This window comes from Topomyia yanbarensis, chromosome 3 (assembly GCF_030247195.1).
Source record: "Topomyia yanbarensis strain Yona2022 chromosome 3, ASM3024719v1, whole genome shotgun sequence".
Taxonomy (NCBI): Eukaryota; Metazoa; Arthropoda; class Insecta; order Diptera; family Culicidae; genus Topomyia; species Topomyia yanbarensis.
The window spans coordinates 230632468-230704556 of record NC_080672.1 but is presented as its reverse complement, the minus strand read 5'-3'; the positions used below and the strand labels follow the sequence as shown (position 1 = coordinate 230704556).

The window sequence follows — 72089 nt, the reverse complement described above, 5'->3', positions numbered from 1 at the left end:
GGGTCCACCTACCTTTCGAGGAGTTGTCCCACTCACGCTGCCATCTGGCGACCGAGGTCACCCTGGTGCGCTCGCGGGCTCCCCTATTTCCACGTAGCTCAAAGCACTCCTCATCTTCCCGAATGACCAGCCCGACTGGCATCATTCTCGCTATCACGCAGGATGCATCGTGTGATACCGTGCGGTAGGCAGATATCACTCTGAGGCACATCACGCGGTAGGTGCTCTCCAGTTTCTGTAGGTAACTGGTTACCCTCAGTGCTCTTGACCATGACGGGCCGCCGTACCTGAGGATAGATACGGCAACGCCTGCCAGTAACCTACGTCTACTGGCGCACACCTTTGAGCTGTTGGACATCATTCTCGATAGTGCCGCAACAGCAGTCGACGCTCTCTTGCACGTATAGTCGACATGGCTGCCGAAGGTCAGCTTGTCGTCTATAATGACTCCGAGAGACTTCAGACTTCGCTGTGAAGTGATCGCGACTTCTCCCACATGGATAACTGCATGTTGTGCCGACTTGCGGTTGTTGACGATAACTACCTCCGTCTTATGATGAGCGAGCTCCAGGCCTCTCGCGCTCATCCATTCCTCCACCGTGCTAATCGCGTGTTCTGCGGTTAGTTCTACCTCAGGAATTGACTCCCCGTAGACCTCCAAGATTACGTCGTCGGCAAAGCCGACGATCTTGACCCCAGGAGGGAACTTCAGTCTCAGAACCCCGTCATACATGAGGTTCCATAGCACCGGGCCTAGGATCGAGCCCTGCGGGACTCCGGCGGTAATCGGAACCCTTTTCTGACCGGCATCGGTCTCGTATAGCAGTACGCGGTTTTGGAAGTAACTTTCCAGGATCCGGTACAGACCCACCGGTAGGCTAAGCCGGTGTAACGAGAGCGCGATGGCATCCCAGCTTGCGCTGTTGAATGCATTCTTCACGTCAAGTGTCACTAACGCACAGTATCGAATACCTCGCCTTTTTCGTTGGATCGCTATCTCGGCAGTATTTATCACTGAGTTGAGAGCGTCCACTGTGGACTTACCCTTCCGAAAGCCAAACTGGTTGCTTGACAGACCGTCCGTACCTTCCGCGTACGGGGTGAGCCTGTTGAGGATGATCCTCTCAAGCAGTTTGCCAGTCGTGTCTATCAGACAGATTGGTCTGTACGCCGATGGGTCGCCTGGCGGCTTCCCGGGCTTCGGCAACAGCACCAGTTTCTGCCTTTTCCATCTATCGGGGAAACGGCACTCGTCAAGGCATCTCTGCATAGCTAGCCTGAACATGTTCGGGTTCGCTATGATCGCTGCCTTGAGAGCGTTGTTCGGGACTCCATCCGGCCCTGGAGCTTTGTTCATTGCTAGGGATTTAGCCACTGCGAGTAGTTCTTCGTTCGTCACTGGAGCCACCATTTCGACCGTGCCCGCACTGTCTCGTAGTGCAGGTGGCCAGGGGCTTGTGGCTCGAGACGGGAAGAGTACTTCGATAATCGTTGCCAACCGGTCCGGAGACCGTTCTGGGGGTGAGGAGCCCCCTTTGGTCTTGGCCATCACAATCCGGTAGGCGTCACCCCACGGATTCGCGTTGGCACTCTCACACAGGTTGTCGAAACACGCTCTCTTGCTGCTTTTAATAGCCTTGTTAAGGGCTAATTTCGCAGCTCGAAACACTTCACGGCGGTTCTCTCTTGCATCCTCGGTGCGGGCTCTTTGCATCCTACGTCTAGCTCTGAGACAGGCTGACCGTAGAGCTGCAATCTCGGCACTCCACCAGTATACCGGGCATCTACCGTTTCTTGGCAGTGTTTTTCTCGGCATAGTGGCGTCGCACGCGCGTGATAGAACAGCTACCAGCGCATCCCCGCTTAGACTGTCGGTGTTGGCCTCCAGTCCCAGGGCCGCGGTGAAAGCTTCGCTGTCGAAGTGATTGGACTTCCACCCGCGTACCTGACAGGGATCTCCCGCCCTCGGATGCTGCACACCATAGTTGATCTTAAAGCGGATTGCTAGATGATCGCTATGGGTGTAGCCTTCGTCTACCCTCCATTCCATGCCTGGAGCCAGACTCGGGCTGGCAAAGGTCAAATCAATCCACGCCTCCACTCCGTTTCTACGGAATGTACTAGCGGAGCCATCATTAGCTAGCACAGTATCGAGTTTCGCAAACGCTTCCATTAGCGCTTGACCCCTGCTATTTGTACAGCGGCTGCCCCACTCCACTGCCCAAGCGTTGAAGTCTCCCGCTATTACTACCGGTTTCCGGCCCACGAGGTCCGACGAGAGCCTGTCGATCATCTGGTAGAACTGTTCTATTGGCCACCTTGGTGGGGCGTAGCAGCTGCAATAGAACACACCATTGATCTTGGCAATCGCCACACCCTCGGCGGAGGGGTGTATTACCTCTTGAACCGGGAACCTTCCCGTTGTACAGATTGCCACCATTCCAGACCCGTCCGACACCCAATTGCCGTTGCCGGCAGGGATGCTGTACGGGTCTGATAAGAGGGCGACATCTGTCCTCGACTCCGAGACCGACTGCCACAGCAGCTGCTGGGCTGCTGCACAATGGTTAAGATTTAGCTGTGTGACTCTCACGGCTTCTTCTTATTTAACTCGCCGAAGGGACACGAAGGTCCGCCCATAGCATGTTTATGGGCTTGCTTCTTAGCGGTGCAGATAAGGCACTTATATGCCTTAGTGCACCCCCGCTCTTTATGCCCCTCCTCGCCGCATCGACGACATAGCTTGCTCCTGTCTAAGCCTTTGCATTCGTAAGCTTTATGGCCGGATTCTAGGCACCGATAGCACCTGTCTACTGAAGGCGGCTGGGGTATACTAATAGGGCATACCGACCAGCCGATCTTCAGCTTCCCTTTCTCGGTTACCTTTTTGGCATCCGCATTCAGTAGCCTGAGGTAGGCTACTTGGGTGCCAGAGGGTCCGTCCCTCAATCGCACAGAGGCCCGCTCGATTGTGACGCCGCATTGCTCCTTGACGGCTGCGACGACGTCTTCTGCAATCGTGAACTCGTCCAAGTGCTTGCACTGGAGAGTTGTTTCCGCACCTAGCGACCTGATTTGGGCGCCCTCACCCAGGACCTCTTGGGCCAAGGCCTTGTATATTGCACTTGATTGTGCGCCTCGCTTCAGCACCAGGAGCATCTCTCCCGTATTGGTGCGTCTTACGCTACGCACATCCTGCCCAAGGGCCGAGAGGCTTTCGGCCGCCTTCATCGATTTAAGGACATCGGCGTATTTGTCCTTGTCGGTTTTTAACCACAAGGCTTCGCCTCTGTCCTTGGCCTTCCTCGCAGGCCGCGGTACCTCCGGTTTCGGTGCCGGCTTTTTCTTGGTGACCAGCGTCCAGGGGTTTGAGCCCCCCTGCCCCGGTCGTGCCGGGTTGCTGGTACCATCGCTCTCCACAGCGAGGTCACTCTCGCCCTCGCTTACCTCACCCAAGCGGCGTTTGACCTTGACGGTTGCACGCCGAGTGGTGTCGGTTTTGGCACCCTCGCCTGGCGACTTCCTAGGGCGCTTCGCATTCGATGCCGTCTTGCGATTGCCCTTTCCCTTTCCCTTCGAGGGGAACTCGGTCGCCGCTCCGATCGACGTGGCTGCTCCGTAGAAGGTAAAGGCCACTGTCTGTGAACCTCTATTGACCTTCTCTCTTTCCTCCCTATTGGAGGCCACCGTCTGGGTTTCTATGTCGGGCCTCTCCCGACATTCCACCCTCTCAACATATGCCTGCTGTTCCTGTCTTGCGGCACGAACAGCTTTCCGGAGCTCCAGAAGGCTCAACTTCAACTCCTTGGCTATGTTCTGCTTTGCGCTAGCGAAGTCGATTATAGCATCGAGTTGCTTCGCTACTTTGCGCATCGCAGCTATTGGCCCCTCCGATGCATTGGTAGGGGTATTGCCTACCGCTGCTGGGGGGTCACTGGTGCTTTCGAGTACAGCACTCATCGTTCCACTACTCTCCCCACGGGGGGAGACCTCGCCAAACCACCTCTTGCGAAGGGGTTTGGCACCTCCGTCTGTTTATTTTTATTTTTATTTGCCTCCATGTATAGTCCCACGAGTAGCGCGAGAAATATATGTCCGCCACGCCAGAGCTCCGCATTAGCGTGGTAAGGGACGCTTACTGTGGGGGTTGCCCAGGTACCCCACAGGCTCCGTTAACGATCGAGCATCTTTTTCACCCCCTCGATCACTCATCCCTCGGCACGGGTCGCTTCACGCCTTGGAATTGGGGTTATGCCCTACCTTGCTTTACGTGGTGATCTCGGCCCGGATCATCACAACCATCCTCCTTTACCAGGGCTTTGGACCTGTAGCTCTGGATCTCAATAGTTCCATGTACGTATGTTATTACAGACATGCTACTATTGGGATCCGTCATTCGCTAGCGGAGTTGTTTCTCGGAGATGGCTAGACCGATTCGACTAAGCTTGGCCTCAAATGAAAGGTATTGCGTCCCCGTAAATGGCTATTAAATTTCATCCCGATCCGACTTCCGGTTCCGAAGTTACAGGTTGTGGCGTGCGATCACATAGCAAATTGTGATTCAAACCGATACTCCGATGAAAGCAAAAAAGGTAAAAATTTCACTAAAATGTCTCTCAAACAACTTAAATTTGCTGTTCTAGGTCACCGACGGCCAACCAAACTTTCGTTGACTACATTGACCACCATAGACGGTTCCGGAAGTGCCCGGGAAAAGCGGACATCTTTCAAAATTTACGAACTCACATTAGTTTCCCGAAAATGGTTGGGCCGATTTTCACAAACTTAGTCCCAAATGATAGCTATAATATCCCCATAGATGTCAATAAAATTTCGCACGGATCGCTTATATGGGTCCGGAAATATAGACTAAATCGTCCGGTCACATATGAAATTCCCATATAAGCCGGAACTCAAATTTTTTTTTTCAGAGGGGGGACCTCATGAAATTTCAGAAATCGAATTCGTATTTTTGATGCCAAACATCTTTAAAATGCATGAAACGTCGAGATTTTATGTTATCTCGAAAAAAAATTTATTTTCTAAAAATCGACTTTTTGGGACTGCCGATTTCGCACCTTTCCCATATAAACTGGTACCACCATGATGTTCAAATGATGTAAAACAATAAAATTACTCTAGTTTGCGGGTCTGGATCATTAATGATCAATCAAAGCAGCTTTGACCACATTGTCCACCTATGACGGTTCATGACGCCCCCGGGGAACCCGCCAAGTTCCTAAACTAATATCACACCCATTCCACAACGAATTCTCTACCGATTTTTACAAACTTGATTTCAAATGAAAGATACAGTAATGCCATTGACTGCTGCTGAATTTCATTCGGTTCTGACTCTTGCTTCCGGAGTTACAGGGGATACACGATACACTGGATACACTGGAAGGATACACTGGAATTACAAGGACACAAGGATACACTGGAATTTTCCATATAAATCGGTACAATCGTAATACCTCAGAGGCTAAAAACTATTGAAATGGTCACCAAATTACTTCTAATCGCAGATCTAGATCACTGATTGCCAATCAAACATTCTTTGAATATATTGTCCACTATCGACGATTCCGGAAGTCCGGAATTTCGGGCATATTCCACAATTAAAGTCACATCGGTTCATCGGTGATGACTGAACCGATTTTCTCAAACCAAATCTCAAATGGAAGGCAAAATATGCAGTTGAGTATTGCGTAGCCGCCCCTCCCCCCCCCCTCCGCCTTGCCCTTGCACCTCCCTCCTTCATCACTCCCCTCCTCATGGACCACCCTCACGCCCGCATTTCCTTCATCCACCCCGTATACCAAAATAAGATGAAGGATTTCTGACGCATCCTCCACTCCCACTCCACTAACCCTCCATTCCCTACATGTTCAAACCCATTCCACCAACCTTTCCAAATTATAATCACATGAAGATAACATTGAACTCATGCTTATTAAGCTAATTAAATATTATTCTTTTGCCTTTCTTATATAGAAAGGTTATGCAATTGCTCCAAAAACCGACTTTCTAACCGAGGCCCGGAGGGCCGAGTCTCATAAAACATTCGACTCAATTCGCCGAGATCGCAAAATATCTGTGTGTATGTATGTATGTATGTATGTATGTATGTATGTATGTATGTACGTATGTATGTGTGTATGTGTGTATGTGCGGATTTGTTAACAAAATGTACACATCGGTTTCTCGGAGATGGCTGAACCGATTTTTACAAACTAAAATTCAAATGAAAGGTATAATATTCCCATAGGTTGCTATTGAATTTCATTTTCAACCGACATCTTGATCCGGATTACGAGTTGAAGAGTATGGTTACAAAACAAAATTTGTTGATTTGTCCACATCGGTTTCTCGGAATATTCTGAACCGATTTTGACAAACTTGATTTTAAATGAAAGGTCCATCAGCTGCTGTTGAATTTTGTGTGGATCCGAGTTCTGGTTCCCGAATTACAGGGTGATACGTACGATCACGCAGCAAATTCCGATTCTAACGAATTTTGCGATGAATGCAAAAAGGTGAATTTTTTTTCCAAAATGTGCACAACTGTTGAATTTGTAGATCTAGGTCCCCAACAGTCATTCAAAGGCTCTTTGGTCACACTGGCCACCATCGACGGATCCTGAAGTAATTCAGAATAACGGTTATATTGGTTTCTCTAAAATGTCTAGACCGATTTGATCAACTTAGTCTCAAATGAAAGGTGTCGCGTCCCCGGAAACTATTATTAAATTCCATCTCCATCCGACTTCCGGCTCCGGAGTTACGGGTTGTGGAGTGCGATCACATAGAAAACTCCGATTCAAACCGATACGGCGATGAATGCAAAAAGGTGCTCTTATATATGTACTTGCCAAGTGTAATAAGAATGAAAGAGATTTCCATAATGTTATATTGTACGAACCAGCTATTATATCATAGTTTGGAGAAATGAGAAAGGCACAATTGCACCTCTAGGTGGATTAAAACAGGTTTTTTTACTCGTTGTCGCATTCCTTGCGAATCATTTCTCTGCAACCGCCGGCCAAAACGTCTTGACCCACCAACTGTGCTCGAAAAACTGCCTAATAATCGCGTGCCTACTTTCTTTGCCACATTCAATACACTCACACTTGCTCACAAAACCGTAGGATTTACTATTCCCTTCTCTCATTTCCAACTCTCACAACTAAAAACATATACGTCGACAAAGCTTTCGCTCAGTTGACAATATAAAGCACGCCACCACTCCACCAGTCTCGCATCCATCAATCTTTATTTTTCTCTCGGTTTCTCCCTCTCGTTTCCCATAAGATTTCAAACCGTCAGCCACACACTCATACTCACGGGACAGCTCGCTTAGGTAAATATGTTCAACTGCAACCCACACCGTCGCACACCTATCGCTCTGTCGTTTTATCGCTCAGTTTCTCCCTCTCGTTTCCAAAGCTTCGAAATTACGCTTTACAAAGCACACACATTACAACGGGACAACGTCTTGAAGTTCTATTCTGGTGGCATCTTCGTACTTTATGCTCGAATCGTGTCGTTTACAAATAATAGAGATGACTATTTTCTTTTTTTTTGCCAGCCATATTAAATGAAAATATATTTTTGTATGCTCAATTTATATATTTTTTTCTATGCAGGTCTTATCTACTACATCCTTTCGTACCTCCACTCTATTGATATATACACACACCAGATTCGCGTTCTCTCGCACGAATCTCAATAAATATCGCCCGACTCGCGTCCTCTCGCACAAGTCAAAACAAGCCTGATTCGCGTCTTCTCGCACGAATCTCAACAAATACCACTCGACTCGCGTCCTCTCGCACGAGTCAAAAACCTGATTCGCGTCCTCTCGCACGAATCCAAACAAATACAACCCGATTCGCGTCCTCTCGCACGAATCTCAACAAATACCACTCGACTCGCGTCCTCTCGCACGAGTCAAAAACCTGATTCGCGTCCTCTCGCACGAATCCAAACAAATACAACCCGATTCGCGTCCTCTCGCACGAATCTCAACAAAAACCGCCCGACTCGCGTCCTCTCGCACAAGTCAAAACAAACTTAATTCGTGTCCTCTCGCACGAATCTCAACAAATACTACCCGACTCGCGTCCTCTCGCACGAGTCAAAAACCTGATTCGCGTCCTCTCGCACGAATCCAAACAAATACAACCCGATTCGCGTCCTCTCGCACGAATCCAAACAAATACGAACCGATTCGCGTCCTCTCGCACGAATCTACAATTTTCAATAAAATTCACGACCTCCCGCGCGAATCAATTTAGAAACACTAAAACATTTTTTATCACAACTTGACACGAAAGCCAAAAAAACAACACAACAAACAGCACTATCTCCCTACCATATGCCAGTTGATCCTTTTAAGCACCACACGAAATGTGAGCGCAGTCTCCAGCAGTACCACACAAGCAATCACTGTCATCTGCAACCCTCTACGCATTCCTCTATAAAGACCAACATGGCCGCTGCAAAATCTCCGTAAAGCAATGCACCGCTAAATACGAATAAAGAAAGTGCCATCGATTTACTTAAACACAAAAAAATATAAATCTCGCAACATCACTCTACTGACACATCACTTTCTTAAAAAGAATCTACTGTTAGAAGTACATACCGGTCACGGGGAGCCACTGCGCCATTGTCGCATTCCTTGCGAATCATTTCTCTGCAACCGCCGGCCAAAACGTCTTGACCCACCAACTGTGCTCGAAAAACTGCCTAATAATCGCGTGCCTACTTTCTTTGCCACATTCAATACACTCACACTTGCTCACAAAACCGTAGGATTTACTATTCCCTTCTCTCATTTCCAACTCTCACAACTAAAAACATATACGTCGACAAAGCTTTCGCTCAGTTGACAATATAAAGCACGCCACCACTCCACCAGTCTCGCATCCATCAATCTTTATTTTTCTCTCGGTTTCTCCCTCTCGTTTCCCATAAGATTTCAAACCGTCAGCCACACACTCATACTCACGGGACAGCTCGCTTAGGTAAATATGTTCAACTGCAACCCACACCGTCGCACACCTATCGCTCTGTCGTTTTATCGCTCAGTTTCTCCCTCTCGTTTCCAAAGCTTCGAAATTACGCTTTACAAAGCACACACATTACAACGGGACAACGTCTTGAAGTTCTATTCTGGTGGCATCTTCGTACTTTATGCTCGAATCGTGTCGTTTACAAATAATAGAGATGACTATTTTCTTTTTTTTTGCCAGCCATATTAAATGAAAATATATTTTTGTATGCTCAATTTATATATTTTTTTCTATGCAGGTCTTATCTACTACACGGTCTTTTACGAGTTTTTTTTACTCGGATTTTCCAATTATCGCGTTTTTTGCAAAAAGATTCTAAGTCTAGGGGCAGATCACTCTAAGAATGTAGAACAAATTTGCATCAAATTAGAAAAAATGCATTTAATTTCCATTTTTGCATCAGCTTGGCACTCCCTCGCAGAAAAGTTTGTTTAACAAAAGTCCTACGCTGATCCACTTTGTTCGACGTTTTGTTAAATGTAGGGCTAGTTTTACTGTAGGGTTTTGACGTCTTACACGCAACGCAAACCACATAGCAGGCAACGCAAAAACATTGCACGCAACGCAAAATACATTATGAATTTCTATTTTGATGGAAATAAATGCATTTAATTACGCTGATTTTTAAAAATGCATCACAAGTGATCTGCCCCTAGTTCTAAGTCCTTTCGAATGCGTTGCGTTGCGTTGAATGCAAAAGACTTAAACTTTTTTCTGAAAAAAATTTCTAAGTCCTTTTAAATCTAGGGGCAGATCACTTATGATGCATTTTTAAAAATCAGCGAAATTAAATGCATTTATTTCCATCAAAATAGAAATTCATAATGTATTTTGCGTTGCGTGCAATGTCTTTTGAGTTGCGTGTAAGACGTTAAAACCCTACGAAAGTGAGTATTTTTTTGTTTCTAACAATGAGTACTTTTTATCCATTTCACAACTACTCGATGAGGTAATGTCAATGGGTATTTTGATCTTGATAATGGGTGAAAAATCCTTAAGCCTTATTTCAAGCGAGTTAACCTGCAAACTAAGGATCGTAGTGGAACCTGCAAATTATCGCCCTGCATCGGAGTCCGTGGCGGAAACGAAACATTTCGGCAATGCTCCGAAAACAACGTCTGTTTAGACTACTAGGATGTTGAAAATATGCGCCGGTTCGGCATTTTTAGAGCAGCCAAAAGATCCAGCCATCAAAAATATATCCAGTTGGCGGTTTTATTATGTTAAGTAGTTTTAGAATAGGATTTCTATCTAGATTCCTATAGGGGAGACTGAGGAGACTTGATCCTCTTTTTTATTTTTCAATCCTACTCCGTGGAATGATAAAAAAAACTATGTATTTTTTGTAGTTTTATATTGTTTCTAGGGTTGACTGATAATCATAAAAAAATTACATGGAAATATTATACTGGACATGAGCTATGAGCATTTTTGGAAAACAACAAAAAAATGTAAAATTCTTTGATTAGTGGAGACTCGATCCCTAATTTGGGAACACTTGATTATTTTTTGAACACGTGTTTAAAAGAGCATGTAGGGTAATAAGCCTATTTTTACCCTGTTTCTATTATCATCCTACCAATCTGAAGCCTTTGGTTAGAACAGGGTCTGCCATCTTTGCTCAACGCATTGGGTCAAATGGTGTTGCGATAATTGGGGTACTCGATTAGAGTTTTTGCTGTGCTCAAACAGAAGATTTTCACCATTCTCAAGACAATTTTTTATTATATTGGCTCTTAATAAGAGGCGAATGACCTTAAGGCTAAAACCTTCATAATCGAAATAAAAAAATGGCTCCTAATAACAAAGCAAAGAAGATGAAATTAATAATGAAATAATGTGGTACCCTCCCTAATAGGGCAAAAATAGATACCTAACCCCATTCAATGTTATAAATGTATTGTGGTATTGATTAAATTGTTGTGATTTACTATTTTTGTTACTACATATTATCCATCTCTCACCTGATTTTTATTACGAATTCAACAAATCTCTGTGCAATGATTTGAAAGATGTCGTTATTATGGTTGAGGAACGTCAAATGTGGGATGCATGGTTGCTACGTATGCTGTAGTAAACATTTACAGTTAAGTTTTTGTATGATGAAGCGTTCATTTTTGACAGTTTTTTTGTTATTTTATGGCAACAATGACTTCAATTGTTCTGATGTGAATTTGCATATGTTCAGTAGTGTGTATGAAGCATGGCGAAGGGGATCAAATTTCCACGAATTTGAAGGGATCAAGTGAACCCATAGCATCTATTTCAGCAAACTTTAGTACAAATATAGTTGAACAAAAAAAAATCAGCTCAATCATAGCGTATTCATATAATTGACATTCTCCTGTATTTCTGTATGCAAAAGTATAGTATGCAGTGGGAGAGTGAGATTTTTTTCTTTAAATCGGTAAAAATTCGGTAACACATGTCCAATTTATTTTTTTGTGTTAAAGAAACTTTTGTTTAGATAAAACTGCGCAACTTTCTAATATATTCGATAAATGTATTCTGATCCGCCTTTGAGTTACAATGATGGGATCAAGTCTCCCCGGGGATCAAGTCTCCTCAGTCTCCCCTACTTTTATGAGGAAACAATAATGTGAAATGAATGTTATTTTATGTTTTTTTTAATTCAGAAATAATTCTATTGACAGTATTTTTCATTCTGGTGTGAATTTCATGAATGGGTATTTTTTACGCATTTTGTTGTAACAGCTCTGCGAAAAATAATGGGTGAAGCATACCCAGGTTGACGTACGAGGTCTGTACTCATTTATGGGTACAAACGCTTTACCCGTTTAATCGAGGGGAACGTCACTTCAGAATAATTGTTATATTCCGTTCGATTTTGCATGAATTTTCATTTTTTTCGGCAATTTTAGAAAATTTAAGCAATTTTCTATCACATCAAGTATTGCTAAAATATTTGAAAAAAAAAATCAACAAATTTATCCAATCTCAATCCAATTTTGCTCGAATTCCGATCAATTTGATGTTACTGACAACTCTGCATGCTCTATTTTCGAAACTTTCAATAATTCTGGCAACAAAATTTATGTTTCTGTTTTGATTTGTTCCTGTAGTTATGCAGCTGGCATTGTTTTGTTTTCATTTTATCGAGCACTGAAACTGTCAAAACGTGAAATTCGAGCAATTCAATTTATTTTTTGTGACACATTTCAAACTATCCTCGGCCATTCCAAACCATTATCAAGTAATGTCGGAAATTCGAATCCATTTTGATCTAAGCAATACCAATTTTTATAAATCTAATCAAAATTTTAAATTATAAGTTTATTTCATCAACAAATCACGGCGTGTCGTTCCCCTCGCATTTAATGGGTTATTCCACTTTTATTGAAAATGAGTAGTTTTCTACGCATTAATGGGTACTTGATTTTATCAGCGTGGGTATTTTCGGAATGAACGTGACGAGTAGCTGCCAGAAATATATTTTTGAAACCATTTTGAAATCCAAGATGGCGACTTCCGGTGTAGCGAAAAGCGCTGTAACCCAATCAGTATGGGTATTTTCGGGATGGTCTTGACGAGTAGGTGGCAGAAATTTGTTTGACGCCATTTTGAAATCCAAGATGGCGACTTCCGGTGTAGCGAAATTCGCTATAACCCAAGCGATATGGGTATTTTCGGAATGGTCTTGACGAGTAGGTGGCAGAAATTTGTGTTTGACGCCATTTTGAAATCCAAGCTGGCGACTCCGGTTTAGCGAAAATCGCTGTAACCCAATCAATATGGGTATTTTCGGATTGGTCTTGAAGAGAAGGTGCCCGAAAAGGATTTTTGACGCCATTTTGAATTCAAAAATGGGCGACTTCCGGTGTAGCGAAATTCGCTCTAACCCAATCAATATGGATATTTTCGGAATGGTCTTGAAGAGCAGGTGCCAGAAATTGATTCTTGACGCCATTTTGAAATCCAAGATGGCGACTTCCGGTGTAGCGAAAAGCGATGTAGTATGGGTATTTTCAGGATGGTATTGACGAGTAGGTGGCAGAAATTTATGTTTGACGCCATTTTGAAATCCAAGATGGCGACTTTTGGTGTAGCAAAAACTGCTGTAACTCAATGAATATGGTTATTTTCGGAATGGTCTTGACGAGTAGGTGCCAAAAAATTATGTTTTACGCTATTTTGAAATCCAAGACTTCCGGTTTAGCGCAAATTCTCTACAACCCATGCAATACAGTAAAGACCGTTTTTATCAACTCCTTGGCGAATTTTAAGTTGATAAAACAGGGACTTTGATAAAATCGGGACATATATTTTTCTGTCTTTAATAACCCCAAGCTCTTAAAATATTTTTCTTTGTTTCATAGATATAGCCTTGCAACCTTTCCTGCTTATTTACTTTAAGTTCCCCTTAAGGGGTCTGACAGTGCAAAATTTAAAAAAAAATATTATTTTTGCATTTTTCGGATCTCAAAGATAAGAAATATATGCCCAAGAAAGGATTTACTCGAATTCAACTTGGTTCGTCTGCTAGAGCCCATCAAACTACCAACTATCAATTTTCAAATGAAGCTGATAAAATCGGGGGTATATAAAATCGGGGGCTGATAAAATCGGGTTCTGACAAAATCAGGTCTCTACTGTATGGGTATTGTCGGAATGGTCTTGACAAATAAGTGCCAGAAATTTATGTTTGACGCTATTTTGAAATCCAAGATGGCGAATTCCGGTTTAGCGAAATTCGCTATAACCCATGCGATATGGATATTTTCGGAATGGTCTTAACGAGTAGGTGCCAGAAATTTATATTTGATGCCATGTTTAAATCCAAGATGGCGACTTCTGGTTTATGAATGGCAATTCGCTATAACGCAATCAATATGTAACTATGTATTTTTTGTAGTTTTATATTGTTTCTAGGGTTGACTGATAATCATAAAAAAATTACATGGAAATATTATACTGGACATGAGCTATGAGCATTTTTGGAAAACAACAAAAAAATGTAAAATTCTTTGATTAGTGGAGACTCGATCCCTAATTTGGGAACACTTGATTATTTTTTGAACACGTGTTTAAAAGAGCATGTAGGGTAATAAGCCTATTTTTACCCTGTTTCTATTATCATCCTACCAATCTGAAGCCTTTGGTTAGAACAGCGTCTGCCATCTTTGCTCAACGCATTGGGTCAAATGGTGTTGCGATAATTGGGGTACTCGATTAGAGTTTTTGCTGTGCTCAAACAGAAGATTTTCACCATTCTCAAGACAATTTTTTATTATATTGGCTCTTAATAAGAGGCGAATGACCTTAAGGCTAAAACCTTCATAATCGAAATAAAAAAATGGCTCCTAATAACAAAGCAAAGAAGATGAAATTAATAATGAAATAATGTGGTACCCTCCCTAATAGGGCAAAAATAGATACCTAACCCCATTCAATGTTATAAATGTATTGTGGTATTGATTAAATTGTTGTGATTTACTATTTTTGTTACTACATATTATCCATCTCTCACCTGATTTTTATTACGAATTCAACAAATCTCTGTGCAATGATTTGAAAGCTGTCGTTATTATGGTTGAGGAACGTCAAATGTGGGATGCATGGTTGCTACGTATGCTGTAGTAAACATTTACAGTTAAGTTTTTGTATGATGAAGCGTTCATTTTTGACAGTTTTTTTTGTTATTTTATGGCAACAATGACTTCAATTGTTCTGATGTGAATTTGGTTATGTTCAGTAGTGTGTATGAAGCATGGCGAAGGGGATCAAATTTCCACGATTTTGAAGGGATCAAGTGAACCCATAGCATCTATTTCAGCAAACTTTAGTACAAATATAGTTGAACAAAAAAAATCAGCTCAATCATAGCGTATTCATATAATTGACATTCTCCTGTATTTCTGTATGCAAAAGTATAGTATGCAGTGGGAGAGTGAGATTTTTTTCTTTAAATCGGTAAAAATTCGGTAACACATGTCCAATTTATTTTTTTGTGTTAAAGAAACTTTTGTTTAGATAAAACTACGCAACTTTCTAATATATTCGATAAATGTATTCTGATCCGCCTTTGAGTTACAATGATGGGATCAAGTCTCCCCGGGGATCAAGTCTCCTCAGTCTCCCCTACTTTTATGAGGAAACAATAATGTGAAATGAATGTTATTTTATGTTTTTTTAAATTCAGAAATAATTCTATTGACAGTATTTTTCATTCTGGTGCGAATTTCATGAATGGGTATTTTTTACGCATTTTGTTGTAACAGCTCTGCGAAAAATAATGGGTGAAGCATACCCAGGTTGACGTACAAGGTCTGTACTCATTTATGGGTACAAACAGAATAATTGTTATATCCCGTTCGATTTTGCATAAATTTTCATTTTTTTCGGCAATTTTAGAAAATTTAAGCAATTTTCTATCACATCAAGTATTGCTAAAATATTTGAAAAAAATTCAACAAATTTATCCAATCTCAATCCAATTTTGCTCGAATTCCGATCAATTTGATGTTACTGACAACTCTGCATGCTCTATTTTCGAAACTTTCAATAATTCTGGCAACAAAATTTATGTTTCTGTTTTGATTTGTTCCTGTAGTTATGCAGCTGGCATTGTTTTGTTTTCATTTTATCGAGCACTGAAACTGTCAAAACGTGAAATTCGAGCAATTCAATTTATTTTTTGTGACACATTTCAAACTATCCTCGGCCATTCCAAACCATTATTTATTTATTTATTTCCATTTGTCATCTGACCCATGTTGGGCTACATGAAATTTAATGTTGTTGTATGGGAAAAGCCCATTTCAAGGTTCACTTCAGAAGCAGACCTCGAATGCGCGTAAAAACCCATAATCTTTTCGCATGTTTTTCCTACAATAACAATGAACTGACACTACAAATTAACAAAATTACATACAAGGTATACAGCATTTCAATAACATTACAGAAATATTTTCACATAATCTTATAAGCTAAGTCAATCTCCTAAGTCTATTCTTGAAAACATCACTAGAAACATAAAAATCGAAATGGTCATACACACTATTGAAAACATTACACATCGCCCTTATGGGTTCGTTCTGACCGTACTCTGTGCGCTGAAAGTCTAGTCTTAAAAAGTTACGTGACATAAGGTTTCTGGGGGGTACGTTAATGTTGATTTGTGAGAGAATATCTGGGGCATCCATTTGGCCAGTCAATATTTTCCCAACAAATATCGCTCTGGATGTATTTCGACTTTTTGCCAGAGTTTCCATATCGAGCAGACGACAGCGATCAATGTATGGTGGTAGCTCTGTTGGGTTACGCCACGGCAAATTTCTAAGAGCAAAGCGGAGGAATCTTGCTTGTACTGCTTCAATTCTGTTAGTCCAAATGCTCGTGTAAGGACACCAAATGGCTGCGGAAGCTTCCAGGACAGACCGAACAAGTGAAAAATACAATGCCCGCAGACAATAAGGATCAGTAAACTCGTAAGCGATTCTTATTATGAAGCCAAGGTTTCTATTTCCCTGTGCTATAACGTGAGAGTAATGGTTTCTGAATGTCAGTTGCGAGTCCAGGAGTACACCAAGGTCTCTGATAACTGACACTCTCTCTAGCAATTGGCCGGCGATGTTGTAGCTCCAGAGAATTGGATTTTTTCTGCGCGTGAAAGATATTATAGAGCATTTGGACACACTGAGAGCCAACAAGTTGCGATTACACCAGTTACAGAAAGCATCTAGATGTCGCTGAAGTTCGATGCAGTCCTCTATTGACCGCACAATGAGAAAGAGTTTGAGATCATCAGCATATATGAGTTTGCACCCTGGGGGTATAACATAGCAGACGTCGTTGAAGAATCCCAGTCGATTGTTTGTAGTGAGTTATGAAGCCTAGAGAAGTCAGTCTTCGAAAAGTTGAACTCCCTGACATCCTCCATCTCGTCATAGAGAACCAGCTGCGGACAAATCTGCGTTACCAGAAGTGGAGGATGATGTGCGTCTACAGCAACTAAAGGCTCAAGTGCCTCTGATACGGTACAGTTCATTGAAGCTTCTTCATTTATAAACAGGAGGTCCAGGATTCGATTTCGCCTATTATTCACTGTAGACATTTGTCGCATGTTCAGTACAGACATTCCGTCCGAAAAGCGATGTAGTATGGGTATTTTCGTGATGGTATTGACGAGTAGGTGGCAGAAATTTATAAATCCAAGATGGCGACTTCCGGTGTAGCAAAAACTGCTGTAACTCAATGAATATGGTTATTTTCCGAATGGTCTTGACGAGTAGGTGCCAAAAACTTATGTTTTACGCTATTTTGAAATCCAAGACTTCCGGTTTAGCGCAAATTCTCTACAACCCATGCAATACAGTAAAGACCCGTTTTTATCAACTCCTTGGCGAATTTTAAGTTGATAAAACAGGGACTTTGATAAAATCGGGACATATATTTTTCTGTCTTTAATAACCCCAAGCTCTTAAAATATTTTTCTTTGTTTCATAGATATAGCCTTGCAACCTTTCCTGCTTATTTACTTTAAGTTCCCCTTAAGGGGTCTGACAGTACAAAATTTAAAAAAAAAATTATTTTTGCATTTTTCGGATCTCTAAGATAAGAAATATATGCCCAAGAAAGGATTTACTCGAATTCAACTTGGTTCGTCTGCTAGAGCCCATCAAACTACCAACTATCAATTTTCAAATGAAGCTGATAAAATCGGGGGTATATAAAATCGGGGGCTGATAAAATCGGGTTCTGACAAAATCAGGTCTCTACTGTATGGGTATTGTCGGAATGGTCTTGACAAATAAGTGCCAGAAATTTATGTTTGACGCTATTTTGAAATCCAAGATGGCGAATTCCGGTTTAGCGAAATTCGCTATAACCCATGCGATATGGATATTTTCGGAATGGTCTTAACGAGTAGGTGCCAGAAATTTATATTTGATGCCATGTTTAAATCCAAGATGGCGACTTCTGGTTTATGAATGGCAATTCGCTATAACGCAATCAATATGGGTATTTCCGGTACACCGAAATTCCCGCATGAAAAATCTGGGCAATTATCCAAAACATCCTCGAATATAAGATCTAATCATAAACCGGCGAAATGCCAAGTATTTTTATGTGTTCATCCAGAAGAGTGCAGTGAGAAAGGAAGTGAGAGAAGAAAGAGGCGTATATGGTGTGAATTGGAGGCTTGAATTGATTCAAATTAAACAAATTGCTCAAATGCAAGTAAATTCAACTGTTTGTTTAAAACTATTTGTAACTTCAACTTCCAAAAATACCCATATTGATTGGGTTATAGCGAATTTCGCTAAATTGGAAATCGTTATCTTGGATTTCAAAATGGCACCAAAAATCAATTTATGGAACCTACTTATTAAGATCATTCCGAAAACACCTAGGGGTAGATCACTCTAAGAATGTATAACAAATTTGCATCAAATTAGAAAAAATGTATTTAATTTCCATTTTTGCATCAGCTTGACACTCCCTCGCAGAAAAGTTTGTTTAACAAACGTCCTACGCTGATCCACTTTGTTCGACGTTTTGTTAAATGTAGGGCTAGTTTGTCTGTAGGGTTTTGACGTCTTACACGCAACGCAAACCACATAGCAGGCAACGCAAAAACATTGCACGCAACGCAAAATACATTATGAATTTCTATTTTGATGGAAAGAAATGCTTTTAATTTCGCTGATTTTAAAAAATGCATCACAAGTGATCTGCCCCTAGGAAAACACTCATATTGATTGGGTTATAGCGAATGTGGCTGACCCGAAATTCGCTATCTTGGAATTCAAAATAGCGTCAAACATCGACCTTTGTCTCCCACTCTACAAGACCATTCCAAAAATACTCATTAATTGGGCTATAGCGAATTTCGCTAAACCGGAAGTCGCCAACGCAGATTTCAAAATAGCATAAAAGATAAATTTCTGGCACCTAATCGCCAAGACCATTCCGAAAATACCCATATTGATTGGGTTATAGCGAATTTCGCTACACCGGAAGTCGCCATCTTTCAAAATAGCGTCAAACATGAATTTCTGGCACCTACTCGTCAAGACCATTCCGACAATAACCATATTGCATGGGTTGTAGAAAATTTCGCTAAATCGGAAGTCGTCATCTTGGATTTCAAAATGCCGTAAAACATAAATTTCTGCCACCTACTCGTCAAGGCCATTCCAAAAATACCCATATTGATTGAGTTGCAGCGATTTTCGCTAAACCAGAAATCGCCATCTTGGATTTCAAAATGGCGTCAAAATCACTTTCTGGCCCCTTCTCTTCAAGACCATTCCGAAAATACCCATACCATCAATTTCTGGCACCTACTTGTCAAGACCATCCCGAAAATACCCATATTGATTAAGTTATAGCACAGATAACAGACCCCAGGTAACCAATAAGCATGCAGAATGCGTCTTAACGGCTACCTGATAAACATTTAAGTCGTTTTAAATGCTATTTAAAAGTCGCTTTTGGCAAAATATACGGCTGCATTACAGCTGTGCCATAAAAATGCTACTTAACTGTTGTTGTGCATTCAAAATGCTGCTTACTGGCAAGAAGTTTTTAAGCAGTTTTTCGAATGCTGATTAACAACAACTATGTATAAACAATGCTAATATACTGCAAGTAGCATCTGAAATGCAAATTATATGCTATTTTACTGCATACATTAATGCTTGTTGGTTACCTGGGACGTTTAGGCTCGATTTGAATCGTGTGTAAATACCCGCTGCTGAAATTCCGAATAAATCAGACATCTGAAACATGTTTGGCAAACGTTTGCAGATGGCGTAGTGATCACTACAATGCAGGTAGAGTGCAGCTGTCAAACACGTGTAGCAAACAGTTGCGCAGATGGCAATAGTAAAACACGGATTTTCAACGTATATCAATTTGAAAGTTTACACAGGTTTTTGAAGAAATTTTGTTTTAGCCTAAACGTCTGTTATCTGTGGTTATAGCGATTTCACTAAACGGGAAGTCGCCATCATGGATTTTTAAATTGCGTCAAAAATTAATTTCTGGCACCTTCTCTTCAAGACCATTCCGAAAATATCCATATTGATTGGGTTATAGCGAATTTCGCTAAACCGGAAGTCGCCATCTTGAATTTCAAAATGGCGTCAAAAATCTTTTTCTGGCAGCTACTCGTCAAGTCCATTCCGAAAATACCCATATTGTTGAGGTGCGGGCCATAAGAAGTCTTGCAGATCCGTCTCTTCCATCTTTCCGAAAATCTTCTAAGTCTTTTGCATTCAAAGGACAAAAAACTTCCAAAAATATTCTAAATCTTTTGCTGCGAGTTTTTTTATACGCGGATTTTCGAATTCACGCGGTTTTTTACGCGGATTTTCCAATTAAAGCGGTTTTTTACGCGGATTTTCCAATTGACGCGATTTTTTACGCGGTACGCATCCCCCGCGTAAAAAAACCTGGGTGTAATAGTTGTTAGATTGTTAGATAGATTGTCAAAGTCAATTTGACATGAGATTTTTAAATTCAGATGCTTTTTAGTTGGACAATGGTCCAACTAGCGGAGGTCCAACTAAAAAGCGGTCCAGTTAAAAAGTGTCCCACCAGCGAATCAGTAGTACTTCGGCACAAACTTCTAACCTCTTCCTTATAAAGAACGTAGTAGTTTCTAAGACGCCCCCCTGCAATACCACCGGTCGATGAAAAAATTTCAAAAATGATTTTTATAATTATTTTAAATACAGATGCATTCCTTACAAAGTTATTGATAGCTTTGATCAACATTTTCTTTTAGGATTTTCCATTGATGTGCACCGGTGTAGTGGAGTGAACTGGTTTTGCATTTTCTAGCAGAAGTGTCAATGGAACATACCCAGTTTTCTGCTAGAAAGTGCAAAAATGGTGCAGTTCCAGTGCACTCCACTACACCAGTGTCAATCAATCGAAAATCTGATTTATAACATTTCATGATAAATATCGTGTTGATCGGTTTGTTTTGAATTATATATGTTATGGAACATGAAGAGAAATTTTCTCAGTTCAAAATTCTGCTACAGTTGTTGCCAATGATTTTTAATACGTTCATCTAAATTACTAAATTTTGTTTGGTTGAATCTGAAGATAATTAATTCAGCTCAAAACTAAGTCTACTGGTAGGCAGATAAATCTATCTTCTGTAAAGTCACTATTTGGCAGATAATACGTACCCCATACATTTAAAACAGCAATCACAATCTTTACATTTTTAGGGAGCTTGGAATTTCGTGAATCAAAAATCTTCCCACACTATCAAGGTGGGTTGCTGGCGAGTTACGGCGGGTTGCCTAGAACAATGTTTCAATAGCCTACCGCTCGCCAGCATGTATTTTAACACGCCTAGCCGCCATTTCGTTTACTGGGTTACCACATAAAAACCGCGGAAAAAAAATCTGTGAATTTAAAGGTACTTTTCCTCAATGAATCAAAAAAAAAACTCATTGTATCAGCCACCCATGATTAGTAAGGTCGTTTTTGCTATGCTATTTAAATGTTCTTTTCTACTTACCCGCCAATCACAGATGTTGGTAGTAAACAAAAGAGAAAAGTTCAACGCTTTTTCTTGAAAAGGGTGATACTAGCAGTGATACCATTCAAAGAAAATCAACAGTGAATATTTCCAGACTTGGTTTCATTTCCTATTTAAGAACTATTGTGTTTTTGAAGTAGAATACTTCTAACGTTTCAATATGGGGTCCCGTTTCAAAAATTTCAGTTGAGAAATTTTCCCAGGTTTGAAATGCGAGTATCTTCCGTTCTACTGGACGAAATCGCAATATTTTTGCACTATCTGATCGGAAATTTGTGCACGTATATCGTATTAAATTTCGGAATTACTGCGACTACTATAAATAAACCAAAACAAGGATTTTCAGAAAATCCTTCGGAAACAGCCAGGAAAATGCGCAATTTGTCAGCATATCCCACGCAGAGCCGTCAAAAAGGAGCATGTAAGCGTTTCATTACATACGGGAATGTTATATATACAGGTCACGCGAGCTTGTTTTGTATCAGTGGGTGCTCGCTTACCACACGAGCAACATGCTCGTCCGGACGGTACAATGAGCGGTATCATGTTTGCGTTCCCGTACCAAGCGTCATCGCCAGGTTCTTCGTGATAAAATCCAGGGAATCACCAAATCTGCCAGTCGGCGTCTGGCTCGTCGTGGTGATGTAAAATTGTAGCGATCACGTGTATCAGATTTTAAAATAGCTTCCTATTCCGTAACTCCCGTGCCCTGCTGTAAAGATAGGTTGTTCACTTCTTCCATCTCCTATGATGAAGAATGAATACCGGGCGGCTAGAACAAATGTTCTGCTTGCGTGCAAGCCAAACGACGTTTCTCTCCATGTCGTTTTCTCTTTGCTATAGCGCGGACGTTGAACTTACAGGCGATACGAGGTGCCGACTTATTTGTCATGTTCTTGTTTCCCCAACTGTTGGACCCGAAGATCACTAAAATTTGGGTGGATGAAATGGTTAGATGCAAATACCAAAGGAGAAACGAGATGTGGTTCGATCCCGATCGGTACCAAATGAGTTCGTAAGGTAATTTCCGGTTTCAAAAACCCAAAACTCGTTAATCTGAGGATTCACAGTTTCCCTGTTCAATCATTTCAATTTGTTCAGTGGAAGAAGACAGAGTGTGCTTGTAGTATCGTGATTTCGTTCCGAGGTTTGTCTTAACGACATGAGAGCTCAGTAGATTAGGCTAATTAAAAAAATATCACTTTCATTCTAATAGGGCTAGCGCAGTTAGGAGAAAAGTTGAATGTGCGGAGACTTTGCGGGCAAGTGCGAGAACAAGAAAAGGTAAAAAGGGTTAATAAATAGGTCTTCAAACGACAAGCTCAAACCGTCTGCCAGCCGTGCGACGGCTTTTAATTGCAGATTTTGCGCCTGGCGAAGCTACTACCGCACCGCCAGCAAAGATCATCCCACCTCCTGCCACCACACTCTGCATCCACGTTTGCTGAGGAATTGCGTTCGTTGCAGTAAAAACCCGCACAAAGAAGCGTCGCCACGTGCGTAATGCGGCACCACTAAACGCCGTCAGCCGGACTCGTAGATCCGTAATTTGTTGCTGGTACGCTGTCCGGAGGTCCGACACTACCAGCAGTTACCATCAATCCCTCCTAGGACCTCAACAACATCGTAGGCGCTAGAAAGCGCGAAACCGCCGCGTCAGTACTGAACGGCCCTCGTCGTATTTGGAGCAGGCAGCGCGGCACCAGCAGTCGTCGAAGCTTGATGGTGTGAGTGCGCATCGAAAGCCGCAGCGTCAGATGGTCAGCGAATAGACTGTGAGTAAACGCCTAAATTCCCTGCGCAGGGTAAGCAAAAGCTTGAGGCAAAGGCAGATATTATAGCTAGTAAAGAAATTTCCACCCGCACATGCTAGGGCCCTGAACCGATATTAGAAATGTAGGATTAGCAAAATAAGTGTAGTTTTGGAATAAATGTAAAATTAGATTGTGTGTCCCTAAACGAATGTTTAAGTGATTTGAAGTGATATTTCGATAGTTGTCTCGTTGAAGGGTCTCATGTTTCGCGTTCGTTCCTTTTAGTTTTTTTTGGTTGTTTACTCCGGGTAGGACTGCTCGGGAAAACAGTCCCCACTCTGGTTTTAGAAGCTGGCTTATTGTTTGGTTGTGTTTTTGGGACTCTGCCAGTGATGAGAACCACGAGTTGGTGCAAATTTTCGGTTAATTAGTTGCGGGCTCTTTGTGTATTGTTTGGTGTCGTTCCGCGAGACGGAGTACCCTTCGGCTTTTGCGTCTGCCGTTTCGTTTCCCCCAAACTTTAAATAAAACTAACCCGCCCTGGGGTTGGGTTTCTTGTCGGGCAACCTTGAACGTGACAAGCGGTCCTCATAAGAGGTGGCGCTTAAATCGCTTGTTCAGTGATCCGGGAAACGTTATAGCAGACAGATACGTAGGTACGTTTGGAGCGCGCTACATTTTGGCGCCCCACGTTGGGCGCCAAAATGTAGCGCGCACGACGTTGCTACGGAATCAGTCTGCCTAATCGTCCCACCTTTCCGAACAAATGGCTTAAGCGCCACCTCTTTCGAGGACCATTTGTCGTGCTTTAGGGTTGCCCGACCAGAAACCCAGCCTCAGAGCGGGTCGATATAGTGAAGGTTTGGAGGAACGACCTAGCAGACGCAACTGAATTGAGAGGTACTCAGTTTCATGCATCAAATTACCCGAATAAACCCAAAGAAGTTCGCTTTCCTATCCCGATACCTAAGAACACCACTCGTATTGTCTCATCACTGGAAGAATGCCTCAAAACCCAAATAACTAAACCGAAAAGAGACTCGAGTGGTGGGGCTAAGATTCCCAAGTAGCCCAACTTGGAGTAAATATCACCAAAAAAAACTAAAAGGAACGAACGCGAAACATGAGACCCTTCAACGAGACAACTATCGAAATATCACTTCAAATCACTTAAACATTCGTTTAGGGACACACAATCTAATTTTACATTTATTCCAAAACTACACTTATTTTGCTAATCCTACATTTCTAATATCGGTTCAGGGCCCTAGCATGTGCGGGTGGAAATTTCTTTACTAGCTATAATATCTGCCTTTGCCTCAAGCTTTTGCTTACCCTGCGCAGGGAATTTAGGCGTTTACTCACAGTCTATTCGCTGACCATCTGACGCTGCGGCTTTCGATGCGCACTCACACCATCAAGCTTCGACGACTGCTGGTGCCGCGCTGCCTGCTCCAAATACGACGAGGGCCGTTCAGTACTGACGCGGCGGTTTCGCGCTTTCTAGCGCCTACGATGTTGTTGAGGTCCTAGGAGGGATTGATGGTAACTGCTGGTAGTGTCGGACCTCCGGACAGCGTACCAGCAACAAATTACGGATCTACGAGTCCGGCTGACGGCGTTTAGTGGTGCCGCATTACGCACGTGGCGACGCTTCTTTGTGCGGGTTTTTACTGCAACGAACGCAATTCCTCAGCAAACGTGGATGCAGAGTGTGGTGGCAGGAGGTGGGATGATCTTTGCTGGCGGTGCGGTAGTAGCTTCGCCAGGCGCAAAATCTGCAATTAAAAGCCGTCGCACGGCTGGCAGACGGTTTGAGCTTGTCGTTTGAAGACCTATTTATTAACCCTTTTTACCTTTTCTTGTTCTCGCACTTGCCCGCAAAGTCTCCGCACATTCAACTTTTCTCCTAACTGCGCTAGCCCTATTAGAATGAAAGTGATATTTTTTTAATTAGCCTAATCTACTGAGCTCTCATGTCGTTAAGACAAACCTCGGAACGAAATCACGATACTACAAGCACACTCTGTCTTCTTCCACTGAACAAATTGAAATGATTGAACAGGGAAACTGTGAATCCTCAGATTAACGAGTTTTGGGTTTTTGAAACCGGAAATTACCTTACGAACTCATTTGGTACCGATCGGGATCGAACCACATCTCGTTTCTCCTTTGGTATTTGCATCTAACCATTTCATCCACCCAAATTTTAGTGATCTTCGGGTCCAACAGTTGGGGAAACAAGAACATGACAAATAAGTCGGCACCTCGTATCGCCTGTAAGTTCAACGTCCGCGCTATAGCAAAGAGAAAACGACATGGAGAGAAACGTCGTTTGGCTTGCACGCAAGCAGAACATTTGTTCTAGCCGCCCGGTATTCATTCTTCATCATAGGAGATGGAAGAAGTGAACAACCTATCTTTACAGCAGGGCACGGGAGTTACGGAATAGGAAGCTATTTTAAAATCTGATACACGTGATCGCTACATAACACCCCAGCTTATTTTACGAAAATTTGGTTGAAGGAGTAAAACCAAATTTTCGTAACGGTAAACTGTACAGAAGAACAAGAAAAAAAATTGAAGACTTACACATTACAAGCAATCACCTTATAACAACTTAAGATTACTATATACAAATATTTACAAAATATTCGGTTCCGGTGGTACGAATTTACTGAATGAGTTTGATATTCCATTCGTTTCCCTGTTGGCGGTTCAAACATCAAACACTCAATCACATAGACATTCCCATAATAGCATTGCATCTAAAATTTCTCAATTCTAGATCAAGCTTATCCCCATACAACACAAACACTAAATCTCAATAACACACACAGGTTCATTCAACTTCGGGACTACTCCAATCTAATGGAAAGGTATCCCTACATTGAAATCACCGCACGGTTTCGCCTTTTGAGAGAACCCCAATATACTTATTGGTCAACACTCTCAATTGGACAAAACGCAAGTAATTCATAATGAATCGATTAACAACAAGAACAGGCTCATTAGACTTCAGGACTACTCCAATTCAATGGAAAGGTATCCTTCCATCTAATTTACCGCACAGTTTTGTCTTCCGAGAAAACCCCAATATATCTCTTGGTCACAAATCTCCGAAAGACAAAACGCATTAACCCCATATCCGTACCCCTAGCAGTAACTCTAACGCCGAAATGCATCGGCCAGTGAGAAATCTGCCATAATAATTCCCAAAAACTTAATCAATTATTTCAGCTGCGTATGCAACGCCGGAACTTGTCCGACCATATGAATACACACACGCACACTGAAATAACATAAACATTACCCTACTCCCACTTTACATTATGTTTCTCACGCCGAAATATTTCAGCCACACAAAACATAACGAAAGTGTAGGTAAAAAGTTGGCAACCCTATAAAAGCTCCCAAAAATTTCGCTCATAGCACGCACACAATGAACCACCAACACGGTCACGATGAGAAACGTCAAAACAAAAAAGTAAATAGTGGAACGAGATGGTGCAGTTTAGATTTCGTGTTCGTGTTTTTTTTATAGGTAAATTAACAAATTATTGGGCACTGCCACCCAACAAACGGTGGACGACGGAAAATGGTAAGCTAACATAAAGTTTATTTATATTTTCTAGGTAGCTGCTCTCGAGGATGGACGGGTGTCGACGATGTACCCACCCACAGGAATACTCCTACGATGCAACTGGTTTTGAAGAAACCAGTGGAAATCAAGAAGGGAAGTTGGATTCCGATTGCAGGTGAGTGTTTTGAACAGATTCTAATGTTGGAATGTTTTTTTTTTAGGAGCAGCCGGACTGGCCCCGGACCAGTTGTGAAACGTTATACGGTGTCATACACCCCCAAATGTTCCTCAATAACATAAAGAAACATAAAAAACATGAAAATAATAAAGCACAAATAAATAAATAAATAACACATAAATACTATTTAGGAAATCAATAAATATTACCTACATGCATAAATAAATAAATAATTTAATAAACAAAAAAATGTAAATAAATAAATAAGATTACCATGCACGGAAATAACTAAACGATGCATTAATAAATAACTAACTATATACAAAAAAACAACTAACCCTTGTAGTTGTAAGTAGCAGGCAATTTCTTTAATAAATGTTAGGGTTAGGTATTAACATAACTTTAAGACTCGATGTAGTTGCAAAAAAACTAACATCATTTCATCCGAAAGGGAAAATTTTTCAAAAAAAAAAAATTATATTGGGGGAGGGTGGGTGATTGTGATCAGCACAACACCCTATTCGTCTTCTTCTATCGTTCTGGTCCTGAGGAAAGGTCCACGACTTCTCTCTCGACAGGTACGCCCACCTGTTCGAATGAAGTTTCCCTCAGGGAATTCTTTGAAAATTAAGAAACTTTCCTCCTTAGTTATTGCTATGGCCAGCTCGATTGACTTTGGTTTGCTCTTCATCGACCTTGCAGGTGAAGGACATCCGAGTCTTATTGTGCGGTCATCGTCCAAGAATCCCCGATCTTGGACTCGCGCTAGGTTTCCCATTACTGGTACTCCTCTTCAACGCCACATTGGCTCGGAGTTTCTGGTTATGGAGATCATTGTTCTAGCTTGCGCCATGAACTCTCTCTGACTTCTGGTCGAGGGGATGGCTATACATGCCCTAGCAACTACTACGGGAGAAACGCTTCTTATTTCCTGAATTCAAATTAACTTTCCAACCAGATTTGTAAGGTCTCAAAGAGTCCCCAGTAAATGCAAGTTATTGTGGGGGCGGCAGCTGTTCCAAGAACAGTGCGGAGCCTTACAATCGGTTGAACAGTATTTTCCGCTACCAGAGCTTTCGCATCATGGTGCAATTGTCTCTACTCAAGAAATGAGAGATACATAGCTCGAATTTGTTTCTTTTAATTGGGAGAGAGAGAGGTATTTGGTGGGGCGAGCTTTTTCAGAAATTTACAATGGAAGATCCCCATTCGCCTCCCACCTAAATCCTCGAGGTCGTAGCAATGCGCTCCCACTACCCTTCTAACTATTGCAGGCACGTATTTTGGTGCTAGCTTAGCGCAAAAACCTTTCCCCTTGTCCGATTGCTCCGTGTTCTTCTTAAGGACCCGCTCTCCCACAGAGTAGGTGGCGCAATAGGCATTCGACCGAAGGTTGTAGTAGGACGAATGCTTCTCATAGGCGGTCTGGAGGTTTTTCCGGACGTCTGCTAACAGCTTCTTTTGTTCCTCATTTCCCAGCAGTCCGTCGTTACTGGTGGGAGAATCTCTAAGCTGGCGATATTCCCGACCATCGGAAATCCGGTTCCTTCCAAACATGACAAAGTATGGGGTGTGACGAGTGGCATCATGGACAGAATTTCGAACCGCGTCGGCTATCTGCTGTAGATTGTTCGTCCATTCTCGGTGATCCTTCCGAATGCAGGCACGAATGGCGGTCGTGATTACTCGATTGACCCTTTCAGAATCATTAATCTGCGGGTGATAGTTTGGCGTTCTCCAGTGGGTGACGTGATACCTGGTCAAAAGATTTTGGAAGGACTGGGAAACAAACTGCGTTCCATTGTCGGACAGGATTACTTCCGGAACGCCAAACATCAGAAACAGTGAATTCTCTACGAAGCTAACTAAAGATTCTGCTGTTGCTTGTCGAAAGGGTTGAACGATAACAAACTTGCTGAAAAGGTCCGTAACCACCAGCAAGCAGGTGCTCCTGCCCTTCCCCGATGCTGGAAGTGGACCGACATAGTCCATCGCGAGAAACTGCCAAGGATATTGGGCCATTTTTTTCTGTCCGGCCATCGGAGGGGTCGTGTTCTGGTTCGTCGCTTTGCTCATTTGACAGGTCAAACAGCGCTGACAGAACCGTTTCACCTCGCTACTCATCAGCGGCCAATAATATCGCTCCCTTATGCTGGCCAACGTTTTCTCCGGTCCGAGGTGCGCCCTCTCGTGGGTGGTGCGTACAATATCAGCTCGTTCTGACTTTGGAGGGTAATGTTTCCATTGAAAACGGGCATCCTCTACTTTCCCATCCGCTTTCACGAGCTTAAGGACTTGGCCTCCCACCATGCGAAAGTCAGGAAACTTTGCTGGTTCTTTTCCTATTCTAGCCATAAGTTCTCGGTGATCGCCGTCCTTGACCTGCACGGAGACTGTTTCTATCGACCGCAACAGACAGTCAGCCAGGATATTGCTCCTCCCTTTCCGGTATTCCAGCTCGATGTTATACGACTGGATTTTAAGAGCCCATCGCAATAGCTTCGCATTACCGGACTCCACGCCAATGGTGAAGAGCCACAGTAAGCTGCGGGCATCCGTAACTACCTTAAACCGCATCCCCTCTACGTAGTGTCGAAAGTGCTCTATGGCCAACAACACTCCCAAACACTCCTTCTCAACGCTGGCATACTTTCGCTGGGTACTGCTCAGCTTTTTGCTAAAATAAGCTATGACCTTCTGTTCGCCGTCCTGTTGTTGGACTAGGGCTGCTCCAACCGCATTGTCAGAAGCGTCTGACTCGATGGAAAATGGCAGTGCAAAGTTGGGGTTTCCTAGTATAGGCGCAGATACCAATGCAGCCCTCAACTCTCCAAATGCTGCTTCAGCCGCTTCTGTCCATTGGAATTTGACCCTAGATTTCTTAAGCAAATCCGATATCGGCGCGACGATTCGGCTATAGTCCCGGATGAATCGTTGATAAAAGCCGGCAAGGCCTAACAGCCGACGAATGTCCTTTACATTTCGGGGCCGTGCATAGTCCAGGATCGGCGAGATCCGGCTATTATCGATCGACACGCCTTCCTCCGTAAGTAGGTATCCCAGGTAGGTCACCTGCTTTCTGCAAAAACGGCTTTTATCCAGGGAGATGGTGAGGTTCGCTTTAGATAATCGATCCGCTACAATCCGCAGTAACCGCATATGCTCTGCTAATGTCTCTGTGGCAATAACAATGTCATCCAGGTAGACGAAGACATTGGGCTCGAGATCGAACCCAATCACGCGATCCATCAACCTACACATAGTAAACGGCGCATTCGTGAGCCCAAATGGGCAGACCTTAAATCGGAATAAACCCTGGGGCGTTCTGAAGGCGGTATAATCCCGGCATTCCATTTTCAACGGAATTTGGAAATACGCATCCTTCAGATCTACAACGGAGTAGTACTTGGCCTTTCCCAGACGATGGAAAATCCCTCCCATATTCCGCATTGGATAGGAATCCTTTTTGGTCCAGGCATTGATACGTCGCGAGTCGAGACATACTCTAAGCTTTCCGTTTGCTTTCCGAACGGGAACTAGAGCGCTGGCCCACTCGCTAGTACACTCCTCGATAGCGTCCATCCGTTTATACCTCTCAAGTTCAGCCTCCATCTCGGCCTGCACAGCCGGGGAACAGCGATACAATGGCGTGCGCGTAGGTTTGGCCTCCTCACGTAAAACGATTTCGTGCTGCAATAGCGTGGTCCTTCCCAGTCGATTTTCAGTTGTACATGGAAACAATCTAATTACCTCAGCTAGTTGTTTACGTTCCTCCGTTGTCAATTCGTGCTCGGTTTCGACCGTCTCGGGGGTCGTCTTGGATGCCTCTGGTAACTCCAAAGCTGGAATATCTAGAGTTTCGTCTGGTTCGATTTGCTTCAGTGCCGGAAGTGTGGCGATCGGTAATATCGACACCTGCAATGTATCCATCTCAGGGCTTGGTTGACCAGTAGATTCAGCGATATTGACTTGTTCGAAACCATTCTCCCCTAAGACCATCGGTTGAATTCCAAATCTCTTCCAAAAGTCATATCCAAGGATCAAAGCCCGCGACACTTGAGGAACTACCAACGTCGGAAGAATTTTCGTCACTCCCCGAAACCTAATTGGCAGCTGAACGTAACCTAGGCTCTCGTGTACAGTCTTATCCGCAGTTACGATTTTCAGCGGACTCGGTTGCAAGGCTAAACCATTTCGTTCCGCAATGTCCGGAATATTGGTGACGCTAACGCTTGCCCCGGAATCTAAAAGGGCATCGTAGTTGTTGTCGAAAATCTGCACGGTGACGTGCGGACAACTTTCTGTCTGTACTCTTACCTCACAAACCTTCTGAAAAGGATCTTCAAACGCGAAACTGGGAACATTTGTATCGGTAGGAATGTCATCGTTCCCTCTCTTGCATTCCTGATCTAGTTTCCCGGCACTCTATTAGTGTCCGTCTGACGAGGACGGAGGTGACTCTCGCACGTTGCGGTTGTCTTCCCTGGTGTTCCGCACAAGTAACAGAAGATTCGTTTCTCTTCTCTGCAATGCCTCCAGACATGTCCAGTTTTCCGACAATTCCAACAAAGCGGAACTGGTCTATCTACTCCACTCTCCGGTATCTGGTTGGATTGTTGCGATACGGGTGGATGCCTTTTCCGATCCCTGTCATACTTCCTATCGAGGGCGTTAAGCTCTTCCGGCTCCGAATAAGAAGAATACGAATCCTCAACCTTTTCTTCGACTTCGATTCGATGAACATTCGCCGGTCGAGATGGTCCGTCCCGAGCATGGCGGTACGCTGGATCATGAGCATCGATGCGGTAGGCATAGTACTCCAACTTCCGAAGGTCCCTCACGGTTCGGCAGGCCAGCTTGGACCGGTAATGGGGACGCATGTTGTCCCATATCACTTCGAACAGTCTTTCTTGGTCCAACGGCCTGGTCAACAACTTATTTAGCCGTTCGATTTCCATTTTGAAAGAAAGGAACGTCTCCTGGCGAAGTTGCTTGCGCTCGTAAATCCTCTGCCGATTTCCTTGATCTTTATTAGGGTTGCCGTACATATATCGTATTTTTTCTTCGAAGTCCTCCCAATTGAGGAACTCGTCCGAATAACATAGATACCAGTCGTAAGCTTCCCCTCTAAGGATCGTGTGGACTCTTTGCAGCAATACATCATCTGCGATTCGATCCATCGTGGCTAGTCGGCGGATTTGATGCAAAAAATCTTCCAGCGAGCGTTGACGGGCATCCCCGCTGAAGGTCAAGTGCCACTTTTCCATGCGACGATCTGCGTTCTGAATCTCCGCATCGCTGATTCGTCGGTGCCTACGTTGCCGAAATTGGCGATGAAATACATCAGGGCCCTCTTCGTCGTCGGAGCTAAGACCGGAACTACGTTCCCAGAAGTTACCCGAATTGCGAAAACCCTGACTCGGTCGGATTCTTTCTCCCTCGTACCCCCTCGGATAATATGGCAAATTATTTCGTCGTTGTGCTTCATCTCGCTCATAATAGCTCCTCCCGAAATGAAGTCTGGAATAATCGTTTGTTATCGTCAACGGTTGGCTGCTTCTACGTCGGTCCCCTTGATATTGATCCCTCAAGTTGTAGCCTTCGTTGCGAGACCGCTCATCGTAACGGGGTTCCTGCGGATAATCCGATCGCATGGTTATCTCTCCAGCCCTCTCTTCTCTGTGGAAATTTTGGCGGTTAACTTCCAACTGGCTCGTCGCATTCCTACGAGTATTCCCGTTCCCAGAAGAACGCCAATCGAATGTTCCGCCATTTATGCCGTTTCCAGCCAGAATATTACTAGCTCTGGGTCGATCTGCTAGATGAGATTTTAACAGCTCTCTCTCGAGCTGGGCGATTCGGTCCAACAATACCTTGCTCTGATCACTTACCCTTCCCTCCAGTGCCTGCCCTTGGTTGGACACTGGACTGCCGATATCGTTATTCTCCTCAACCGAATCATCTATACTTTGACCTCCAACCGCCCCAGCCTCGCCTTCTTCAACCCCCTCCTTACCCAATGATTCTCTTCGAGCATCTGCTGCCAACGCCCTACTTTGTTTTTCGTCGGGCCCTTTCCGCCCACTAGACCTGTTCAAAATGCTACGTATATGGTTTGAAAGCTCCCTCCGCATTTGTTCGGATGGCAGATCGGGAGTCTGACATCTCATAACCCTGAGAAGATAATGCTTTAGACGAGAAATGACCCGTTCATCAGGGCCATTATCCAACTTCCTACTCACAGTTTCAACCCTTCCCATAATGTAGTCGTATTCCTGATCTATAGTGTACGGGGACGGATAGTCACGATTCTCACGTACATCTTCGTGAAACAAATTACGAAGCAATCTATATTTGACCTCCGGGTCGCATTTCGTCTCCTCTGCCTTACCCCGAATAACTAATTCGTAGTCCACTTCCTCGTTAGTCAGGTGGTCAGCGTGGGGAAATGGGTTCGTCATATTGAATGACCGTAATAATTTATAAAAAAAAACCAATTGATGAACACGAAAACAAACCTACAACTATCACTTCACACCAGTTTTCGTACCGTAAATAGGTAGAACAATAAGAAAAAATAATTGGAGAAATATATTACGTATAATACAAGAACAAATAAACCACTAAATGGAGTTTACTATATTCAAAAGAAAGAAATACCATGAACCGAATCGAAGAATAATTACACAAAAAAAAAAGATTAGCTTTCCTAAGATTTCCCAATAACGTGGCCCCACGTTGGGCGCCAAAATTTCTTTTTTAGAAGCTGGCTTATGGTTTGGTTGTGTTTTGGGACTCTGCCAGTGATGAGAACCACGAGTTGGTGCAAATTTTCGGTTAATTAGTTGCGGACTCTTTGTGTATTGTTTGGTGTCGTTCCGCGAGACGGAGTACCCTTCGGCTTTTGCGTCTGCCGTTTCGTTTCCCCCAAACTTTAAATAAAACTAACCCGCCCTGGGGTTGGGTTTCTTGTCGGGCAACCTTGAACGTGACAAGCGGTCCTCATAAGAGGTGGCGCTTAAATCGCTTGTTCAGTGATCCGGGAAACGTTATAGCAGACAGATACGTAGGTACGTTTGGAGAGCGCTACATTTTTCAATCTAGACCGTGAAAGAGGTTAGAGTGCGTGTTTTTTGATTTTGTCCCGCGGTGTGTCGAAAGGTGTTGCGTTAAAGTCTAGAAGTAGGAAGTGCGGATAATTCGTGTGCGTTTGCTGAAAGTACAAAAAAGCCGTGCGACGGCTTTTATTCTACCGTTTAGATTGGCACTATTCATCGGCCCGCCACACCGCCCTTCGCCCACCGACGCGCTCTAGACCCACGCGCTAGTTTGGAAGATTCTGCCGCTACAACCAAATAAGGCAGAAGTGCGACGGTTTTACATCGTTTGCTCAACTGAGCTGCACGTCACGACCATCCGGTGTGTACGTAATTTGTTGCTGGCAGCGTGTCCGGCGTACCGACAGTGCCAGCAGTTATCTAATCCCGTACGCAGGAAGACATCCGGAGATCCTTAATCGCCGCCTGCGCAGATTCATCACCGCCGGTGTAGATACATCGCCGCCACCGCATCGCCGCATCAGGACAGTCTTCGCAGTAGTGCGAATGTGAGTGGGCAAGCAACGAAAAAGACTGTAAGTAGCACTATAAAATCCATGCGCATGGTTCGTTAAAGTTTAGCCGATACACGCACCCGGCAAACTAAAGTTCGGCCGCATTATGGCACGTTAGCCCGGTAGGAAATAGCGATCGCTCCCCCGCACACAGTAGGGAACAAAAATAGTATAGGCAGCACCGTAGAAAAATCCTAGGTTAAGTTTTTGAAAATGCCAGTTACTTAAATAAATTAGTCATGTTAATTGTTCTTCCGGTAAATAATGTTTTGGTGTTAAAGTTGTAGTGTTAGCCATGTTCCCATAGAGTTTACGAATTTGAAGAGGTATCTCATGTTTCGCGTCGTTGTAGTTTTGTAGTTTTTGGTGATATTTACTCCAAGTTGGGCTACTTGGGAATCTTAGCCCCACCACTCGAGTCTCTTTTCGGTTTAGTTATTTGGGTTTTGAGGCATTCTCCAGTGATGAGACTAACGAGTTGGTGTTCTTAGGTGTTTTGGGATAGGAAAGCGAACTTCTCTGGGTTTATTCGGGTAATTTGATGTATGAAACTGAGTACCTCTCGATTCAGTTGCATCTGTCAGGTCGTTCCTCTAAAACCTTCACTATATCGACCCGCCCTGAGGCTGGGTTTCTGGTCGGGCAACCCTAAAGCACGACAAATGGTCCTCGAAAGAGGTGGCGCTTAAGCCATTTGTTCGGAAAGGTGGGACGATTGGGCAGACTGATTCCGTAGCAACGTCGTGCGCGCTAAATTTAATCTACGAATGCTGATGGTGTGCAGAAATTTAATCTACGAATGCTGATGGTGTGCAGAAAAATGTCATCCGAGATGCCGTGACCTACACTGAACACGCCAAGCGCAAAACCGCAATGAATGTCGTCTATACTCTGAAGCGGCAGGGACGCACTTTGTATGGATTTGGAAGTTGAAAAGGTAGAACTCACTTGTATCATTATAAAAAAGGCCCTTTTCAGAGCCACCAAAATCATTTCAAAGAATGAGTTTGCATTTTCTGTTTCATGGACTGTTTCTCCCTGGAGAGCTATTTGGGTTAAACCCTAAATTATGATTTATTTCAGTACGCAAATTGCAAATATGGTCAGAAACAAACTGGAGTGAAGTGAATTTTTACTAGGCGCATTCAAAAAAGGTTTCAATTCTCAAACATTTTACAAAGGTGCCGTATTACATTACTCTCTTTACCCTTAGTGTTCGATAATCTCCGTAGTGGAAACACAATTTCAATTTTGTTCTTTATCAAAAATATGTGGTCGACCAACCAAGGGGTGGAGCTACGACGAACACATATTGAGGACAACACAAAAAAGGACGAGCTTACATTGTGCTGTAGTCAGGTATAAAAACTCAGCATGCTGTTGTTCACGATCAGTTCGTTTGCAGCATCAGCATGCAGCAGTTCGTTTGCAGCATCTCCCGCAAAATTCAAACCACCGTCCATTTGCTGCTGTCAGAAGAGTTGGCCAAGCACGTCGTCTTCGATGGCACCAAAACTGTTACCATATACACCAGCACCAAGTAAATTTCGAAAACTGCCCAAAGAAAAGGCCCTTTTCAGGGCCATCAATTTATCGACAAAGAATCGAATTGAAATTTTATTACAAGCATCAGAAAGTGGCTTGCCAAGAGCGTTGGATGGTAAGTGAGCCACTTGTGAACAATATCGACGCTTTCAAGTAGAATGGCACAAAATAAAAAAGTTATTTGTGTGATTTGTAGGCAGGTTAGTGTAATGATTCAATTTACAAAAATCGAACGTTTTCTAACATTTCGATATAGGTGCTCCGTTTCAAAATTTTCGGCCTGAATGTTGCCTGTTTTTCTAAAAGTGAAAATCTGCTATTGTACTGAATGAAAATCTTCGATTTTTGCGCTGATTGGAAATAGTTGTGACTAATTCTGTAGAATGTACAATTACTAAAAATAACAGATTTTGTGAAAGCAGTGGTTGGTCCATACAATTCGATTCCAAGCGAGCCAGACTAGTTTTCGTTGGAAGGTCCATCTCTGACAACAGAAATAAACTATTTTATTTTGAATTCAACTACAACTTCCTTGAAAACAGCACAGCTAAAAAACTTTAGGGAAAAACGCGTAAACCTAAATTTTCCACTATAATAAAAACTAGTGCCCCCGCCGCACAGCATCATCAAGATTGATAGTTATTCAAGCCGGGTGGAAAGGGGGTGGGAGGTTGTAAGGCAATGGAAAATTTCATTTATAATAATAATACTTTATAATTGGCTGGTCCTGAAAACAACTTGTTGGTTTGTGGTTTATTTTGGGTCACAATTTAGGCCCGCTCGATTTCTGATAGCTGTGAATTTTTCGCAGGGCGACTGTTTCTGTTCGGTAGCGATGGGGCTTCTTAACGCTAACCGTGACTGGGGCACTTTTACACGGCCTTCGTTGCCAACCAGCCCCTGTCAAGGACGACGTCTCTGTACAGCCAGCATCACTGCCATGAAAGGCAAAACATTGATTTTGAGCCGAATGATTAGAAGCTGTATTTAGTTACAAAATGTCGATTAAATTAAATTATTAAATCATCCCACAAGATGCAAAACGTCATGTGAAATGCTTGAATATCGAGCATAGTGCCGAACATAATTCTTTGGGGCTTTATAGCTATAACGCCCCATATATGTCGGTCGCTGTCAAACTCCATATGATGGTATAGGGTTGCCAGGGAGTTGTTGCCAACTGCTTGCGGGGAGCCTTTCCTCCGGTGGACTTACGGTTTGTTTGGTACAGGTCATGTGGCGAAAAATGCTGATCTGCTACTTCTCTGATGCTGGTAGTAGGACGACGGTCAAACGCTCGTTTGCGTGCCTTCATTCATAAAAGTTCAACAATATTTTCAAAGAATGTTGCAAATTGTCAACTTGATAATTCCAAAAATACTCCAAATAAACTATGAATGTGGTAAAGTCGACAAAATCGCATAGAAATTGCTTATTCCAGAGCAGAATTTACCGGTCTAAAGTGTATTCTACTTCACTCCGGTTATGTCTCTGACATTACCCACCCATCTTTTTTACATCCTAGATTGCATGATTCAGTGATCGAAACCCAAAACTTCATAAACTATTTGAAATTATTAAATTAAAATTTGTTTTTGCTAGTGAAATTGACAAAATGATAGTATCGCCCCTTTGGCGCTTGTTTACTTTTTGGGTCCCACCTATCAGTATTGAAGTATCGCCCTTACGTTTTTTACAATAACTACCGTTCTACACCACCGATTTCTTCCGTGTTTTTTCAAAAGCGATCATTGTTACTATTTACAGCTGGTATCAGCTTGATAATCCTAAAAAAATACGAAAATAACAGTTTCGCCTCTAAACTGCTAGCAAAAAAAAGTATCGCCCTGTTTGTTTGCATGGAGCGTGGAGTGCGAAACTTTAAATAAACAAACAAAAATACAGTTTCGCCCGTTGTATTTTTTGCTGTAGTTTAAGAAAGCAATATTGTAGAATCAAAATTTTTAGGTTAATTTGTTGCGTTTCAAAGCCCTCATTCGCTTGTATGAAAAAAGCCTTATGTTTACATTTGTAAGTATCGCCCTTTTCACAAAAAAGCATTGAGTTGTCTCTTTCATTAACTGCTATGAACCATGTTTAGCCAGTAACGGTTTGTCCGGAATTTCCTTTCAAAGATAGGGTGACCATATCAGACGAGTAAAAAACCAAGACAGCCGAAACTGCTTCCCCTCGTTACCGCTCAATCGACATTGCCTTTTCCGCATGTTTTCGGCTGTTATAAAGTTATGGGGTCTGGCAGGCAGAGCTTCGACAGTAAAAAAGTTTTGGAAGTCTGGGAGGAAGAGCTCTTCCAGAAAGTCTTTCATCGGAATTCGATCACCAAGAACTTTTTCGGATTTACACAAAGGCAGTTCTTGCTACACCACCATCAACAAACGTTTCATGAGATGGTCTGTGTACGACCGGCGACGAGTTTTCAGTGCTAAAAACACGACATTGACGTAAATCAGAATCACCAGCGATCCCATCTAGATTCCCTGCGCTATGCCTGGTAATCTCCAATGACAACCATTATCTCTCGATTTGAGATCTGCAAAACCTACCGTTGTTACCAAAAATTTCTCCGTTTAATAGATTGTTATATGAAAACCGACGGAGAGCTTGGTGTAATTAATATCAGTTTGAGCCCGAGCTTGAAAAAAATTGACATTCCTGCGTGAACTTGAAAGAAAACAAAATTCAATTCATGCCCGTCGCAATGAATGAAATATTTGGTTCGTTTCCCTCGTCATTCGTTCTCCCAACACAGCGCATTCAGGTTTGGACATATTCGGTTTCAGAAGCAAACTGAATTTTGTTTCCATTCTACCTATGAGAGGGATTATTGAGCAAAAGTGCACCAGATATAGATTATGCAGTTCACTTATGCTCGAAAATGTAGACATATGCCAGCTTCTGCCTTCAAGCTGTCCACATAAAAACAAATAAATGCTTTGGTTGGTGAAGGAATTTATATTTCCACTGCACTCAAGCATTCCATTCCGCATGCAGTTTCAGTCAGTTGGGAAGTTAATGAATGAGGGAGGCGATGAATCTGAATTTTGGTTTCAGTAAATACACGCAGAAATAAGTAACTGATTTTGAAGTGTCGCAGCATACTCCCTGTTATGTAGGATGCTAGACTCGGCGGTTAGTTGCTGTTCAGCGTCCAGGCGTGAAGACATGTTAATCGTCCATTAGCTATTTCATTTATTTGACACGCCTCAATGCATTACCTGAGCCGTGGATCTTTTAATATTTTCAATGTGTAAATAAAAATAAATAAATCGAATTTAATTGTATATACATCGGATCTTGTGTACGCGATTTATTACTTTGCGTAAAGATCTTATTTCTTGTTGAAGATCTATTTACTTCATTGCCTCTTGTTGCTTGTGGATCACTTAGTCCGCTTTCTCTCGGTTTATCGTTTTCTTTCTATACTCGCTGTTAATGTTGTATGGGCTTTCACGATTACCTGGTTTGAGTTGTTTGTGGGGCCTACGGGTCACGATCGCTTATCCATGTTCTTTGTTATTTACTTTATTTTCGGTGGTGCTGGCAGTTGATTGGGAAGTAGTAGGCGCATCACAATGACCGTTAACGTTGTGCGTAGGTTCTGTTGTTCCAGTATTCGTTGGAGCCTGAGCTGCAACTCCGGTGGTTTATGATTTAGTTGATGCTGATGAAGGGCTGTGTGATGGGTATGCTTGGAGTTGATATTGCTTCGTTAGAGGTTTGTGTACATGGTTTATCGTAGTGTGTCTTCTTGTGTAACAGAGCAGGGCTCGCAGGGGTCTGTCCTCCATACGTGCACAACGTGATTTGAGATTTGGTCACGCGTTTTGCTTTGAATTGAAAGTTTACATATGCAGAAGTAGGTTCGTTCACTCGCATTCTCACGAAACAAATACCATTGGAAATACCTAGAAAAATTTCCTCCAGATTTCAAACTTAAATGATTCCACCGTTACGTATTCCGACATGATGGTTGTAATAAATTTATTAATAGTACCCAGGTGTGCATCGTGCAGACGCATATCAATCTTATCATTATCAATATAAACGGGTATCTTGGCCCTAACATTCTAATGCTCAACGACGTAATGCATGTTGTATTCCATAGCGTAGCTTTCCGATATGGCCGAAGTTTTAATCGTTATCAGTAACGAGTATGGTGGGCTTGTATAACGACGACTTCCGTTAGTCTAAACTGCATTTGCAAACTTGCTGTTGAATTTTGCTGCTGAGTTTCAAACATCTTGAAATGAATGGTCGATATCGCACCGATGAAAGTAACGGTGCTTTATTGTTGACACTGGCTTTGGACGATTTTATTATTCAATTTCTTTGCTTGTTTATAGTACTAGCTCAGTACAAATAGACAGCAGAGTTTAGGTAGAAACGTTCGTTTGATTCACTGCACTGTTAACAACCAGAGCAACTGATTAGATTCTGGTTTCGAGCCTGTAGCAATTCCATAATCCCCAGCTCGAGGGAGCGCTCAATGAAATTATTCCACGACAGTTGCTATTTTTCTTTTTATGGGATGGATTTCCAATAAGATGAAAAAGCCAATAGCAAGAGAACTCAAGTAGAAGCAGAAGCACCAAAACGCCGATGTGTCTTTTCAGAGGTACCAAAGGGAATTCTTCGGGTCCCGGATTGAAAGACGATTTAAGCCGAAAAGAAGCGCTTGTAACCATTGTTTCATCGATATTGACGAGGTACTCTTGAGCGATTAAAAAAACATCGGAAGGTAAAATTGGGAGATTCGACTGTATTAAGTTTTGTTTGACGCATTCCGATTGAGGATGAGTATACGTTGCAGTTATGGTTGTAGTCGGTCATAACTGCGATCTGGAGCATAGTGAAAAGCGAAGACTGAATAAATAGCAATATATAAGGCTTACAGGAGAAAAACCAGGACAAATCAAGCATTTTCCTTGACTTCCCAAGACACCAGGACAGTCAATGCAAAACCAGGACATGTCCTAGGAAACCAGGACATGTCCTGGGAAACCAGGACGTATGGTCACCCTATTCAAAGAGAGTTTGAACAGTTGGTTTTTAAGCCGTAATCATATGTTTGTCGAGATATGAAAGTTTATATTTAATATAACCACCCAAGAAATACTAGTATTTATGACTGAGAAAGAAATTATTGCACCACTACGTGTATAAAAGCAGGTTTTTATATTTCTATGCTAGTCACCACTAATCGTCAACCCAGCGTTTTAACAACAAGGTTCGGAAATGAAAGCACTGAGATTCAAAAAACTGAAGGTTTTTTTTTTCAATTTGTTTATTTGATAAGGCACGTATGCGTTAGCTTAAAGGTGCCATTTTTTCATTGTTTTACATTTTGAATTTCTTAAAACTAGGGGGATACACATTTCAATATTATTTTGTTTTATATAATAAAACTAAAAAAAAACTACAGCTAACTTATACATATAAAAGAGGGTATAGTATAATATTCGTAAGATTTGGGGGACGGGTCATTTGTGTGTTCTTTGTAATTCACTTTATGATTTTTAGAAGGGAGATTGTAGAAAAAATAATTATTAACTAAGCGGAACATTTTACAAGCTTATTAACTAGAGATAACTAGAAAGAGTGGTTCAAGATTAAGGGGAATTAATTAGGACTATTTTAAAGTAGTGGTACTGTTGCGCATTTCTTAACGAGATTAAATATTGTTCAACTAAAACTAGAAGATAGGGGGGCACATAAATTTTGGGAAGATATTCAAGGGGAGAAGGGGGTGAAGTCATACATCTGTGTATCAGAGACATGGGAGGGTGGGTGGACAAGGCTGAAAGGGGGGGGGGGGGGTGAGATATAAACTTTCAGTTTCCGGCATCAGGAATTAACGGCCAGGATTACAGATTCGAATGGATTGATCAACTAACACTAGAAGATAGGGGGCACATAAGTTTTGGGAAGATATTCAAGGGGAGAAGGGGGTGAAGACATACATCTGTGTATCAGAGACATGGGAGAGAGGGTGGACAAGACTGAACGGGGGGGGATATAAACTTCAGTTTCCGGCATCAGGAATCAACGGCCAGGATTACAGATTCGAACGGATGTATTAAGTATTGGGACGCCGGGCCGGTTTTCCTCGAGCCGGCAGGGGTTCCTCCAGACGATTTCGTAGTACGGCTCAGATACGGATCGGGAACACACCGCGCTGCGCGTGTGATGTTGTACTGTAGATCTCGTGTTGTTGGTTCATTCGACAGATGTTTTGTCTCGTCTTGGAGTCGTATCAAACCATCGTTGGGGTACGGTAGGCGGAAGAGGGCACTTCTGGGAATGATAAGAGAAAAGATAGGGGCATTTAAATTTGGATATTGATGGTTTTGAGGAACGTGTATATAAGGGACATGTAGAGAATATCGCGGCTTGCTAGTACATCTCGAACCGGGACATTGGGTGATCTTCCTCGGGCCCGAAGGGAATCGAATAGTTGAGATCTGGCAGAACAGTACTCGGCACATGCCCAGACAACATGTTCGATTTCGTGATAACCGTTGCCACAAGCGCAGATACCGCTATCCACGAGCCCAATACGCCGGAGATGTGCGTCCAGCGTGTAGTGATTGGACATGAGCCGAGACATCACGCGAATGAAATCCCGACCCACATCCATCCCTCTGAACCAAGGTTTCGTCGATACCTTAGGGATTATCGAATGTAGCCACCTTCCCAGTTCACCATTGCTCCATGATGTTTGCCAACTTTCGAGGGTTCTCTGATGAGTAATACTGAAAAATTCGCTGAAGCTAATTGGTCTTTCATATATGTCACCTTGTAAAGCGCCCGCCTTAGCTAAAGAGTCCGCTTCTTCATTACCTGGAATGGAGCAATGCGAGGGAACCCAAACTAAGGTAATCTTGTACGATCTTACAGACAAAGCACGCAGGCGCTCCCAGATTTTCCCCAGAAAATATGGAATGTGCTTTCTAGGTTTCATTGAACGGAGAGCCTCGATTGAGCTGAGGCTATCCGAGACAATAAAGTAATGATCGGTGGGCAAAGTATCAATGATCCCAAGGGTATACTGAATAGCAGCAAGTTCTGCGACGTAAACTGAAGCAGGATCATTGAGTTTGAATGAGGCGGTGAGGTTTTGATTGAATATACCGAAGCCAGTGGAGCCGTCGAGGCTTGACCCGTCGGTGTAAAACATCTTGTTGCAGTCGACTTCTCGAAATTTACTATGAAAGATGCTTGGGATCACTTGCGGGCGTATGTGATCCGGGATTCCACGAATCTCGTCTTTCATGGATGTGTCAAAGAAAAAAGTTGAATCAGAAGCATGAAAGAGATTGACACGGTTGGGATAGTATGAAGAAGGATTGATATTTTGTGCCATGTAATCGAAGTACAAGGACATAAATCGGGTTTGAGAATTGAGCTCGATAAGCCTTTCGAAATTTGCAATTACTAACGGGTTCAAGATATCGCATCGGATGAGCAATCGATAGGAGAGTTCCCAAAATCGATTTTTCAGCGGAAGGACGCCCGCCAGCACTTCTAAACTCATCGTATGTGTCGAGTGCATACAACCCAAAGCAATACGCAAACAACAATATTGGATTCGCTCTAGTTTGATGAAATGTATGTTCGCAGCGGAGCGGAAACAGAAACTCCCGTACTCCATCACCGACAATATTGTTGTTTGGTACAGCCTGATCAGGTCTCCTGGGTGGGCACCCCACCATGTTCCGGTTATTGTACGGAGAAAGTTGATCCTTTGCTGGCACTTCTGTTTTAGATACCTAATGTGACATCCCCAGGTTCCTTTAGAGTCGAACCAGACCCCGAGATATTTGAAAGTTGAAACCTGAGCAATAGTTTGACCCATTAATTGAAGCTGTAGTTGCGCTGGTTCACGCTTCCTTGAAAATACGACTAGCTCAGTTTTCTCCGTGGAGAACTCGATACCTAGCTGGAGGGCCCAAGCAGACAAATTGTCCAAGGTATCTTGCAATGGTCCTTGCAGATCGACGGCTTTGGGACCTGTAATAGAGACCACACCGTCATCTGCAAGCTGCCTTAGCGTGCAGGAATTGACAAGACATTCGTCAATGTCATTCACGTAAAAGTTATAGAGAAGGGGGCTTAGACACGAGCCCTGGGGAAGACCCATGTAGCTAATTCGTGATGTCGATAAATCACCATGCGAAAAATGCATATGTTTTTCAGACAGCAAGTTTAGCAAAAAGTTGTTTAGAGTCGGTGAAAGACCATACTGGTGCAGCTTCTCAGAAAGAATTTTGATAGAAACTGAGTCAAAAGCCCCCTTTATATCTAGGAAAACTGATGCCATCTGCTCTTTGCTAGCATAAGCCATTTGAATTTCTGTTGAGAGCAACGCAAGACAATCGTTCGTCCCTTTGCCTTTGCGGAAACCAAATTGTGTATCTGACAGTAAGCCATTTGCTTCAACCCAATTATCGAGGCGAAACAAGATCATTTTCTCGAACAACTTTCGGATACAGGACAGCATCGCAATCGGTCGATACGAGTTGTGGTCGGAGGCTGGTTTTCCTGGTTTTTGAATGGCAATGACCTTCACTTGCCTCCAGTCATGAGGGACAATATTACCCTCAAGAAACTTATTAAATAAATTCAACAAGCGTCTCTTGGCAGAGTCTGGCAGATTCTTTAACAAGTTAAATTTGATTCTGTCTGGCCCTGGGGCTTTATTGTTACATGATAAGAGAGCAAGTGAGAACTCCACCATCGAAAACGGTGTTTCGTTCGCGTTATTGTGAGGGGACGCGGCGCGGTAGATCTTCTGTGCCGGGGCGGAATCCGGACAAACCTTCTTGGCAAAATCGAATATCCAACGGTTTGAATATTCCACGCTCTCATTGGTACTGTTTCGGTTTCGTAAGCGCCGGGCCGTACTCCAAAGAGTGCTCATCGATGTTTCTCTCGTTAGTCCGTCGACGAACCGGCGCCAGTAGCTACGTTTTTTGGCTTTTATCAAACTCTTCATGCGCGTTTCCGCCATCGCGTACTGTCGGTAGCTAGCTGGCAGCCCGTCGTCCCGGAAGGTCTTATACGCAGCGGCCTTCTCCGCGTACACGTCTGAGCACTCTTTGTCCCACCATGGATTGGGAGGACGCCCGCGTGAATTCGCGTCTGGTACGCGTTTAGTCTGAGCTTGAATCGCGGTATCGAGAATCAAGCCAGCCAGGAACCCGTACTCTTCCTCCGGAGGAAGCTCTTGTGTCGATTCTACTTTTTCGGATATCGCGGACGCGTAGCTCTTCCAATCAATATTTCGTGTGAGGTCATACGAAACATTGATTGTATTCGGTGGCCCTGAACCGTTAGCAATATTAATTACGATTGGCAGATGGTCGCTGCCGTGGGGATCAGAGACTACCTTCCACATGCAATCTAACCGCAGCGATGTCGAGCAGAGGGACAGATCTAAGGCGCTCGGTCGCGCTGGAGGGACAGGAATCCGTGTCATTTCACCCGTATTCAAAATAGTCATATTGAAGTTGTCGCAAAGCTCATGGAGTAGGGTAGATCGATTATCGTCATGAAGGCAACCCCATGCCGTGCCGTGGGAGTTAAAGTCACCTAAAACTAGCCTCGGTGCGGGGAGGAGTTCCGCAATATCGCAAAGCCGTCGGTGGCTAACTGAGGCTCTAGGGGGGATGTAGGTGGAAGCAATGCAAAGTTCTTTGCCTTTAATTCTGGTTTGGCAAGCGACAACTTCAATGCCTGGTGTCGAGGGGAGGTCGATCCGATTGAAAGAATAGCACTTTTTGATCCCCAAAAGTACTCCTCCGTAAGAGTCTTCTCGATCCAAGCGAATAATATTAAAATCGTGGAAGTGTAGGGTTATTTCTGAAGTGAGCCATGTCTCGCATAGGGCAAATGCATCGCATTTCAAATTATTTAGTAAGATTTTAAACGAATCGATTTTCGGGATAATGCTTCTGCAATTCCACTGTAGAACAGTGATTAAATCCTTGACCTCGTTCGATGAATTAGCCATCGAAGGATACAATCGCTGAAAGGAGGGGCCATTTCGCAGTGAACTGCATCAAGAATGTTTTTACTGCGGGGAGAAAGCTTATCAAGATACTTTTAAGGGGGTCAGAAATGTTTAACGCTGTAAGAATACGGTCCACAATGTCAGAGAAATTTATTAAGCCAGCACTGTTTTCTTTCTCTGGCTGAGATATGGGAACACTTGGGGTTTTTGATGTTCCTGGAAGTGCTGGGAACTCCTTTTCTGAGCTCAGGTTACTGAGACCGGGAGCGACTTGCTTCGGTTTTGCACCAGTACTTCCTTGAGTAGTTATTTTAGGGGGACCATGAAGAGACACCTTCTGGCCTTTACGACGAAGCTTGGAAGAGGAAATGTTCTTCCTTTTTCTACTACTTCTAGGCACAGCAGAAGATGTTCCCTCCTGGGGTTCATCACAGTCGCCTTCGTCAGTAGACAAGTTGGTAAAGATGTTCGTAGAGACAGGTGGCGTAGCTATCTTAAGCATTTCTGCAAAAGATCGCTTAGAGCGTCCCTGAAGGGAACGCTTAAGATTTTCCTCGCGCTGTTTGTACGCGGGACATGAAGGGAGATCATGTGGGTTTCCCCCACAGTAGAGGCACTTTTCGACATCTCTACCACAGGAATCATCCGCATGATTCCCACCGCATTTCCCACAGCGGGCTTTATTGCTACAATGGGAGGCTGTGTGTCCCAATTGTTTGCAATTAGTACAGTTCATGACCCGCGGCACAAAGAGGCGAACAGGTAGACGAACCTTGTCAAAGAGGAGGTAATTAGGCAGGGCAGAGCCGGCGAAGGTCACCCGATAAGAGTCTGAGTTGACGTATGTTTTCTTCCCGTCAGCTGCGACTGATGCTGAATGCAAACGTTTGCATTCCAGTATCTTCACTGGCTTAAGCATGGGGTCTTTGAAACAGCCAGTCCCATATTTTAGCAGGTCCTCGCAATTCAGACTCGAATCGGAAACGACCCCACTGACTTCAACCCTGTTAGCTGGAATATACACCCTGTACTCCCTCGTAAAGGGCTCGTATCCAGCAATATCGTTTGCCTGAGTTGAACTGTTAACCACCACCCGAAGCTTATCAGGCCGAATTTTCGATATTTCTGTCACGGCCGAATACCGATCCGTCAGAACTCGAGAAATCTGCAACAGATTCAAACACTTTTTTTCTTTGGTCCGAAAGAAGATCACAAATGGCCCGGTGGCCGAGCTCGGATATACCTTGAGCCGGGGAGCCGATTTTATTTCGACGTCCATCTCACCTTGAGATGAACCGCCGTCAGGGGAAGTCATTTTTGCACGGGCCTATTGCCCAGTGCACGTTATTAAGACAACCAAGAAGGGGAAACGAAAACTAATACTTAGCTTGTGTATGTAACGGTATCCAGACGGCTTACTAGAAGAACACTGTTTCACTTCACTGACCGGCTAACGGTACTCAGAAATAGAAACCCACAAGAAGGGAAAAAATACTGAAACCTCAACTAGGCGCAGAGTGTGTAAATAACCTTGAACGCGGATTAACACTATTTGTCGCTATAGAGTGTACGGACCGATGACAAAAGACTTCTATCTCGACTGAGTGCTCGATAACGAATGGTTAAAAAACTGAAGGTTACCTCCAATTCTTTATTTCAGACATGCACATAAATGACGAAACCGCCATTCCAAAGCCAGGAAGAGAAACCGCGTCGTTCTGTGAATATTGTTAACAGCATCATTGATTAAGAGCAAATACGGAGAATGTGCGACAATCCATTAAACTGCAGCTGAATGTTTCGTAAGGTATATTTGGCTTGTTTTAAGTTGTGTTATAAAAAATAATCGGTACTGTGTTATATAGAAACATCCTACCTACAATAGAAATACTATCCGATGGTGGGTCAAGTTTCCCCCAACACCTGTGCGAAGTTCAGAAGTTTCTCTCGATCAAAGACAACCGCCTTAACGAAAATTACGACTGGGTAACGTTAGGGCATCGGGACAGATGATGACGACATTGCTCTTCCTCTAACCAAATAATAAAGAACCACAAAATTCATGTCAACATAAATTTATTGACGACATCATTCACACGCCCTTACCCACATCTCCTCTAATCCTTATTTCTCCAGACCTTTTCCGTCTCACATATCTCTGTCTTCATTCTCTCCTATCCTCTTCTTCTTCACTTCTTGCTCTTTACTTCATCTTCCCTCGCTGCTATCAGTTTCCTCTAACCTACATCCTAACAATTTCATTAATGGAACGTACTCACGGTCTAAATCTTCCAGGCGCGAAATGCCCATGCGCAACCGTACGACGACGATGACGTGTGCCTAATGACACTTTCGATTGCGTCTCTCGAATAGAAACGCCCTGCCCGCTGGCGATAAATGCTCCCGCTCCAAACAGCTACTCGATCCTTAGGGCCACCGTCCTTCGGGTGCTTGACTCGCAACCGCTCCGCGCAGGCGTTATCCTCACGGCCAATTAACTGGTTCTCAAGGGACCAGCGCTGTTCGTGCGATCGGTCGACTCGTCCTTCGGAAGTGGAAAGCTATAATAACGTGACGATCAATCCGAGTCGATCAGCTCACGACAGGTGAAGAAACCGAACAAAGAAAAAACGCCCCTTATCTTCGGGGCGCTTTGTCAGATGTATGGTTCTTGCAGTATGTACGGGTTTCAAATCTTCTTTCAGGTCCTTTTTCAACCTTCTCCTGTACGCCCGACACGTGTTCCGTGGTGAGGTTGGGTTTTTCTTCTGTTCGATTAGTTTGCAACGGCCTCATGGGTTCCGTACCGCGGATTCCCTCCGAAATGTCTGCTGATCGACCGGGAAAATCTATATCGTTCGATTTGCCTATCGTCGACGTGAATTCCGTGTCCGACACTCCTGTCACGTACGCGCCACTTCGTTCTGCGGGTCTTTAAACTTGCCACTCGTGATTTATGTCAAAGAAGATTCCGGGCAAACCTCCGCACGGTGTGAAGCTGTCCCTCCAAATGACGTCCAACAAGTTTCTTTTGATGACTTGTGTTGCAGCTTTTATCCAAGCGGAAATGTGCTTTCTTTTTCTTGCCTTTACTCGTCGTTTGACGTTTCTCGTGTCGATGTATTTGTTTCGTTCTTTGGTATGGGATTTTTTGCAAAGGGCGTGTGAAATTTATTAATTTTCAAAGTGTGAAGTGTGCTTATTATTTGCAACTGAAGCGTGCACACAAAACTGAACGCTACACAACTTCACTGTGGGGATTGAATTTTTCATGAATCGGTTTAAACTCGATTCATGAAAAATTCTAAACTTTCACTTCTATTAAGAAGTTTTCTAGAGACTGAACTGATCTGGTAGTTTAGCTTGAAAGAATTTCAAGGCATACTAAACGGCACATAATTCCAAACTAAATTTACGCAAGTCGCACCACTTGCCAAAGCGGGAGACAAAAATCCAAAACTCATACTACATTATAACGACAGCGTTTCCTGTCAGACAAATTGATCAGACACCAACAAAATTTTGGCAAATGGTCTCTAGAGAAGTTCTTGTCCATCGTCTCCATGCTAGCTGTCCCACAGGGAAACATTCAAAAAGATTATATCTTGTTATAACTAAAACTAGAATAATCTTGCATGTAACGAGATAGATGTTTGACGATAATTATTGGCTAAGTTTCTTATGACTAGGACATTATCGGTGAAACGATTTCTGTGGCTGCCTATGTTCGTGCTTTACAGCATAGTAACCGACGAAAATCGGATGCATAGCTTGCGCAGTATTGTCAGAAAAGAGCGCATTTCCTCACTCACAATTTGCATGAGCCCATGAATAAGGGATAATTTCAAGTTACCTTGAAATGTGCCGCGCTCTCAGCTCGCGTTACTTTTGGGTGACCGTTTCATGCAAATGTCTGAACTACTACGAGATTCTTATAGAGACCTTTTATTTGACAGTTTTGTGAGATTACGATACACGCTGGACATGACCGATACTTATCAATGATACAGATTCAGTCAGCACACCTTCCAGGGCTTATTGTTGTTTGATTTTGTGAGCCAAGCTCTTCGTAACTGGTGTCGTTCATTGCTAGTGATTTTGCTTGGGCGTTGACAAATCTATGATTGCTGCCCGTCATGCTGTGCGATTTTCCAGGCTCGGCCAACGGTGATTACAACAAGGTGGGTTTTGTTTGCATCGTCCATAGAATCTCTTGCCTGCATAGCTTGGTGTTGCATTTGTCTCGTTCTGGCAACGATTCTGGAAGAACTCTTGCTTGACGAGAGCGCGAAAGTGGTTTTAAACTCCAGAGCGTTTTATTCCTCATTCAGTGACTTAGCTGCCTTAAGCTGTAGTTCAGTGTATTCGAGCTGCTAACCACGCGGTCTGTATGTCTGCTGCGTCTAGAACCTCTCAGTAGAGGCTTGTTGAGAACTGCTCCGCTAAACACTGAATGCCAGTAGTGTTACTGTTGTCCTGGGAACTACATCTCCGTGCCGTGTTTTTGCGTACTGAAATTATGCACTGCTCCGTGTTTTCTTCATACTTTCTGGTCCTCCTCTCTTGAAGGCTACATAGCTTTAAAACAGCGTGAAGCTGTGGGTGTCCTAGAGCTACATTCGGCCGTGACTTTACGATGTTTGGCCGACGTTACTAACAGTTGCTTCTTGTCTCTGCCAGCCGTGTTATCGTGTTGTCAGTTCCTTCCGATCTCTGCCTACGGTTCAAAGTCCAGACTAAGGAAGTCCTACCCCGTCCCTCGTGTCTCCACAGCGTCTGGCTGCGACTACGAGTTGTCTTGGGCCTTCCTGGACAAATCTTCGGGCGAAACTGATGCTGGCTGATGTGCCAAGGTGGGGAGATAGTTTTAATAAGTTGTTACTCGCCAACACCTTGACAGAAGCACGATTTGTCCCGATCGGCAAACGGTTTTTCTGGAGTACTTAACTCTGACAGGCTGAACCTGTGGATATAGCTGAACTTTGATTCTTTAATCCGCCTTTATATCCTTTGCATGATAGCGACCTTGCTTGCCATCTGCTACGTCTTCCAACACGTAGATGTTCTTCCCTATCATCTGTTTCACCATGGCTGGTACGAATTTTGGGTCCAGCTTTTTATTCACTTGGTCTGCCTTGGAGGATTGGGTAAATGTGCGTCTCCAAACCAGGTCTCCGACCTTGAAGTCGACTTGACGAGTGCGTAAGTTGTAACGCTGCTTAGACTTCTCGTGATTTTTCTTTATCCTTTGCAAGACGAATTCATGAATCCTCTTCAATGTTGATAGGCGCATCTCTGGAGCGATCTTTGGGTCTTCTGGAGTATTCATCTCTGCTTGCGCGTAAAGGTCCGTGTGAAGCAGAAGATCTCTCCCAAAGTTTGCTAAATGTGGACTAACTCCTGTCACTTCATGTTTCGCGCTGTTGATTGCTGCCATTATCGCAGCCAGCTTCTCGTCCCAATCTGCATGATTATCATCCAGAAGTGCACGTATGCAGGTTATTAGCACGCGGTTGACCCGTTCTGCGTTGTTCACCATGGGCGAATAGAATGCGGTTTTCATGTGCGCGATGTTGTGTCGCGACAGAAATGACTTGAAAGCGATGGACTCAAACTGCCGCCCATTGTCCGAGAGAATGATTCTTGGCCGCGAAAACTTCAAAAAGACTTGCTGTTTCAAGAATTCCACCATTTTACCTGAATCTGCGCTGCGCATTGGATGAGCGATGACGTACTTGGTTAACCAATCCACCACGACTAAGAGCACGGTGTTATCGTGCTTTGAGCGAGTCAAGGGACCCACAAAGTCAACTGATACGAGTTCCCATGGTATTCTAGCTGGTTTTAGCCCGCCCATATTCATGGGCATCATGGTAGTGTTAGGCGCTTTGCTGCTTTTACAAACAGTGCAACCTCTGACGTATTCACCTACATGTTCTCTCATTTTAGGCCAGTAGAAGTGTGCTTGAATCTTACCCAATGTCCTATGAAAACCTAGATGACCTGCCGTTGGTTCGTCATGGTAACGTTTTATGATTTCGGCTCGATTCCCAATGGGGACGACTCGTTTCCATTTATGTGCCTTGGCTCCGCTTGATTCGTTGAAAAGACAGTTTTTGTAGATTTCGTTGTTCACTAGTCTGAAGTCTGGGAAGTCTTCTCCTTTGGTTTTTATTCTGTGCGCCAGACTTTCATACCAGGAGTCCTCTGCAGAATGTGCGTCAAATGTCGTGGTCGCCACAATCCGTGATAGCGCATCTGGAACTATGTTGACGCTTCCCTTGCGATACCTGATTTGAAAATCAAACGCGTTTAGCCTCAGGATCCATCGACTTAGAAGCGCCGTTGGGTTTTTCATAGACAGCAGGTAGGATAATGCAGCGTGATCGCAGTATACCACAAATTTTACTCCTTCAATGTAACCTCTGAATTTCTCCACGGCTCGGATGACCACCAGGCACTCTCGTTCGGTTACAGAGTATTTTCGCTCCGACGATGAAAGCTTTTGCGAAAAATAACTCACTGGATGCTCCTCACCATTTACTTCCTGAGTTAACACACCTCCTATGGCTATGTCGCTAGCATCACACGCTACCGAGAATGGTTTGCTATAGTCTGGCATTACCAGGACCAGAGCCGATACCAATGCTGTTTTTAAGTTCAAGAACGCTTCTTCTGCCTTGGATGTCCAGCGGAACTTCATTTTTGTCTTCGTCAACTCGGTTAACGGTGCAGCAATGCGTGAGAAATGAGCTATGAACCTTCTGTACCAATTAGCCAAACCGAGGAATCTCTGGACTTCTTTCCTAGTCGCCGGCGCTGGATACTTTACGATACAGGCTATTTTTTCGTCAACTACTTTCCATCCATTCTGATTGAGTACATAGCCCAGGTAGCGTATTTCTTCCCTGCAGAACTTCGATTTCTCTGGCGAAATTGTCAGGTTTGCATGACGCAGTCGAGCTGCCACTTCCTCCAGCATATCCAGGTGTTCCTCAAACGTGCTGGAGCAGATAACGATGTCGTCCAGGTAATGGAAGACCCGTGGCTCCAAGTCTGTAAACAAATGTGTCATTACTCGAGCTAGAGCTTGGCTGGCCGTGCATAGGCCGAATGGGACGACCTTGAACTGAAAGTGTCCCCTCGAAGGAACTGTGAAGGCCGTTAACGGTCTGGATGCTACCTCAAGTGGGAGTTGCCAGAATGCATCCTTCAGGTCAATTGATGAGATGTATGCGCATCCTCCTAAATTGTTTATGATGGCTGACATTTGTGGGATAGGATATCCTTCGTTTGTCATGATCGAGTTTAGATGCCTTGCGTCGAGACATACTCTGCAATTTCCGTTCTTCTTTCTTACAGCGACGAGTGGGTTATTCCAGGGAGAGAACATTGCTTCCTCTATCACGTCCAGCGCTAGCATCCTATCAATCTCTTTATTTACTTCGTCCAGTACGTATTTGGACATTGGATAGTGCCGCTGCTTTTTCGGTGTTGCATCCTTCACCTCTATGCGATGCTTGTACATGCTGGTTCGCCCGAGCTTGCCATCCTCTACTACAGGGAACTTCGCAATGACTCGGTCCAATGCTTCCTGCTGGGCTGATGTGATCTTCTTCATCGGCTCTTTAACGGTGTCGTTTCCTGTGTTTCCTTGATTAGGATGACCATCCATCATTCTCGCTATCTACAGTACAGCATACGGCTTTAACCCCAAAGGAGTTCCAGAAGTTCATTCCTAGCACCACACACTCGGGTAAGGACGGTACTAACAGAAGCGAAATCGTTTCAATTCTATCGTTGAAAGATATGGGCACGTTGACAAAGTGGCGAATGTTATGCGGTGTTCCATCGACTGTTTTGATTTGACCTTTTGCTTCTCCTTTTCGAAGGTTCAACTCATCTATGATCTTCACCGTGTTTCCTCCAAGCAGTGAACAACTGGCTCCGCTGTCTAACAGTCCGCATAGCTTCTTGCTTAAAATGGTTACTTCCGCGTGTGGGCGTTCGTCATCTTTCGTGTTGATAATGATCGAGTAGATCAATTCTGGGCTGGGAATTTGTGACGGATTGTAAAAGTTTTGCGAGGATTCCACTCCCTCGATTAATGATTCCCCGCTCTTCCGTTTCCCATAACCGTTATGCAGCTAGGGCAGTTCCGTAACGAATAACCTTTGTGTCCACACCGATAGCAAAACATGACAGCTTGCGGTTTCGGACAATCCATAAACCGGTGCCCTTCTTCATCGCAGTTCCAGCAGATTAAACCAGATCGCTGTTCATTTCTCTGCTGTTGGTGCTGTTCTGCAGCTTGCCGTGATTGCGGGTGCTGTTGAGAGTTTTGGTACGGTCTATCTTCCCTGTTGTCCTGCCTCAACCTTAGCGCATTTACTTGTTCGGTCAATTCCAGCATCTTTTGCTGCCAGTCCTCCTTTCCTGCAATACGATGAGTTTCTGGCCTTGTTCGCTGTTCATTGACGACGTCCGTAGATCTGTGCGTTATTGATTGATGCCAGTTGTTGCAACATTCTTGCTGAAGCGGTTCTTCATCCACGTCTAGAGCGTGCACTCTTCCAAACCGCGGAATTCCCGAGTTTATCTGCGGCGGCCTGTTGGATGACGGCGTTGCTAAATGTGGTTCTAATAAACTGCTGTGCGGAATCGGAACTCGTCGTTGCCGGTTGAGCAGCATACGTGTTTCATCGTAACTGCAACAAATCTCCACCATGTCATTCAGTGAACATGGCCTGGCTGCTGTGACGATGGTGGCGTAATCAGCGTTCATGTTTTTTTTGACGATGAAATATTTCTCTTGGTCACTCATCAGTGGCTGTACGAAGCGGAACAGCGCCGATATGTCACGGTAGTATTTGGCAAAAGATTCATTTGGTGCTTGAAATCGAAATATACCTTCTAATTTTAAGATTTCTGTATAGCTACTGGGTAAGTACTCTCTGCGTATTTCATTCTTGAATGCCTCCCATGTCACCAGCAGGTTTTGTGCAACCGCACGTCCGTACCAATCTAACGCATCGTCTAATAAGAGATGCTTAACTGATTTTAGAAGAATTTCATCCGACAATCCTTCCGATCGTGCAAAAGTTTCAACTCTATCCAGGAAAGTGTTTAATGAAGTGGTGTCCTTTTCACCTTTGAATTTGAAGGGCCAGTTGTGAATCGCCTTTAGGCCTCTCCCTGTTTCTGAACGATCTTGACCATACATGCTTTGTTCTCGTCGCAATAGCTGCATCAGTAGTTCATCCCTCAACCGATCTGTCGTGCTCATGCTCGACACCCTGGCTTCTGTTTGATTGTATGCAGGCGGTGGCGTGTCCTGCGCGAGTGGCGTTTCTCTCCAGCTGCTTGATGCCCGCCCAAAGCTACTTAGTCCATCCCGATTTATAGGTTGCGCATGTATACTCCGACCTCTTCCTCTTCCTCTTCCTAAAGGAACAGGTGAACTTGTTGAACGACTCAAGTTGGTGTCATTTCGTGAAGCATTACTATGCTTGTAGAGTGTTCCTGTGCTGGTTGATAACCTCTGCTCTGCTGCGTTGTTAGTTACTAGCTCCTCTTCAGCTGCCAAGTCAGCATTTAGCTGCTGCTGCAGTTCAAGCGATTCTGCCCCTTCCGTTTGCCTCACTTGTTCACTGTTCACTGGTTCACCAAGTCTTTCATTTATGTCTTCGATGATGAATTTCACTAATAATGACAACGACGCGGGATTATCGATCATGTCTCGCGGGGGAATGACGATTGACAAACGATCGCGATAATGCATCATGCGAGATTTAGACTGTATCAAAAAGTCTGTATTTCGCTTCTTTAGTGCAGTTTCTATCAATGGATACAGCAATCTGATTTGCTGTTCGCATCGGTGAATGTTAACATCTGCTTCTATCGCGTGAGCCGATGAAACATGTTTGAAATCTTGAGCGAACTCTTGTTGGATGAGCGTTCTTAGCTTCATCCCTTTGGTCCGGCGCGTAGCAGCTCCTAGCTGCTTAATATGACGCAATGCTAACTCATAATTGAGTTCCTCTTCACTGAGGTATAATGGATCCATACTGTCTAAAAGGTCACAAATGTGTCTAAACTTAGCCAAAATGGACGAAAGAACTAATTTCCCCACAAATTATAATTTAATCACAGGTTCGTTTTGGTTGGGCGCCAATATTGCTCTTCCTCTAACCAAATAATAAAGAACCACAAAATTCATGTCAACATAAATTTATTGACGACATCATTCACACGCCCTTACCCACATCTCCTCTAATCCTTATTTCTTCAGACCTCTTTTCCGTCTCACATATCTCTGTCTTCATTCTCTCCTATCCGCTTCTTCTTCACTTCTTGCTCTTTACTTCATCTTCCCTCGCTGCTATCAGTTTCCTCTAACCTTCCTCCTAACAATTTCGTTAATGGAACGTACTCACGGTCTAAATCTTCCAGGCGCGAAATGCCCATTAGAGTGGGACATGGTTATATGAAAAAAATAAAATTTGACTCCGAGTAACTTTTTGGGTCCCATTTAGCTCCCAGAACAACTCTGCAAATTTTTAGCTCGATCGGTGAAACTATATTTTTGCGCCCACGGTTTAAAATTTACATGGGATTTCGTATGGGAAAATTGTCTTTTGCAAATTAATTCTTCCAAGAGTTGCCCGTTATCTCCTAAAAATAAACAGATGTATGATTTTTATAGGAAATTTATCAAGGAAACAAAGTCTAGAAGACTGCAAAACGATCTGATGCTTGTGGAAAAAGTTATTAAGCAAAAACCGATTGATGCCCTGAAGATTGATGAAAATTTCAGTTTTCATAGCATCACTGCTTCTGACGGTCTAATTATATACAAAATTTTTAATTTTCTCTTATTATGTAAAAAGAAGCCTCAATTTATCCCTCAAAACCTTGCGAAGTGACCAAATAGTATAGATAAACGATTTAGATACGTTAAGAGAGGATTAAAACAAAATTGCGTATAATTGGACAACCAACAGCAGTGGTGCTAGAAAAAATGAATATTTTTTCAATCGTCAGAGCATCAATCGGTTTCTGCTTAATAACTTTTTTCTCAAGCATCAGATCGTTTCGTGGTTTTCGAGATTTTGTTTCTTTGTAAAATTTCCTATACAAACCACATAACGATTTATTTTTAGGAAGTAATGGGCGGCTCCTGGAGGAATTATTTTGTAAAACTTGACTTTCCCATACAAAATCCCATGTAAACTTTAAACAGTGGGCGCAAAAATATAGTTTCACCGATCGAGCTGAGAATTTGTACAGTTGTTCTAGGACCCAAATGGTACCTAAAAAGTTGCTCGGAGCTGGAATCTATTTTTTGTCCCACCCTAATGCCCATGCGCAACTGTACGACGACGATGACGTGTGCCTAATGACACTTTCGATTGCGTCTCTCGAATAGAAACGCCCTGCCCGCTGGCGATAAATGCTCCCGCTCCAAACAGCTACTCGATCCTTAGGGCCACCGTCCTTCGGGTGCTTGACTCGCAACTGCTCCGCGCAGGCGTTATCCTCACGGCCAATTAACTGGTTCTCAAGGGACCAGCGCTGTTCGTGCGATCGGTCGACTCGTCCTTCGGAAGTGGAAAGCTATAATAACGTGACGATCAATCCGAGTCGATCAGCTCACGACAGGTGAAAGAACCGAACAAAGAAAAAACGCCCCTTATCTTCGGGGCGCTTTGTCAGATGTATGGTTCTTGCAGTATGTACGGGTTTCAAATCTTCTTTCAGGTCCTATTTCAACCTTCTCCTGTACGCCCGACACGTGTTCCGTGGTGAGGTTGGGTTTTTCTTCTGTTCGATTAGTTTGCAACGGCCTCGTGGGTTCCGTACCGCGGATTCCCTCCGAAATGTCTGCTGATCGACCGGGAAAATCTATATCGTTCGATTTGCCTATCGTCGACGTGAATTCCGTGTCCGACACTCCTGTCACGTACGCGCCACTTCGTTCTGCGGGTCTTTAAACTTGCCACTCGTGATTTATGTCAAAGAAGATTCCGGGCAAACCTCCGCACGGTGTGAAGCTGTCCCTCCAAATGACGTCCAACAAGTTTCTTTTGATGATTTGTGTTGCAGCTTTTATCCAAGCGGAAATGTGCTTTCTTTTTCTTGCCTTTACTCGTCGTTTGACGTTTCTCGTGTCGATGTATTTGTTTCGTTCTTTGGTATGGGATTTTTTGCGTAGGGCGTGTGAAATTTATTAATTTTCAAAGTGTGAAGTGTGCTTATTATTTGCAACTGAAGCGTGCACACAAAACTGAACGCTACAACGAGTTGAGTGATATATAGGTTTTTCCATTGATGGCACTGACACCGTGCCGGTGTTTTGCACTGGCATGGTGCCAATGGAACACTCCAGTGGAAATCGAGTGCAGGCTTGAATGTGTGCGTATAGTCGCCCGAGCTGTCATTTCTCAGCTGATAGTTTGTTTACAAATAATAAACCAGATCGATTTATATTTAAATTTAACAACATATCTAATTATCGAGGATGAAATGTGTTTGTAACTCGCAGTAAGTGTTTTTTCACCGTCGATAGTGATTACGGTCGAATTATACTGTTTCTGGTAAAGTTTCTGGAAGTTATTTTTTCGCACGGAAAATTCTTTGCTCCTCGGAATTACTTTTAAGAATCAATAGACCTTTCTCGTCAAAAAATTTTATATGATAGGATGCTTCCTTTTTTATCCCCAATTCGTTACTGCCGATTGCCGCGATGATTTGGTACCTCTAACTATTGAAAAAATCAAAAATAGTGCAAGCTGCTCATTTAACCCCATATTCTGAATATCTATCTTGCCTTGTTTCCCCGTATTTTTACACCATTTGGATGAATTTCCTGTGGGGCACAGTTTATAAAGAACAGTTGCACAAAGACTGAAGCAAATCTACCTATTGAACACTCAAAACGTCTACCTATCGGACACGAAGAATAATAATGCTCGAATGCGTGGGGAGTATCGTTATTATGTGATTATAATTACGAGAAAAAATTCAATGATGTAATATTAACATTTAAATAATGTTAATATTTCGCTTAATGACAATTATTAAAAAATATATGTTCACTGATATTCAAATTTGGCACTATTTCAAACACCGGAACAGCTCTTGGTAGTGTTAATAATCTTCCACCGACAGTGGAAATATGAAGGTATTTCTCATAGTTAAAGTGCAGCTAAAATTTTGATAACTTTGTGTATGCATTCCACTTATACATATGTACCTGTTTCAAATTTATCTTACGCTGCAAATTCGACTGTTTTTGTCACACCCCAATCAGACGGCAAGCGTCAAAAATCAATGCATTTCATTCTTAGTTGCGGATCAGTTGAGAACCGGAAAAAGCTTAAATTCTTTATACGACGTTATTTATCGTACTGATTTTTAAACACTTAATTTTAAATTTTTAAATGCACAAAGTTAACTTCTAACTGAAGCGTTCGGGTTGTCATTTGAAATTTAACTAAAAATAATAGGTTGCCAAAATTTAAAAAAGACCAATGATTGGTCCAATGTTGCCAATCCTCTTTACGCAACTCTACTATTAAAAACTCTGCTGTGGGGAACAGGTATCTGCTACGCCGCCATGATTTCAAAGCCAAGATCTAAAACGTCGCGTTAAGGTCGATCCACAATAAACATAATCGATTTCATTCGACACAGCTTTGTGATGGTCCAGTTCGTTTAATTTGTTGGTATCATGGCGAAAAGTTTTTATTATTCACTGACATGTTCAAAACAACACTTTTCTTCACTTTTCGGTCCATTTTTTCACTTTTCGACAAACATTTAAAGATCGAGTTATACCGTACGGTGTATGATTAGTGCAGAACGAGCTTCAATCAAAATGAGCAGAACAATCTGAACTGTCAGTGGGGCCCATAATTTGTGTGCCCGCTGAGATGTTGACTTATGTCAGTTCAATTCAAACGGGATAGGGGTGCCATATACGTGGTGGGGAATACTAAAAGGATGCCAGATCTGCATATATATTCGTAAATCTGCAGATTTTGCATTTTCACTGCAGATGTTTTGCAGATTACAAATATTTAGCAGAACAAAGCCTATGCCAGCCAATTTATACACAAGCCTACATCATTTTTGATCATTTAAAATATATACATACTACATTTCTATGTCAAATTTACTGAAGATTTTTGTAGCAATCTGCAGACTTTTAAATTTTCACTGCAGGCTATTGTTTAAATAGACCTGGCATCACTGATGCTGAAATGATTCATTCGTATACCTGTCAAAAACATAGAGCATTGCATGAAAATGTATAACCTCACTTTTCTGACAGTTCAGTGTGCTTGTTTACCTAAGACTTGTTTACATGGACTTTTAAAATTTACATTACTTGAATACTTTCGATGCTCTTTGAAAGACTATCAACTCAAGAGGGATGAGGATTGGAACAATGGGAACCTGGTGCCACATTATGCAACCAATTCGAATCGACCTTTTCACACAAGCTTGAATACAATAAACCTTTCGTTTCGAGATGCGTAATATCACCCCTGGTTCATATATTGACTAATCGGCGTTGGATGCAAAACCCGGTGGCATATGCTGAATCGTAAGATCAAGCATTGGGCTATAAAACGATTGCTTTCTGGATGATGGATAAGGATTTGTACACATTTGTTTGTTTGCTCGTGGGTTAAGTCCTAACAAGATGATCCGATTTATTACTCATTTTTAGGTGGTGAAGTTTACCTGAACTTTATAGGTATCAAATTCGGTCGATGATAAGTTGTTGAAATGATCGTTCAATGCCCATACCGAAAAACGTTTCCATTGGTCGGAATGCCTACCAGCGTATGATAGCTGCAAACATGAGGACAACAAGGTTATCGCTTTCGAATGGAACAGTTATTTATTATTCGTGTGTAAGTTCAATTACAGCAAAAGTTTCGTCGATTGACGATTATCGCATTGTCGTTGATTTAGCCGGCAAATGCAAAACAGTGCTCGGCACTGACGATAAGGAGTAAGAAGGATTTGATAGGAGTGATAAGAATGCAGAACATTATACATTCTGGAAGAATATCAGGGAGGAGAAATTATATGTAAATTTATATTATATCCCGAGTCGCCATCATTTTTGCACCGCAATAAAGCTTTCTGCAACTGCTGTCGTGTTCAAATTGACAGGAAATAACTAGGCAGCGAATGATAAATTGCATAGTCAATTTATTTACTTTTTCGGAAGGATAAGTAATTAGTATGTTGTGAATATATATGTGTCGCCGGTGCCGTGTGTTATGGTGGTACCGGACGGAACCGTTGGTCAGCAGACCGTCCTTGTCGTACTGGTCATAGATGCGACGTTTTTTCTCATCTGATAGCACTTGACATGTTTCGGAGATCTGTCTTAACGCTCTCTACTTAGCGCAGGATACGCGAAACCGCTGCTAGCTTCCGAAAGAAAATTCCTAGCTTCTGCTACTCTATCAGTCTCTCTCTCGACTGAGGACTGCAATTTCGGTCGACTAAATTGTGCTATGAAAATAGTACTTCCTGGAATTTCACCTAACGAGATCAATTCATTGTGAGGAATTTCGCTGCGTTCCAATATTGCTTGCCGCTGTAGGTGATGATGTGTGTGGATTCACTTCGGCAGCCAGGTCTTATGCTTTGGGTAATTTTGCTATCTTATTCTGCTGAATAAATCATCTGGCTAAAGCCTCTACGTTGTACTATGGTAACTTTAAAAACGCATTGCTATTTAATCTTGTAGCTCTTGGCTAGTCAGTCCTGACACTGTTCTCGACTAATCCTGGCACTATACCGCTGACGTCGCACTTATTACGGTGATCAAACTTGGCGAGAGCGGCAGTGGTTTCATCGGAATTGTTCACTCGACAAGCAGGAAGTGCAAGGACTCTTCTACTTATGCCTGAGCCCCTCGTTGAAACCTTCGTCCGATACCGGAGCGTATTGCTGAACCGAAGCAGTCTGCCACTGGCGCTGCTTCCTTCGAATCGGAATCGCTGAATATTCCCGTTAGCCGAATGTCCAACGTGGCCGAAGGCAAACCGATTGCAGCAACACCACCAACCGTAGCTGAAATTTTGGCCTTTAATCCAAGTCCCTGCCATTGACATAGCGACAGACGAGTGCGGCGCAGGTTGGACCATCGGTTGACTCGGTGCCGGACAGGGCGAAACAGCTGCAACAGGAGCGGACCTAGTATGGGGTGTAAAGGTCATCAATTGCCATAGATCACCAAAATGCTCTGCGACTAACATTATGAACAAAACAAACCAAACGAAATTGATCGCAACAACGATAAAATAATCTAAATTCTACCCAAACATTTGAAAATGAGAAAAAGGCAAAAGAAGTTTTGGTCGAATTCATTATAATTCTATTTAAAAATTGAATACTGTTTTATTTAGTTTGATTGCGCATATTGTTTACATCAGACACACCCCTTAATTCATTGAGTACGTTTTTCTCTGCCTTTATAATCCTTTTGGAATCAGTTACAATAATCCTTTATAATCATTTTATAATAAGTGTATAGTTAGGACTTTTATATCAGCCGGGCTCTTTTATAATTTGTTATAAAATCATTATCAAAATTCTTCATAATCCATTGTTGCGTTATGTTTATGTACATGGCCAGATAGATAGTTTTTAACTGGGACGGAACGTGTGGATACGAAAAAACCTAATGTCAATTATAGCCAGGGGGAGCTGTCAAATGCAGCCAAAGGGAACCGTCAAATGCAGTCAGAGAAGACTGTCAAATGTAGCCAGTCCATTTAAAATATGTGAGGAAGAAAGAGTGGCTATGCAAGACAAGAGATAAAATGAACAGAAAAAGAAAACATCTATCCACAGGTTCTGTCCCAGGATTTTATTGCTTATCCCGAGATAAACTAGCGTTTCGTCGATTTGTTGCTATATGTGACACAAATGAGTGCGAACGAAACAAAAATAAACGTCAAGCCGTTTTTTCGCTTGCACTAATGCAAAGTGAACATGCCCGTAATTCGGCGCACGGCTTGGTGGCGCATGGCTGAAATGTTTCGATGTGGATTTTAGAAAAGATTCGCAATAATAGAGAACATCAAAATTCGAATTGTTTGCATTTGGCAGTAGGCCTTTTTCAAATGTTTGGCTAGAAATTCCTTGCTTCTTCAATGAATCATGTACAAGAAAAGTAAAAATGTTAAATTTAACGGAACAATGTATGATGCCGATATCAATTAAAAAATACAGCTGAGCGACCTTGTTGGGAAAGTGTTAACATTTGGCAGCGAACCAAACCAAGTTTCTCATACTATGATCGAATCAACAAAAAATCCAAGATCATGTAAACAATCTCTTTGAACTGTCAAAAAAGTGAGGTTGAACATTACCATGCAACGTTCTACACCGAGAGGTTCACTTTAGTTTGTTTACATAACCAATGAACTTTGTACCGCGACTCACCACTTCATTTGCCGCGTTGCCATGAAGCCAAGCAAAAATATACGAAACAGTGCTGCCCAAACACATATTTTGAGTCCCACCATTCTTGAAAAGGTGAAAAAAATACTCAACATTCTTGCATTTTTCAAATTTAAAAAAATCATTAAAAAATCACGATAGCTCTAAAAAGTCTCATTTCAGCGGAAATATTCTTAAAAATGTAATAAAAATAAGAAAAAAAAACGGGGTTAGGTCGGACGAGAAAGGTCTATTGTGGTATTATATGTAATATGAATTGCATTTAAATGAATGGTTTTGTAAGCAAGATTACTTTATAGGTTTATTTTAACAGTGAAAAATTACTTAATTTCATGTAAAGAATTATGGCAGTATCCAGAATTATTTGCGATTGGACAAGGATCAGGCGAGGATGTACAGTTTGGTTGGGACTCCATTGTTTTTAATTATTTGATTATTTTTGTAGAATCCGTTGGGGGTTGAAGTATGGGGTTCTATTCGGACCGTTTTAAAAATAAACTTCCAACACCACTCTTTATTTGCAAACGCTACGCGCGTGGCTTTATTGCGTCCTCTCCTTACAATTGATACCACATGACTAACTCCTAATACCTTTGCCGCTATTGGCGATTCTACGTTGAAACCGCTCGCAGATAGCGCTGGAAGTAAAGTGTTGCTGATTTTATTCTGTTCTGTCATAGTGCATATATTTTATGTAAACATTGGTAAAAAATGACTTTTAAACACCAAATTACCGATCAATTTGTTGATAATTGTTTATGAAAATGAAGGAAAACCATCATTTTATAAGATGATGAGTAAACATCTTGCGAAAAGAGTGTAAAACATAGTGGTTTCTAACATTATTCGCAGAGCTATATGCGCGCTGTTTTGAAATGTAATTTGTTGAGCACCGTAGCCGCCGCAACAGCATTTCACGTTCGTCCTAAGTTAAGCTAAACCTTCATGAGATGGTGTAAATTCATGAAACTCTCCAGATCAGGCGAGGAAAGAATATATCCGGCTAATAGGAAAGTGTCAGCTTTGTATCATGCACAGCCGACCCTTCTCTCCGATAGTCTTCACTGAATCTCCTACGTAGTTCAAAATATGAAGGAGTTCGACATTGGTACTGATTGGGTCTCCGTTTCGAGTTGGAACTTTATTTATGGAACGATTTTTTATAACCACAATAATACCCCGATTACATTTCGAAGAAATATATGAGTGAAATAGTTGCAAATGGCTGTAATTTCAGAATAATTGCAAATAAAACTAAATTTCTTACTCGTTTCATTCATATTTTGGCAGTGGTAAGCTTTTTCCGAGAAGATAATGAAGATTTTGTTGTAAGCTACGACTCACTTACGGGTGAAAAAAAGCAAACTGTATCACTTTGCCAGTTCATGAGCTGAATCATAGGTGTCGCATGACTAATTTTGGCTTTGCTGCAAATCGCCAATGTCGCTCATTCGGATTCTGTTGTCTCGCTTGTTTTCTCTCTCTCGTTTGATGTCTCTTCGTCGTTAGCTTGAAACGGTTGGCATGTGAGGGTATATGGTTCGATTATGACTCTACAATTTTCAGATAAAGAAGAACATTGATCGGCAACCAAAAACAATGGTAGCAGAAAGAGTACACCTACCACGACTCGGATTATATACAGACAGTGGTCAAATAGTCTGGACGGAGACTGATTGTCCCGGTGGCCTCAGTCTGCCAACATGCCTTTCACATACGTATATTCCTAGATTGCACAATCCAACTGGTGCCTGCTCGAAACCTGACTTCCTCATTCACGATTTCGGTGAAACATCATAGATAGTTTCTCTACTTTTTTTATCATCTGTTCGATGAAAACATGTTTGCATATTCAATACAGCTCCCAATTCGTACGTCTGAGGATTACTCTATTCTCTATTCTGCCACAGAATTGTCTTCAAGTTCACCCTTATTAAAAATGTATCAAGATAGATCCAATAAGAGACTATCAGCTTAAACCTTGTATACACTCTAGTATGCGGGCTTACGACGAAATCAAAAGACATACTCTTAATTACATCGAAGAAATATAACACAAGTGTGTCCTTACTGTGATTATTTTATCCCGAAAGAATCCGAATCCGTATCTGCGGCCTAATTGCGAACTGTTTACGTATTCATCCTTTTAATTAACTTTTTGCTCAATTCGTTCATTTGATAAGGCACGTTTGCGTTAACTTAAAGGTACCATTTTTTTCTTTTTTACATTATGAATTTCTTAAAGCTAGAAGGCTAAACATTTAAATATAATTTTGTTTTTATACAATGCAACTAAAGAAATTTTACAGCCAGCTTATTGTAGGGAGGGAAACAATCGTTCGTTTATTCAATCGATTTTATTTTCAGCTCAACTTTCTCTCACTCGTTAGGCCTTTCTTTTTCCCCGTCGCTCCTTTTCATTCTGTCCTTCTTCCTGTAACAGGGCCGCATCGCGGTACCTCGCTGTCACTGTACATTAATCAGGACCGTCTTCAGGGGTAAACCCTACAATCCCTCCTAAGCAATAATTATTTTGCTCAATATCAATGCGGGAGATAATCCTTGTATTTTGCAGGCTCTTTGCGAGTACGTTTTGTATTCACCAATTCATCTTGAGAATGCATTTCGTAATTTCCAGAATTGTCGACTTGTTCTTCACATTTTACTCGATCTGTTTGCATATTTTTGTTTAATTCCTCAGAGTTCGACGAAAGTTCGTCAGTCTGCGCAAGCTTTTTGAGATGCGCTACGCTGCGACGATATTCTTTATTGCTATTTGTAGATTTTATCGTAGCATCTCCACCAGCTTTACGAACGACAATGTACTCTTCCGGCGAATATTCAGTACTTAGTTTATTTACCTTGTGCATACGCTTTCCAATCACATGATCACCAACAACGATTTCGCTGCTCCGGGCTTTCCGCTTCGCATCACTATACTCCTTGCCTTTTTCCTTTTCCAGCCGGCCATGGTCCCTTACTTCGGTACGAGTATGGTCAAACCGTGGTATTTCTGGAAGTTTACTGCGAATTCTTCGACCAAACATCAATTCAGAGGGTGATCGATTCGTGGTAGGGTGAATCGTAGCGTGATACGTCAAGATATATTGAGATAGAACCTTTTTCCAATCCTGACCCAGTTTCTGTGCAATTCGTAACCGTTTCAAAATTGAACGATTTTGTTGTTCCACTTCCCCGTTTTGCTGAGGCCAATATGGGATTGTATTAACCATTTTTATGCCCAAATCGACACAGAAACTTTTGAACTCTTCGCATGATGAATTAAGTTGGGGTCCGTTATCTGCCCGAATGGTAAGAGAAATACCAAAACGACCAAAAATAGTGGATAGCTGATCGATCGTTTCTTTGGCAGATATATTTACCATATTACATATTTCGATATATCGGCTATAATAGTCCACTACTACCAACAATGTCTGTCCATTTGGGAGTGGGCCTAAAAAATCGATGGCAATATCTTCCCAAGGTCTATTTGGCATCTCCTTGCGGATCATGGGTTCCGGTGGCTCTGGAGCTGAAACTAGTATACAGCCACGACACTTTTTAACATACATTTCAACAGCAGCATCCATCTTTGGCCACCAGACTGCCCCCCGAAGGTGAAGTTTCATCATTTTAATCCCAATATGACCTTCATGTTCAATATGAAGAACTTGACCTCGCAGGGACTCTGGAATCACAATTCTGTCTATCCGGAGTAGCATGTCCCCGAATCGGCAAAGCTCATTGGCCACTACTCTAAATGCAAGCGGCAGTCCATTAACGTTATCTTCATCCAGGCATTTTAAAACCAGCTGAATTTCAGAATCTGTTCTAGACTTCTCTACAACTTCTTCCCACTTCAGTGCTGCTGATGTTGCAGCAGACATGGCAATCTGTTCTATCATCAGTTCTTCGGATGGGTCGAATGGAATAGCAGGTAGCGTACATAGACGTGAAAGAATATCTGCTAGATTCTGTCCACCGGGAATGTGAACTACTTGGTAGTCAAATGCCTGAAGCCGAAGTACCCACCGTTCGATCCTGGCACAGGGCCTCGAACGATGTGTAAAAAGGTACTCCAATGCCTTACAATCAGTCAATATTTTGAATATATTTCCATACAGATATATATTACAAAAAATACAGAGAAATTCATTTATTCGAAAAAAAAAAAAGAAATTAACATTTTTCGGCATTTCAAGCTACCTCATTCAACCGCGCGTCGTGTTGCTCAAGAACATCGCCTTCGATTAATACATCATCGAGATACCATATAGTTCCCGGGCAACCCACTAAGATTTAGTCCATCACTTTCTGGAACATCTCTGGAGCCGTGACGAGTCCGAACGGGAGCCGCTTGAAACGGTACAACCCAGTATTAGTGATGAATGTCGTTACGTCCCTGGACTCAGGAGCCAATTCAATCTGAAGGAACGCTTCTTTTATATCGAGCTTGCTCCAGTACTTCCCTTCACCTAGTCTTGCCAAATAGTCGTCAACAGTTGGCATCGGGTGACGTTCGCGAAGTACAGCTTCGTTAACACGACGCAGATCGAGACAGATTCTAGGTTCACCATTAGATTTTCCCACCACTACTAACGGGGACACCCAAGATGCCGGACCTTCTTTTCTCTCAATAATATCTCTATTCAGTAATTGTTCCAGCTTGCGGTTGACAGCACTCTCCAAAGGAATTGGAATCCTTCTCAGCGGTTGAAACACCGGCTTTGCTTTGGAATCCATATGTATATGAACTTGTACATCATTAATTTTCGGAAAAAGGTTTATCGGCATGTTGAACTTGTTGTATGTCCAATCCAACTCTCAGGATTCCAAGGGCCTTCGCAGTATTGTCTCCTAACAAGCATCTTTGTCCCCCTTCAATGACATAAAACTCTGCGCGAATCGATTTGTCTGCAACCTTCACATCTGTAATAAACGTTCCCAATATTGTCAATGGGATGTCACTTGCGTATCCTCTCAATACTTTGTAACTTCCTTTGGCACATTTAAATACATTTAGTTTCCGCTGCTTCAATGATTCCCATGCTTTATCTGTGATAAGGTTAGCATCCGAGCCTAAATCGACAAGGAGATCCAAAGCAACTCCCCCTACCTCGCACTGGACTACATTTGAATTATTACCCGCATAAAAAGCATAATATGTCTTTTCAGTATCCTCGGAAGTAGCATTATCGCACTGATTTCTTTGTTCTTCAACTATGTGAATCTGCTTTTTTGGAATAGTCGACTTTGTTTGCGATTTACGGAATCGACAACGAGACTCGAAGTGCCCAACCCGATTGCAGGAGTGACAAATTTTTCCTTTGGCTGGACAATTCTCGGCAGAAGAAATGTGATCGCGGCGTCCACAGTTGAAGCAACTAATGTACGCTTTAGGGTATGTTTGCGGATAGCGGTCTGAAAACGATTTGTTTGTCCCTTGTCCAGGACGACTTTGAAATTTTAATGTTGGGTTACCGGTGATTTTCATGATCTGTTGATTCACTGCCTGATCTTGTACTTTCCTACCAAAATCTTTAACTTGACGTTCCACACCCTCAAGCGTAATGCCAAGAGTCTCAATTTCAGCGAGAGTCCGGTCTTGCTGAAGGATACGTCGGCGCAGTTCCTGTGACAAGCATCCTTCGATAATGACGTCAATAAGAAATACTTCGGTCAACACCTTTCGAACCTCAGAAGCATGCTTATCAAAACCGCAGTCGGAAACTTGCTGGCGTAAGCGAACCACGAAGTCAGCAAACCTTTCTCCTTCATTTTGCTTCATTTGTCGAAGTTTGTGCCTCTCCAAACAGTCCTGTCGACTTGGCTCAAAAAACGTGTCCAAAGCGTTAACTGCCACGTCATACCATGGTTTTTCGATTGCCACCAATGGAATATTTTCGCGATCGGGTAAATTTTGAAAAATGCGTTGAAGTTGGGGTCCACCTAAATGCAGAAACTTTGCCCGTTTCATTCGTTGGTCCGTAATTTCGTATGCGTCAAAATAGCACTCCAGTGCTCCTTTCCAAATTCTCCACTCCTTACACAACTTCTGCCTTTCAATATCATCACATCGAAAAACAGGCAGCGGTCGGCTGTTCTCCATCTGTAAAAAAAAAGATTTCCATTGATTGAGGACAGAGGCGAAACCTTGTGGTTAAAAACCGACAAGGACAAATACGCCGATGTCCTTAAATCGATGAAGGCGGCCGAAAGCCTCTCGGCCCTTGGGCAGGATGTGCGTAACGTAAGACGCACCAACACGGGAGAGATGCTTCTGGTGCTGAAGCGAGGCGCACAATCAAGTGCAGTATACAAGGCCTTGGCCCAAGAGGTCCTTGGTGAGGGCGCCCAAATCAGGTCGCTAGGTGCGGAAACAACTCTCCAGTGCAAGCACTTGGACGAGTTCACGACCGCAGAAGACGTCGTCGCAGCCGTCAAGGAGCACTGCGACGTCACAATCGAGCGGGCCTCTGTGCGATTGAGAGATGGACCCTCTGGCACCCAAGTAGCCTACCTCAGGCTACTGAAGGCGGATGCCAAAAAGGTAACCGAGAAAGGGAAGCTGAAGATCGGCTGGTCGGTATGCCCTATTAGTATACCCCAGCCGCCTTCAGTGGATAGGTGCTATCGGTGCCTTGAATCCGGCCACAAAGCATACGAATGCAAAGGCATAGATAGGAGCAAACTATGTCGTCGCTGCGGCGAGGAGGGACATAAAGAGCGGGGGTGCACTAAGGCATACAAGTGCCTTATCTGCACCGCTAAGAAGCAAGCCCATAAACATGCTATGGACGGACCTTCGTGTCCCTTCGGTGAGTTAAATAAGAAGAAGCCGTGAAAGTCACACAGCTAAATCTTAACCATTGTGCAGCAGCCCAACAGCTGCTGTGGCAGTCGGTCTCGGAGTCGAGGACAGATGTCGCCCTCTTATCAGACCCGTACAGCATCCCTGCCGGCAACGGCAATTGGGTGTCGGACGGGTCTGGAATGGTGGCAATCTGTACAACGGGACGGTTCCCGGTTCAAGAGGTAATACACCCCTCCGCCGAGGGTGTGGCGATTGCCAAGATCAATGGTGTGTTCTATTGCAGCTGCTACGCCCCACCAAGGTGGCCAATAGAACAGTTCTACCAGATGATCAACAGGCTCTCGTCGGACCTCGTGGGCCGGAAACCGGTAGTAATAGCGGGAGACTTTAACGCTTGGGCAGTGGAGTAGGGCAGCCGCTGCACAAATAGCAGAGGTCAAGCGCTAATGGAAGCGCTTGCGAAACTCGATACTGTGCTAGCTAATGATGGCTCCGCTAGTACATTCCGTAGAAACGGAGTGGAGGCGTGGATTGATGTGACATTTGCCAGCCCGAGTCTGGCTCCAGGCATGGAATGGAGGGTAGACGAAGGCTACACCCATAGCGATCATTTAGCAATCCGCTTTAAGATCAACTATGGTGTGCAGCATCCGAGGGCGGGAGATCCCTGTCAGGTACGCGGGTGGAAGTCCAATCACTTCGACAGCGAAGCTTTCACCGCGGCCCTGGGACTGGAGGCCAACACCGACAGTCTAAGCGGGGATGCGCTGGTAGCTGTTCTATCACGCGCGTGCGACGCCACTATGCCAAGAAAAACACTGCCAAGAAACGGTAGATGCCCGGTATACTGGTGGAGTGCCGACATTGCAGCTCTACGGTCAGCCTGCCTCAGAGCTAGACGTAAGATGCAAAGAGCTCGCACCGAGGATGCAAGAGAGAACCGCCGTGAAGTGTTTCGAGCTGCGAAATTAGCCCTTAACAAGGCTATTAAAAGCAGCAAGAGAGCGTGTTTCGACAACCTGTGTGAGAGTGCCAACGCGAATCCGTGGGGTGACGCCTACCGGATTGTGATGGCCAAGACCAAAGGGGACTCCTCACCCCCAGAACGGTCTCCGGACCGGTTGGCAACGATTATCGAAGTACTCTTCCCGTCTCGAGCCACAAGCCCCTGGCCACCTGCACTACGAGACAGTGCGGGCACGGTCGAAATGGTGGCTCCAGTGACGAATGAAGAACTACTCGCAGTGGCTAAATCCCTAGCAATGAACAAAGCTCCAGGGCCAGATGGAGTTCCAAACAACGCTCTCAAGGCAGCGATCATAGCGAACCCGAACATGTTCAGGCTAGCTATGCAGAGATGCCTTGACGAGTGCCGTTTCCCCGATAGATGGAAAAGGCAGAAACTGGTGCTGTTGCCGAAGCCCGGGAAGCCGCTAGGTGACCCATCGGCGTACAGACCAATCTG

The 72089-nt window shown here is 43.1% G+C and overlaps 1 protein-coding gene across 1 annotated transcript; it reads right to left on the bottom strand.

Annotated features, from left to right (window-relative positions):
* Window positions 1-28261: 28261 nt before the first annotated feature.
* LOC131687751 (uncharacterized) lies at window positions 28262-33582 on the bottom strand. Its single transcript, XM_058971843.1, has 2 exons — window positions 31711-33582; window positions 28262-31450 (listed from the first exon to the last, which is right to left on the bottom strand). The coding sequence occupies exons 1-2, from the start codon at window positions 33580-33582 to the stop codon at window positions 28262-28264; spliced, it is 5061 nt and encodes a 1686-aa protein (XP_058827826.1).
* Between the last annotated feature and the right edge of the window lie 38507 nt (window positions 33583-72089).

Bases quoted from the DNA above. Each gene is read 5' to 3' on its own strand.
- LOC131687751 (XM_058971843.1), bottom strand. From the start codon at position 33,582: ATGACGAACCCATTTCCCCACGCTGACCACCTGACTAACGAGGAAGTG. The intron at 31,451-31,710 runs GTAGATAGACCA...GATCCTTTTCAG, and splicing joins ACCAGATACCGGAGAGTGGA to AAGGTTTGTGAGGTAAGAGT.